Source organism: Vigna unguiculata, chromosome 4 (genome assembly GCF_037176805.1).
Source record: "Vigna unguiculata cultivar grain cowpea cultivar isolate G323 ecotype 2 chromosome 4, ASM3717680v1, whole genome shotgun sequence".
In the NCBI taxonomy this organism is placed as follows: domain Eukaryota; kingdom Viridiplantae; phylum Streptophyta; class Magnoliopsida; order Fabales; family Fabaceae; genus Vigna; species Vigna unguiculata.
The window spans coordinates 18,136,391-18,198,375 of record NC_140795.1 but is presented as its reverse complement, the minus strand read 5'-3'; the positions used below and the strand labels follow the sequence as shown (position 1 = coordinate 18,198,375).

At 36.6% G+C, this 61,985-nt stretch overlaps 2 protein-coding genes, 1 long non-coding RNA gene and 1 pseudogene across 3 annotated transcripts; all 4 read left to right on the top strand.

Moving 5' to 3' along the window:
* The first annotated feature begins 13,361 nt into the window (after positions 1-13,361).
* LOC146886880 (uncharacterized) lies at positions 13,362-18,539 on the top strand (annotated as a pseudogene).
* Positions 18,540-19,258: 719 nt separating this feature from the next.
* LOC146886879 (uncharacterized) lies at positions 19,259-19,955 on the top strand. The gene is made up of 4 exons (XR_014994371.1): positions 19,259-19,370; positions 19,471-19,552; positions 19,634-19,732; positions 19,815-19,955. It is a non-coding gene; the product is annotated as an uncharacterized LOC146886879 (long non-coding RNA).
* A 20,713-nt stretch (positions 19,956-40,668) lies between these two features.
* On the top strand, positions 40,669-41,463 carry LOC146886878 (uncharacterized). Its single transcript, XM_085671913.1, has 3 exons — positions 40,669-40,784; positions 40,902-41,124; positions 41,233-41,463. The coding sequence occupies exons 1-3, from the start codon at positions 40,669-40,671 to the stop codon at positions 41,461-41,463; spliced, it is 570 nt and encodes a 189-aa protein (XP_085528039.1).
* Positions 41,464-43,516: 2,053 nt separating this feature from the next.
* On the top strand, positions 43,517-44,393 carry LOC146886877 (uncharacterized). Its single transcript, XM_085671912.1, has 2 exons — positions 43,517-44,072; positions 44,317-44,393. The coding sequence occupies exons 1-2, from the start codon at positions 43,517-43,519 to the stop codon at positions 44,391-44,393; spliced, it is 633 nt and encodes a 210-aa protein (XP_085528038.1).
* The last annotated feature ends 17,592 nt before the right edge of the window (positions 44,394-61,985 follow it).

The window sequence follows — 61,985 nt, the reverse complement described above, 5'->3', positions numbered from 1 at the left end:
AGCTTTTTGTGTGTGCCTGGTGGTTTTCCAGGTCTGCAACAGGGTTCTTGCTGTGCTGGTGTGATTCTTGTGTGATTCAATAGTCTTTTGTGGTGTTTTTGCATATTTTGGAAGTGTAAGGGTGGATACTTTGTAAATCTTTTGAAATAGTTCAAAGTCAAGCTCAGGTTGCTTTGACAAACTGGATGTAGCTCAGGTTTGAGTGAACCAGTATAAAATTTTGTGGTGTCCTCTCTTCTCTAACCTTTCTCCTTGCATTTTCATTTTAAAGTTTAAAGAACTTGTGCTTTAATAATCTTTTTCATGTTCTTGCATGTTTTCATAGCATTTGCAGCATTGAGCATGTTTACATAATCATTTGGAACCTATCTTGATCATTCTTGTGCATTGTTCTTGGTTTAAAATTCAAATTCGCATTTTTGCATTTTTCCCAGTATTTCAGTCGACTGTTTTCTTGTTTCAATCGATCGATTATACTAGAACAGAATCTGTTTAGTAAAATCAATCAATTAACTCTATTTTTGATCGATTGAAAGTGTACAGTTAAGTATTGTTTGCATCTTAACTTAGTAATCTATTTGATTCAATTAAAGGTGGTTTTTAGCTTGCAAAGATGGCCTAAATTTTTTTAACTAGCCAATTCAACCCCCCCTTCTTGGCTTTTCAACCATTTCAAAACTAACAATTTGTGCTACGATTCAATGTTGAGTTGGTAAACCAAATAATGAAAATTAATAGTGTCATGTGAATAATTATTTAGTGTTAAGCCTAACTTATACCAGTTTTGACCTAAACTAAACATCTAAAGGGACAACCTACACCAGCATAAGCCATCAAGACAAATAGCTGGCCTAGATCGACTACTCAGCATATCCGGTAAGTTTAGAGCCTAGGCCGACCACTCTAATGAACTCAGAATAATGGAAGCGTCCGCGTCCAATAAACCTTAAGGGCCTGGGTTACGGCCCTGGCCCACTCACAAGCCCTAGCTAGAGCCCAAGTCAAAGCCCAGCCCATGGGATGGTCAAACGTCATTAATGCTCTATAAATACACGTGGACCCCATCATTTAAAGTTTTTCTGCAACCATGTTCTAAATACACGTGTGACATACTTGTTTGGGGCAAAATTAATGTTTTTCTGCAACCATGTTCTAAATTTCATGCACATTAGACAAGCCTATAATGGTAAAAACGTATATGGAATTACCTTTAACACTAATTGCCTTCTTGTTTTAGACTTTTCATACAATATAAAATCCAGAGATTCTTCTTTACAAGTGAGATTCTTCTTTGCAACACCAATAATGCTTTTCTGCCAACATAAAATGTCATTGAGTTTTTCAGTTGACTTAGTTTTAATTTGAGTGCACGTTAACTAACCATAAAATTATAAAAATAGTAATTGGACTTCCCTTCAGCATTAACGACCTTCATCTTTCAGACTTTTTGTACAAAGAAAATCCCATTGACATGTTAATTTCGGAAATATGGTAGCCCTTATTTTACCATATTCATAAGGACAAATTAATAATATTTACATATATAAGGCAGTTATACACCTAAAGATGTTATCCTAATCTTAAATGTTTAGCGACTCTCCTATGAATTCTTGGTTGACTACTAATGTTAATAGAATTGCTTCAGGATATGCTAAGACTTGACATGGTTCTCTATCTCTCTTTCTTGACATGTTTCTTTGCCTTTCATCTGACATTGCCATATAGTTGAACCTACGCCAATTATTTTTCATTCACTAAATTACAGAGTTATCAACAGTTGCCTTTATAATAATCAACATTATAAATTTAAATATAAATAATTTTAAACTATAAAAAAGTACTTTTTTTACTAAATACCAAATAAAAAGTAAAAGCTTTGACTTTTTTTATTCATCAAAAGAAAACCTTTTAAATATATTTTTATCTTACCTGCATAAAGAATTTATGAAGCATTAAAGTAAAATACATTGAAAGATTTAATAATTAAATGAAACTAATATAGAATTTTTATTAAAAAAGCATCCAATATCTTAATTATGCAATAATTTTCTTGTACACAAAGTATTATTAATTGAAGATAGGATTCAGAGCACACGAGTTCAATTTTTAAAGTTTAAGCAATGAAGCAAAGCTCATGTGAATCTAACCCAAGTAACAAGGTTCTCTTGTCCACTTGATTGTGACATATCCATTAGTTTCCTTCCTGTCAACAATTCCAGCAAGACTCAACAACCCCATAACTTGAGATATTCCAAAACTCATAAAATTGCAACTTCGAGTTATAGGATCATACAAACTCGTATGTCATGCAAGTGATTGTTTGGTTTCCTATTTTTTATCAAATACATTTTCTAATATCCTCCTTTTGGGCAAGTCCAATATTCTTGAAAAATGTCAAACAAAATAAGAAACATTTGTCGTAAAAGAACCTACATCACGCCATTCCACATTTTATTAGTTAATTCTAATTCCACAAAAAAATAGAATGTCTTACCTTGGACAAACCTAACTCTGATTTGGAAGAGAAGCAAATGAAAAATTGCCTGAATTTTTTCCCCAAAATTTTCTCAACCTATAAGCATAAAAAACTATTTCATGAGTGAAGATAAAAAAACCATAGGTGCATTTAGAAATATTCACAATTCCCAAATAGAACATAACAACAAATTTAGAATTTTAGATCAACAAATTCCAATCCTTGAGCGAAAATAAATGTTACACCTGATGAATTCAAACATTCAAAATATGCTCACAGTACAATCTAAACCGTGTCAAATAATCTCTAAGGAAGCCTTTCCATTTAGTCAACCTAGTGGAATCATTACCAAGTTGGATCAAGAAGTAGACATAAGAAATACAAACAATAACAACAACCAACTAGATCAAGTTGTAGATAAAAGAATCTTATTTTAATAGTGAGGGAAAATGAGTCAACAAATGGTGTCAATTACAATAATGATACAGATTCCTAGCTTTACAATTTGAGTTAACAATGGGCAGGTTTTTGTAGGGTACTAAAGTGTCTCTACTCCTCATAGGTTTTAAATAAAATAAGGGCACATAACAGTAATGATCTTCATGCAAACAGAAACCTCAATTTCCATGCTCACACGCAATGGATTCCTGTACAAATGAACCCAATGTATGCGATTTGTGCGGGTTCTCATTGGATTCAAATCACATGGTCATGTTAATTTAAAATACACATAAAATGGAAAGCTCAAATGGGACCACAACCCAATCATAGTAGATACCTCAGTTTCATATCAATAGTAAAACTGTAGTCCATGACCTCTGAAAAATGATGCGACAAAAAAGTTGAAACTTAACAACCATTCACAACCATAAATGAAGAACTTACTACCAACAAAGGAACAACTTTGATTGCTCTGAGTAGGTGACTAGTGACCTATGACCTTGACAAAAAAGGAAGGCAAAACCGTTCAGTCTTCTTTCAAATGCTCCTCTTCAAAACCAAACCAAATTTGTAAATGCTTGGTGTGGGTTACCATTAAGCCAAGAGGAATGACATAAAAGAATGCAAAAGCGATAACTAGTGGCCACAAACCTATCTTCTTTAAAAGGATAACTAATGATGATAGCCGAACAACTTTCTCAAGCACCGACCACAATTCTCCCTTGCTTTATTAAGTGTTGGGTGACCACAAAGGTGAGAAAACATATTTCACCACTTGGCTTCCTTTCTTTGGAGAAAACACTTCCTTTTTTTCACACATACTCTAGACTTCACCACCACTCATAATTGCCACATCACAAGGGTTAAAAAAATTCATAAAACTTAAAAGGAAAATAATATAGTAACAAGAAAAAAGTGACAACTTCTCTCACTATCTGATGTGGTAAGGTTTTTTTAATTTTAATTTTTTTACACAATTTCCACGTTGGCCATGTTTTTGAAAGAAGTGCGAGAGAAAGGGAGGTTTTTGTTGTTCGTGTGAAGAGTGGAGAGTGGTTACACTGTGTTGCAGAACTAATCAAGTGGAAAAACAGTTACCATGGTTTCGTCTTCTACTTCCTCTGAAGTTCTTAATCTTCCCTTGAAGGTCATTACTTTCCTCTGAGCTTAAACCCCACTATCTTCTTCCATTCACCGTTCGGTGTGTTTGTTGGCGACGCTTTAGTTGGTGGAGAAGGTGTGGGTTTACGGAGTGGTGGAAAATTTTTGTGGGTAGTTGATGAGTCATTATTTTCTTCCATTCCACTAGCCTTTGTGTACCCATTAGACAGTTGTTCAGTGCTTAATTGTTCATCTTTAGAGTGTTTTTCATCTGTTGGGCTTTATTGGGCCACTTTTTGAATTTGAACTAATTTCACATTATTTGGCCTAATTTTTGTTTTTAATTATTTTTAGGTATTTGGATGAAGCAATTTTGGAGCTTGGACGTCAATATTCAGTTGAAGAGAGTCGCCACGTCATTTCCATGTCATTTCCACGTCAGCAAAGTCAATGGGTCAACATTTGAGGCCCAGAGTGGCATTTTTGTAATTCTGCAGCTCATAATGGCAGTTTCGTAAATATGAGTGACAGGGGGTGAAATGACTACGCAAATTAGGTCTGCATGGAGGAGGAGCCGCTACTTCATCTTCTCCATTCTCTCCAACTCCATTTTTTCGTGCTCCAAGCTTCCATGGATGTCCCTTCTTGCGGTTTTTCACGTTTTTAGGTCATTTTTACCGTTTTTATGCACATTTGACAGCACCCATTGAGGGTTTTGCGTTTTGATTTCGTTCTACATTGGGCAGCTCCTTTTGTGATTTCATTGACTTGGAACAATACCCATTCATGGGTTTTTTACATTTATATATGATAGCACCGTTTTGCATTCCATTTAAGCTTTGAAATCTCTATTTTTGCTCTTAAATTGCGTTTTCAGATTTCATAAGTTAGGGTTCTTGGTTCTGTTTTTGTGATACCAGTTTTGAAGTGTTTAATTGCTCATTTCCATGTCTAGCTAAATTCTTGTAATGACTCCTTGATGAAAAATGCAATGAAGCTTTGAGGTTGTGCTTGTTTTGTGAAATCTGCCATATTTTTGTTCTGAATTCGTGGAATGCATGTGGTGAATCTGTTAATGCTTAATTTACAGAGTAATTACATACGTTTTGGTTAAGATATGTTCAAGCTTAATGTATGTAGCTTGGCTGTCACGAATTTAAGGAGTGTGCATTACTTAATTGCATAATGAAGCTAGATTGTAATTTTCGCTTAGTGAATTATTATCTAGTGGATTGAGATAAGGCAGAGTTGGTGTTAATTTGGTGGCCTATGATAAGTGAAATTGCGTTTGAATCAAGGATATCAATACGGTTTTAATCATTGTAGCATTTAATTTAATCTGTTGATTAGCATTCTGAATCTGTCTGCCAAACCCCCCCTTGTGTTATTGTTGTGTTCATCTGGAAATTTCGCTTTGAATGAAAATATTGGTCGTTGGGAGACGACTTGGTTCACTTTCATATACTGCATTTAATATGTTCTAATTTGGTGGGGTACGACCTCTATCAGTAGTTCTTGTTTTGAATCTTCGTCGAAAGGAGGCCTTTTTCCAGTAATGTAGTCAGTGGCGTGGATATTTCAAGAGTTGCATTTCAATTTGGTGTTCGATCAGTTGTTAGAAGGTAAGTAAAACATTCGAAAGTGATTTTAGTTTGTATCTTTGGTTGTCTTCATGGGTTGTGTTGTACTTAGATTTTTGTGGGTGAAAGGATTTTTTTTTCGTTTAGGGTTGATCTTAATTCCATCTTCTAGCTTTCTGTTTAGACGAAGGAAATGAGGTTACATGTTGTGGTTGCTGTTGTTGGTTATAAATGTGATATTGCTTGGTGACTGCATTTTCGTTTTGGGTGGAAGGTGAATATGTTAATGATTTGGTTTTTGGTTAAAGCGAAATGGCTGGGAAACAAAAAAGAAATTCTTCATCAGAAAATTTGGAGAAGGATGTGAGTAAAGGAAAGGCATCATGGAGTAGAAAGAAAGTATATGTGAGTGATGCCAAAGCTTTTGATAAGAAAAGAGGTAAGTTAAATAATGAATGAATTTATGCATTACATTTGGTATATTTGTGATATTGTTTACATTTGTGGTTATTGTAAGTTGAATTGTTTGGTTTTTTTTTTTAGGTTCACATTGAGCATCGATGCCAAATGAAATACATTGTTCAAGCAAATGCACTACTGAGTAATACTCATCGTGCAATACTTGAATTTACACCTTTTTCTTCTTGCCTACGGCTAAAGAAGGAGTTGAACATCAATTGTGCGTTGCTAAGAGAGGTCTTGAGTCAATGGGTTCCCAACGAGGAATCCATCCAAATTAGGCAACAGTTGGTTAAATTAAATTTTCAGATGTGAGTATATGTTTGGGGTTGAGTGCAACAGGCAATGATGTTGTTTTTGACAGTGACTTGTTCGGGGAAGTCGATTGCTTTTTCGTTCTAAGGATATAAAGTTCATTCACATAATTGAAAGGATGCGTGTGGAGAGTGTTTGCCGACTTTATGGGCTTGTATGTCTTGTTGTTTTGTTTTTCCCTAGGACTTCTAGGACTCTGACAAACCTGCCTTTTAGGTTATTAGATAACCTAGATAACATGAGGAAGTATCGGTAGGCCAATTATGTTCACAATTTCATCATTGCTTCTTTGAATCGATCATCCATAGTGTATAGAGAGAAGGAAAATGAGCACACTATATTTGTGTCCGGTTCAGTCATTGTGGTTCAGGTACATGTTTTTTCAATTGTAATAATTATAGTTTTTTGACATGTATTAATAATGTGAAATTTGTTGAAGGTATGGGCTTGTTAGAGGCTTTCTTTGGGAGATATAATTGGTACAGTTATGTTCCCTAGATATTTGTCTTAGTCGTTGCTGAGAATGCAGGGAGAAAGAATCATGAAGTGTTTTGAACGCAATCAGGTGCATTATGTTGTATATATTTTTGTGCATTTAATTGAAATACCGTGTATAATTGCCAACCTATATGTATTGATTTGCTAAGTATTTGTGTATTGCTAAGTATGCATTGTATAACTACGAAGCCATTGTTATTGATTTTCAAATTAGGTAATCTAGAAAACTAGGATGGTGGTAGTTCATAAATTGGAAGTTTGGGTTTATCATTTCATTATTTGGCACTTAGCATAATTTGGCATTGGATTAGTGGAATATATTGAGTGCATTTAGAAAATGAAGTATTTGGTTATATAGTATTACATATTTGCGAACCCATGTAATATTATTTGCACATATGCCTTTAATTGTAATTTGATAAGAGCAGGTTTAATTTGCCTTCAATGTATTTAACTACAAACCCCTGTGTTTGGAAATGCAAATCCATGATATGTGATATGAACAACTGTATTTTTTGTTTTTGTTTCCTAATAACTTTTACTTGGGATTTGGAACCAAACTCTGTGTTGGTGTAGGTTCAAATGGATTAGGAATTAACCCAGGAGGAAATGAACCTTCCTATCTTGGTTGATGAGGCACGTCCAGTGGAAAAAAAAAAGAAAACATAATTGCTGGACAAGTTGAATGCTAATGCAAAATTGCTACTGAAATTGAAACAAGAATTGGAGAAGATGAAAATAAATTTTCACAACAAGGTTGGAGTAGACGGTTGATGAGGACCATAGTGCTGCTTGTGATGTAGTTCAGGTCAATGGTGGAAGAGATAATGATCAAGAAATTAATGTTAAGGAGGGCCACATTGAGTTTGACAACACTGGTGGTCCAAAACCCCTAACAATTGGTGAATGAGCGCCAATTGATAGTGAGTAGATGTTGCCTGCTGCAACCAATGCAATTGCTGAAGTTGTTGAAATTTGTGGAGCATCAACATTGCATAATGACAACATTGGTGCAACAGCTGTGTCTATAAGTGCTGAAGGTGATGGAACTCCTGAAGCACAAAATTTAGGCATTAAGGAGACAACTGGTGGTCTAGGGACAAGTGTTCAAGCTGTCACCATTGGTGGACATGCAACTAGTGTTAGAGCCTCAATCAGTGTTGTAGGTGCAACTAGTGTTGGGCTTGCCAGAACTACTGCAACAGGCATCAATGGCAAAGATGGCAGATCTGCTGAAGCAGCCTTGAGCGCTAAACCTCGAATTACCCCTAAAGCTACCCAAACTACTGAAGAAGAAGAAATTTACAAAGAGCATAAGGTCGGTGATGATGCCACTTTAAGTGACGATTTTGCGATAATTGTTGAGGCACTAGCCTTTGTTTCCCAGTAGTTAGGCACTAGCCTTTATTTCCCAGCAGTTAGGCGATCTTGAAATGATCATTTCAACATTTTGTATTTTAGTAGGAAGGTTGTAACACATGAATTTTGGTGCATATTTGTCATCAAAAAGCCCATGCATCCCTTTCTGAAGTTACAGATGCCATCTTGAAGGAAGAAAAGGTAATGGACAGTGAAGTAGGTGATGACAACCTGATCGCCTAGCCATTGTTCCTTACACTACGCCAAAATTAGGAATAGATAGCGCTATTTAGATAACGCTTATTTAATTAAACGCTATGTATTAAAACACATGCTAAAAGACAGCGTTTTATTAAACAAATGCTATAAAAAGCGTTATACATAGACAACGCTTGATTAGAAAAAACGCTATCTATGTTTGTTTTATACTTTTAAAAATAATAATATTTTAATATAAACTGATAGAAAGCGTTTACAAAGTTAAGCGCTATTTATGTTACGTTGATATATAGCTTTTAAGCAAAAAAGCGCTATTTATTTTAGCATCTAAATGATACGGTTTCATTTATATGTTTAAAACTAAATAAATTATTTTAAATAGATGAAATAGATAGCGTTTTATAATCAATGGAAAGCGTTTATGCAAAAGAGCGTCATCTATGTATCATAAAAAAATTCTCTCGCGCCATCCAATCTTTCCCATTGTGTTTTCTTTTCATCTAACCCTCACGCGAAAACAGAAAATCCTCGTCTCCCACCAGTAGAAGCGGCTATCGTCTGCAGCCACAGTAGAAGCAGGCGCGTCTCCAACTAGAGCAACAACGTTCGCATCCTCCAAGCACAACAACATTGATATTTAGAGTGGGCACTATTGATTAAGGTTTTGGGAAATTCGTTCTTCTTCTCCATCAATTTTTCCAGCAACGAACCTGTTCTCTTAGCAACCATTGCACGGTCCTTCATTGAGTAGCAAATTCTCTTCCTTTCTCCTCGATTTTTTGTATCTTTGTTCATTCTTTGTATTGTTTTTATCTATCTTTGCCATCAATGTGAATATATATGCACTAATCATCGATTCTGTAAACCCTCCATGTAAATGATCTACTGTTCTTCTTATACCTTGACCGGAGATGTAAATACTAAACTCCAAATACTATTTTTAAATGTACGGGGGTTGTGGTTGTGCGTGAGTGAGCGACAGAGAAGAAATTAAATGGAAGTCACGAGGGAATTGATTTCTGATAAAAATTAATATTGAATTCACCTACCCCTACAAACTCTGCATTTCAATTTTAACCATTTGCTGGAAACCGTTTGCAATTCTACCAACTTGATTCATTTACATTCAAAAGATTGACAACCATGGCAGGAGCATTACTATATCACAGTCTGCAAAAAATTGTTTGTAATTTAGGGCTTATTGGAAATGGTTGAGGTAACATTGTTTCTATTGTTTCTTTTTTTTCTCTGATGAATGGTAAATATTAATTAGGAAACAAAATTTGTATTATTTTATTTTGTTGATGATTATTAATGATACTACTTATTTTGAATTTTGTACACTGAAAATCTGATTGCATTATGAATTCAAAGATATTAAGCATTATACCAAAATGCTGGTAGGAATGTGGTAAGGTCCATTACGCTGATTCTTTATTCCGCGAGGTTGGTGAAACGTTGTCATCGTCACAAGCATGGCGGTGATCGTTCGAATTGTTTACCATTTATACAATATTCTAATCCTAGGCATTTCAACATGGATAATGACCACATGCACCAAAAGGGGTAGAGAAAGAAAAATTGAAGCAACTAATGTGGGTAGAGTGAAGTTGAAGTCAACAAATGTTACTTCTTAGTTCACCTGAAATCAGTGGTATTGATCCACTGCCATGTCTGCGTTACTGAAATCCACGATTCTCCCTATCATCATAATGCAGAGCAAGAGAAATCAGAAACTTCCCTTTTACTGATTTTGATTTTGGTGTGTTCTTATTTTCTGCAGTTTGAAATTTCATCACTACCTGGTATCCTTGAGAAAGTATCCCATATGCTATCTCCTTTGTTTCCTTCATCTGTAGCTCCCTCAAACTGTGACAGAAAATGTTTACCTTCTTTCTTAAACTGTCATTTCAATTAGAATTTGAAGTAAAAGTTTGTATTAAGGTTTAACATGAATTATGCAGATGAATGAAAATTAAAATGAAAAAGGTTTGTATAACTCAGTCTAAGTTTTGTGAGCTGAATAATAGAAGGAAACCTGAAATGCATACCTGGTGAGCTGAAGAAGCAATTCCAAATATAAACCCTTTTGGGAAATCTGCTCTGCTTATTGATTCTGCTTTCTCAATTGTTATGAGGACAAGAGTTAGAGAGAAAACAATAAGCCTCATGATGGTTGTTGATGTAAAATGAATCTTTGGTGGTTAGAGTCTAAAATGCGTTGGTTATATTTATATACATAAAAAATGTAGCTATCTTTGTTGTAAAGGTGAAGGTTGTGGCAGAAGAAGAAATAGACTAATTAAATAGAGTGGGTTTCTTGAGAAATCTTTTGTTCTTGGTATTCAACTTCTCTGAGGGACCATGCTCATGAATCAAACACAGATGAATTTTGATGGCATCATTGGCATGTAATATTTGATTAGCAAGAGATCTTTCTATGTTCTTCTTATCTGAAAATTGTGTTTTGTGTGTGTAGGGAGATGCAAAAGGGTGTCTTCGGATAATGTTGATGATGAGGAAACTTGAACCTAAGGGAATGGTGCAGTGTGCTTGAATAATAAGGTTACAGTTGCGGGGAAGAGATTATAACTTGTGTTGTTAGCTTAATGCCACACTCAATGTGCCTTTCCGCTTTTATACTTCTCCATTTCTTCAGTATGTTTATGTTATTCGGGTGAGTGGGTAAGTATTTCAACCAGAACATTGAATTAGGCCATAATTATCTTAATACATTTGCTTGTCGTCAAGTTCATCTTCTTTGTCTTTCTAATCCATTTTTCTCTTCACGCAATGATATAAATAATTCAATAGATGCAACATTTGATTTTTGATGTGAATACTTCTGTTTAGAATCCATTAAATATAAACATGTAGGAAATGTTCCTTCATGCATTAATGTTGTCCTTTGAAAGTATTGACTAGTTTTCTCTGTAGTGATAACAAAGATTGGTGGAATGGTACTGATGCCCTTATGCAATTGTTGCAGGAAGAGCATTCATCTTTACTCCCTCGTGGTTGGGAATTAACCAAGCTCAGTAAGAGTACCAAAGTAGGTGAAACATTACCTTGCTAAAGAGTACCAATATTGGATCCAGCCAGAATGCTTTTTAAACAAGTAATTATATAATATGTGTTGATGATATTTAGAAATAGTGGATTCTATGCTATTTATGAAGTATGCTTTTTAAACAAGTAATTATATAATATGCGTTGATGATATTTAGAAATAGTGGATTCTATGCTATTTATGAAGTATGCTTTTTAAACAAATAATTATATAATATGCGTTGATGATATATATTTTTTCATAAATAATGTGAGTATAATATATCATATCTATTTTTTTATTTTTGTATTAGATAAATACGAGTTTTTTCATCACTTTAATGTACATTATGATTGACATATTATATTGATCATTGTATGCGTTGATGATATATATTTTTTCATAAATAATGTGAGTATAATATATCATATCTATTTTTTTATTTTTGTATTAGATAAATACGAGTTTTTTCATCACTTTAATGTACATTATGATTGATATATTATATTGATCATTGAAGTTGATATAACCTTCTCATATATTTAAAAGTTTACGTTAAATTCAAAGTTCAATAAGTTTCTGAATAAAAAAATTGTGAGCCAATTACTGAACCTCCAATCTCACTTTCCAACATTGTTTATTTACATAAAAAAGTTTGGTTTTGTAGAAATAACACTATACGCCAAGTTTGGATGGGCCACTTGCCAGAACTTTCTTGTAATAATAAATAAATGTTTTTTTTGTATTATATAGACAAATTATCTTTCATATCTTCTCCCCCGTTGACCCATAACTCATCACAATCCGGGGGCAGAGAAATATAAAATGAATTGAAAAATAAGAGAGTGAAAATATATAAAATGAATTGAAAAATAAGAGAGTAAAAATATATAAAATGAATTGAAAAATAAGAGAGTGAAAATTTCTCCCCCGTTGACCCATAACTTACCTTGTTAAGCTCTGTATCAAACAATATGGCTTCACATATGACCATCCCCTTCCTGATTTATAATTATTGGACCTGCATCACCTTGCCTTCGGATATAGGTAGAAACCAGTCAATGAAATAAATCTTCCCATCTAAATTGTATTTTCATTCTCATTAACAGGATCTTAGAAAGTAGAACTCTTTATTGTCATTTCTTCGCACTGTAGCACTAGATGTACTTATGCAGAAAAAACTTTGTTGCATATACATATATATCTATCCTTGTTTAAGTCTACTACTTCAAAATTTATTATTAGTCCTACCCAATTTCCTTAACATTAATTTACCTCTTTCTATTTTCCTTAATTCTCACAGTCACAACAATGTGCATGAAATATATATAAAAGAAGCATTTAAAATATGGGGATACAAATACTAATGATGGACTTGTTTGTGTGTACACAAACAAATACTGTTATTGTTTATTTCTTGTCTATTTGACTTCAATCAACTTATTTCTATTGTTTCTTTTTTTTTCTCTGAATGAAACACAACAGAGTTAGGTTATTCTTAATGAATGACGTGGAGTTGCTATCTGGGAATCATAAGATCAACTAACTAACTGGGTACAGAAACAAGCACCTCAAATGGCTTATCTAGAACTTCTGGCATGCTAAAATTGGATGGTGGATTATCATTAATAAGCCCATGTAATTGGTTGAGGTAACATGAATATTATTTTATAGTTTCTTATTGGAAATGGTGTTAGTTTGAAGAATATATGTATGCATGTGAATTTTCCTTAGCTTTATGTTTTAGAAATTAAAATTATTAGATTAGGAATAAGAATCTTATTATTATTATATTGTATCTTGACTTCTATATAGCTAATATTATAGTAACTACATGATAGCTCAAAGAAAATATGGATCGGAAATGGATGTTTGCTAGTCGATTATCAAAAGAATATGAAGATGGGGTGAAAGAGTTTCGTAGATTTGCAGTTGAGCATGCAAAAAACCCTAGTAGAATTATTTGTCCTTGCTTGAAGTGTTGTCATTCAAGGGTAGTGAACGCAGATGAGTTAGAAGCACATTTAGTATGCAACGGAATTGATAAAAGTTATTCATGTTGGACCAAACATGGTGAAAATCAAAAAAATGATATAGCACATAATGGGCATGATAGCACAAGTTATGCACCACAAGAGACTGACACAACATATGACTTTGACCAAGTTGAGGAGATTGCAAACATTATTGAAGAGGATATGCGAGATTGTCCTCAAATGTTTGACAGGTTGACAATGGATGCAAAAACACCATTGTATAATGGTTGTACTAGTTTCACAAGACTATCAGCGGTGTTAAAATTATTCAATTTGAAAGCAGGATATGGATGGTCTGGTAAGAGCTTTACTGAATTACTATCACTTTTGAAAGATATGCTACCACAAGATAATGTACTTCCTTGTCGAATGTATGAGGCTAAAAAAATGTTAAGCTCTATTGTTATGAGCTACGAGAAGATTCATGCTTGTCCAAATGATTGCATTCTTTTTCGAAATGAATATGCACCATTGGATAAATGTCCTAAATGTAGAGCATTACGTTACAAGAAAAATTCAGCACCGATGAAAGTGGTATGGTATTTTCCTATAATACCAAGATTTAGGCGCATGTATCATAATGCACAAGATGCAAAGAGCTTAAGATGGCATGCAGATGAAAGGATATGTGATGGAAAGCTTCGACACCCTGCTGATTCTCCTCAATGGGCAAAAGTTGACCATGATTACCCCAATTTTGGAAAAGAACCAAGAAACCTACGTCTTGCTTTGTCTACTGATGGAATAAATCCGCATGGTATGCAAAGCAACTCGCACAACACGTGGCCTGTGGTTATGATTATATATAACCTACCTCCATGGCTATGCATGAAAAGGAAGTTCATGATGTTGTCCATGTTAATTCCAGGTCCAAAACAACCCGGGAATGACATAGACATATACTTGGCACCTTTGATTGAAGACTTGAAGGATATGTGGAACGAAGGTGTAGTGGTGTATGATGGCTATATGGAAGAAAGTTTCCAGCTAAGAGCAATGTTGTTTGGCACAATTAATGATTTTCCAGCATACGGTAATCTATCTGGATATAGTATCAAAGGGAAGTGTGCATGCCCTATATGTGAAGATAATACAGATTGGGTGCGATTGGAACATGGTAAGAAAAATGTTTTTCTTGGTCATCGCAGATTCTTACCTTCAAAACATCGTTATCGAGGGTGGAGAAAAGCGTTTAATGGAAGAATAGAAGAACGTAGACCTCCAGAATTGTTGTTTGGTGATAAAGTTTTTCATAAAGTAAAGAATATAAACAACAAATTTGGTAAAACTTTTGCAGCAGATCTAGTCACATTTGGGTGGAAGAAAAAGTCAATCTTTTTTGAGTTGCCATATTGGAAATCCTTGTATGTTAGACATTTCCTTGATGTTATGCATATTGAGAAAAATGTATTTGATAGTGTGATAGGTACATTGTTGAATGCTCCTGGAAAGTCTAAGGATGGCATCAATGCAAGGTTGGACCTACTTGATATGGGAATTAGAACAGAATTAGCACCAATAAAGAAAGGTAAACGTCAATATCTACCACCAGCAGCTTATACTCTATCTAGAAAGGAGAAATTTGTGTTTTGTAAGTTTTTGCAAGGAGTTAAAGTTCCAGAGGGTTACTCATCAAACATCAGAAACCTAGTATCTATGAAAGATCTAAAACTAAAAGGGTTGAAGTCTCATGACTGTCATATTCTCATGGAGCATTTGCTACCGATAGGCATACGTTCCATTTTACCTAAAAAGGTAAGATGGACCATAACTAAACTATGTTATTTCTTTAGAGCCATTTGTAGCAAAGTGATTGACACTGGAAAATTGCAAGCACTAGAAAGAGAAATTATTGTAACTTTGTGTGAGCTTGAAATGTTTTTCCCACCTTCTTTCTTTGACATAATGGTTCATCTTACCATTCATTTAGTTAAAGAGACACAATATTGTGGGCCAGCATATATGAGATGGATGTACCCAATGGAGCGTTATATGAAGATATTGAAGGGTTATGTGAAAAATCGAAGTCGACCAGAAGGATGTATAGTGGAACGATATATACTTGAAGAAGCTATTGAGTTCTGTACTGATTACCTCTCTAATGTTGACTCAATAGGACTTCCAAAGTCTCGACACTTAGCAAGAACCTCAAGAGAGGGGATTACTGGAAAGACTATAATGACCATATCGAGGAAAGATTGGGAACAAGCTCAACTGTATATTCTACACAATGACGAAGAAGTTGAACCATATATTGAGAGACACAAAGCCATGCTAAAAAGATTAAATCCAACTAGGACTACAGTTGGATAAGTAGAGAACACAATGCAACTTTTATACAATGGCTAAAAAGCCACATTTATGCAAAGTTAAATGTGAACTCCTCTAATATTTCTGACAGATTGAGATGGTTAGCAACTGGTCCAACTTTTCAAGTCTTCTCTTACAGTGCTTATATGATTAATGGGTATACATTTTGTACTATAGAACGAGATAATCAAAGCACTATGCAAAATAGTGGTGTCACTTTGGTGGCTGAATCTATGCATATCTCAAGTGCTAAGGATAGAAGTCCTATATATGCAAATATGTCGTATTTTGGGGTAATTGAACACATATGGGAGTTGGATTACAAAACATTTCAAATTCCCATATTTGGTTGCAAGTGGGTTGATAACAATAACGGAGTTCGACAAGATGAGGCAGGGTTTATGCTTGTGAATTTTAATAAAGTGGGGTACAAGGATGAGCCATTTATTTTAGCATCACAAGCGCAACAAATATTTTATGTCACTGATCCTGTAGATGTCAATTGGTCAATTGTTTTATTATCCAATAAAATAAATGAGCATCACAATGAAGATATAGAGGACGAAAATACAAATATTGAGGATGATCCTTTATATGACATATCATATGATGATGATCCAATAACAGATGATATCTTGTATAGGAGAGATGACCATGAGGAAGGGATTTGGATAAATCCATCATTTTGTATCAATAAGAAACCTAATCATTTAAAGTTGACTACAAAAAAGAAAAGGTTGGTTTACACATGTTTTTTTCTTTCGTATGTTACATTTATAACTTTATATTTTTATGTCTTTCCCTTTTTACCGATGCTAACCTTTTTTTTAATCTCTTTTGTTATAGGTAAATGACATCTCATAGTGAAGATAATAATCTTCCTCTTGAGGAAGCAAAATGGAAGAAAGGTGTTGTGATTATGAAGAAAATTATTCGAGCTAGAAGTGAAGGAAGAAAATTAGATGTAATGTATCTATTTGATCCTTTAATATCTTTTACATTCCAGAAAAATAATATGTGCTTATTCATGATATTAGGTTTCATGGAATGCAAGAGGTCAACCAATTGAACCTGGTGGTACAAACTTCATTAGTTATCTTGGATCCATTGTCCGTTCTAATGTTCCTATAACATGTGATAATTGGAAAGACTTGGCTTTGAGTTCCTATAAGGACATTATTTGGAATGATATACAAGTAAAATATATTATCCTTACTTATTTTAAAGTATGTGTTATGGTTGCCCAAACTTCTTTATGCTAATTTTTTTTCTTTTACAGTTAACTTTTAATGTTGATACATGTCGTAAGAATTATGTATTAAAGGAGGCAGGTAAGTTGCTTAGGACTTTTAGAACTAACTTGGCCAACACTTATCTAAAGGATGAGAATGGAAATTACATAGAGAATCCTCCTACTGAGCCTCTTGAGAAGTATGCATCAATGATTAGTGAGGATGTTTGGAAAGACTTTGTTGCAAAACGTATGGATACAAGTTTCCAGGTAATCTATAATATCCAAATGCAATGTATTTATCCTTTGATTCATGTAGATAAGATTACATTTACAATCTTTCTATATAGGAAAAGAGCTTAAAAAATAAGGAAAGAGCATCACACTCTAAGTACCCTTATAGAGGTTCACGTAAGGGGTATGCACGCATAGAACAAGAAATGGTAAGTCAATATATCAATAAATAAACAATACACAACTTGCTTATATGATTTGTAACTAGGTTGATTATATTTCCCAAAACTTAGATAAAGGAATTGGGATCAAATGTTAGTAATATTCCCCGTCAAGAATTATGGAAGCATGCTCGTGTGAATAAGGCTGGGGAAATTGAAAATGAAGATGTTCAGCAAGTTTGGGACAAATGTGTAAGTAATATCTTTTCATATAATATTTGTCTGTGTTTGATATGAGAATAAGTGTGATATGTTTGATTATTGTTTATTGTAGGTAATATTGTCACAAACTATACAGTCAGAAGAGATGAGTAATGCTCGCTCAGACATTCTTGCTCAAGCATTATGTGTCCCAGAGTATCCAGGTCGTGTTAGAGCAACAGGATTTGGAGTCAGTCACAAAGATTATTTTCCGCCCAAAAAGCGTTATACACAACAAGACCATGATGCATTGACTACTCAAATGAAAGACATGGCTGAAAGAATGGCACGGATGGAGAATGAGATTAATTCACTTCGAAAGAAGGACACATCTAATAACATAGAAGAACCTGATATTGGTGTCAATAGTGGCCAAGGGAGTTGCACAATTTCATCAAATAGTTTTCCCGAGGTAACTAACTTTTCTACATTAGCGTAACTTGCTTACGTTAAATTTGTAATAGCTCTCTACATTTGGTCACTTTAAACATTATATCTTATAGTTATATTTTATAATGTAGGGGGTCTCAAGTTGTAAATTGTTTGTATCATCACCATTACTTTGCTTGGTTACCCATGGGAAATTGCATAATGTTAAAGGTGATACACTACATGGTAGATCTCTACCTAATGGTCATGTTAAAGTTAGTGTAGATATTGCTGTGGAGCCAAATGTATCCTTGCCTATACCTAATGCTGATGACGAGATAATGACAATAGGACAAGCAATAGGTACATTTGTGGCATGGCCAATCAATCTTTTACAGGTTGTTGATGCGGTATGCTTGTCAAACCTTATTAATTCATAATTATTTATGAAAATATTTATCTATCACCTAATTTTGTTTAATTGATGATGTTTTAGGATTCCACTCTATCTAAAAAGAAAAAGATTAATAATACGAATGAATCTGTCGCACCTAAAAGAAAATGTCAAGGAAAAATGACTGTTCAACATATTCCTCGTAAAGTGATTCATCCCAATCTTCCTCAATGGTGCAACTACCTCTTTTCATATATGAAATTAAAGCCTACAGAGTCACTTTCCCCAATAGAAATAGAGAAAGACATATTTGGTTTTGATGAACATAAAGAAATCATTAATGCAGAAATTATTGGAGAAATTATTGACTATGCATGGCTTGGTGCAACTACAATTTCTATATATATCGGGTACAATATACTACTTTTTTATAATTGACTTTAATCTTTGGTGAGTAGCTTTTATGATTTTACTAACTTTTAATTCTTATATCTTTCTTTTATAAGGTACCTATATCAAAATTTCATTAAGCCAAATCATAAGGGGTTCTTCTTTTTATCACCCCAAATAACAACACATGAACTACCAATGAAAGAGAGAATGCAAAAAATAGTGAGTATATTTCTTGACAATGGGGTGATTAATAAGTTTGTTCTTGCTCCTATCAATACAGGGTAATACTTTTTTTCCTAACTTTATCAATAATGTATTATTTTCAAAGTTAGATGCACAAAATCTAATTTTGTTGATGCATTTTCAATTTTAGCCAACATTGGGTCTTGCTCGGAATCAATCTTAAAATGGAGATAATTTATTATCTTGACCCATTGGCGAAAGACATTAATATGAGGCAAGATTTGAAGAAGTTGTTTGACATGTAAGAATCTTCTTAATGTGATTCACATATATATATATATGTATACTTTTTGTATATATATTTTTTTACTTATGTATGCTTCATTTTTATTATTAACAAGGGTTATACAAACCTACCGAGCTCAAAGAGGGTCTATGGTTTCAAAGTCTAAGTTAAGCAATATCAAATGGACACCAATTAAGGTAGATTACAATTGTGCATTTGAAGATCAAATGATGTTGTTTTATTTGAAGGTTAATACCAATTGTATTGATGTTTTCTAGTGTCCAAAACAATCCAACGGCCATGATTGTGGGTATTACATTTGTCGATATATGAAGGAAATTGTCACATATTGTGAAGGAGGGACAATTCCAATAGATGTAAGTTATCTTAATTATATGTATTATTCATTTGTAGTAGGATTTTGATTGACTAATTTTGTTTTATTTTTCTTTGTTGTAGTATTTTCCTAGTTGCAGATGTCAACAATATTCTGACAATCAAATCATTGAAGTCAGGGAAGATTGGTGTTTTTATCTCATTAGTAAATGTTTATAGGTTAGTTGTATAATTCCTTATATAACAAAATAGGGAAGGTTAGGAATAATGTTTTGTCTAAAGTGTTTTGGCCCCACAGTCTAGCAAATATGGAACATGATGGATGAGTACTACAAATATTAGTTTTTTTTGCTAATTTCTTTCATGTAATATTATACTTTTTTAAAAATATATAAACATCATTAAGTTTTTTTGTGTAACTATGTAAGAATTTCAATGCCCTTTCATTTCAGTTTTGCTTGATTTCATTCGAAGTCTTTATACATGCATGTGAGTCGAAGAATAGAATGAATAAAAAATTAAATAAATTATAATAAACAATAATCAAACCAATACACATCGCTTGTTTTAAAAAATGTTATCTATTGATGAATTGAAAAAGTGTTATCCATTAATGAAAAATAGACAATGTTTATTTGAACAAGCGCTATCTACTAATGAATTGAAAAAGCGCTACCTATTGATGAAAAACTACTCTCATAGACAGCGCTTATTCAGTCAAGTGTTGTCTATGAGAGCTTTTATAGACAGCGCTTATTCAGTCAAGTGTTGTGTATGAGAGCTTTGATAGACAGCGCTTATTCAGTCAAGTGTTGTCTATGAGAGCTTTGATAGACAACATTTTCTAAAGAAAGTGCTATCTATTAAAAAATATATAGATACCGCTTGTTTAGATAAGCGCTATCTATCAAGTGTCATTAGACAGCGCTTGTAAAAAAGCGCTGTCTATTAATAGATACCGCTCCAATAGATAGCGCCTAAAAAGTGCTATCTATTAAGAAAAAAAACGCTGTCTATTGCCAAATTTGGCGTAGTGTTACGTCAAACTAAATAATCCTCCTACTGAAGTAGTTGGTCCTTACATGGAGAAGTTATTTTTGTACCAAGTTATAACTTCAAAAGTGAAAAGGTAATGGGAATTGTCTTTTTTCATTATTGTCGGTGTTATTTTGATGACTTTAATATCATCTTTTTCACATGAAAGATGTGTATTTGTTGAGATAAATGAGCAGATACTGACCAGTAGTGAAACATGTACTGCTTTATTTATAAACAATTTTAATTTGTTTGCCAAAGTTAATTGTATACATATTTTATGCATGATAAGGTCATTCGTGATTGTTCAAAGCGGAAGGTTAACAAATGCGTTTGGTCTTTAACAAACTACAATGAGTTATTTGTGCATAGACTTCTTTCTATAAATGATGTCTTCACGACAAAATTTGTTAGTATTGTCAATGTTGTCTGTTGTGGCTATAGTCAGTTTATGTGTTTCAATTATTTTACTTAACTTGTTTCAGTTAATGGCATATGTGCTTCATGATAACCATTAGTGGTGTTATGCCCTTAATTGGGAAACAAGAAAATTGTATGTTCTTGACTCCCTAGGACACAATGTCCTAGGAGAAAACAAATTGATAATCATATTAGAAGTAGTGTGATGTTCTTTAATATGCAGAAATGATTTTTTATTTCTTTTGGCTATAAAGTAATATGACATGTTACTTGGTTTGTTTAAAGGCCCATAATTTGGAGCATTTGTTTTCTATGCTATGTCTCCTCTATCCAAAGAGAAACCAAGTTTCGAATTAATCATTGAAGACTTGCCACAACAACCTAACTTGTAAGCTTTTGTCGGTGTCAATTGAAAGTAGTAAGGCATGTAAGACATGATGACTATTGTCATATTTCATTTCATTAAATTTGGTTTTGATGTACAATTTGACTATGGTATTAGGGTACTTAAATATTTGGAGCATTAGGAAACTGACAAAAAGTACAATGGCAAAAGTATGCTTGTTTATAGTGGCATAAGTACATTTTGCAAAGAGGAAACTAATGATTTGATTTAATCATGTCATAAGTAATTTTGTCATCAATGCTAATGTAGGTCAATTGCTCATCATCACTGATATCCTCTATTGTCTCTAGAAGGATTTCATCTAGGTGCTCCCCATTTGCATCCACATTCTTTTCCAGATTTGTTTGAACATTCATGTGTACATCACTGTCTACAAGTACTTGTTCATTGGGGTTCAAATTGGCTTGAACACAGTCTTGGGTTTGTTCCTTTTGTCCCTCCATAGTATGTCAAGGTTGTACCTCTTCAATTTTTGGACTACTGATGTCATGGTTGACGACCTATGCATTTCATGATAACTTATCACATTAAATATGTTTTTGGACAGCACACAAAATAATGAATAAATTATAAAATATCAGATCTTAAATATATTCCTTTGTGTGATTTTTGTGTACAACTTATCTGGCTTGGGCTTGAATATGACCACTTCTTTCAGTTATATGACAACCCCAACACCAATTAGTGGACCACATTAAGGATGTGAAACTGCTTTTTTGTGGACGTTGGCCTGGGCAGTATGTTTTTGGTCCTGATATAAAATTTTACGAGCATTATAATCTGTATTTAGCATGTTATTTGGGGACAAATTGAGGACATTAACAACATAATATAAGATCAACAATCTTAACAATCATAAGCAGATTACCCAACCCATTTGGCTTACACTCCTTCACAACACAGGCCACAAAGGGCAATCTGTCAAAAAGAGTAACCTTTTTCATGTGACCCTCTTCCACCAAATTTGCATTTGGTATTAGTTACGCCATTCAGTTCTTTGCACTGATGAAAAAAAAGAGGTTCATTATGTATATATCTACAACAAGTTCATCCACTAATATTTTATCATGGTGTTTTATGTACATGGTGGCCCATTTCGAAGCATTTGTTCCCAAATCATGAGCAAATGTTGTTACAGCGATGTCCTCCATAAATTGTTGTGTTGACTACCCTCACTCTGCCTCACGGTTCATCATCACAGCATGAAAATTTCCTACTGGACCAAGGATAAAAGACATAGTTTCATTGCACCGTCGCATGAATGTGTGCAAGTTGAATACATCTACTTCCAGAGCCTGCCATGGTTCCATTTTCTCTACTGTAGATACCCACAAGAATAAAATTATGAGGAAGGAGACCCATTCAATGGGTCTTATTTGAAGTGTTGACAAAACTACCCTTTAAAAGTGATAATTTAATTGACGTGACTTTTCCGTCTTTATAGTCCATCTTGTTACATTGCTTTTCTACGTTTTCTACAAGCCACTCTCTCACAGTTGTCCTGTCAACCATCAACATTAAATTGCATTCATTGCATGGAAGGTCACTGTCTTACTTTTCAGGTTGCACAAAATAAGTAAAAATAATTAAACCCTGATAACGCTGTCGTTGACGCGATCAAATTAATACTACTAAACTATAACAACTTCAGTATTGCTAAGATAGTAGTCAAGAAAATAGAAAGGGGAAAGTAACCCTAAGTCGTCTCCCAACGAACATGGAATTAAATTTTAACAAATTAGTTCTTATAAAACTATACAAATGAGTTAGTCAAATAAAATAAAAAATATAGGGGATTAAGATAAACAAAGATAGAAATAAAATTTAAAAGATAAAAAGAAATAAAAAAATAGTAAAGAAAATAGATTGATTCCATTGCTTTTTCAAAATAGATTCATCATCGGTTATCTAAAGATTATTGCTCAATTAATTATTGTTATAGATTTACAAATTAATCAATGTAAAGTCTCAATTAATTTGTTGGCGTTCTCACTTTTAACCAAAGTACAGTCTCAATTAAAAGTGAGAAATTTTAGATTATCCACAGTAAATTCAACCAAAGTACAATCTTAATCAAATTTACTATGCCTAATCATGTCTATTCTTTTATCTCCTCACCAAATAAAAAGCTTAATTAATCAAAGTAAAGTCTCAATTAATTGTAGTTAGAGTAAATACCTTTAACCAAAGTAAAGTCTCAATTATTGGTAAAAACTCATTTAATCATATGAAAGTTTCTAAATAAAATCAAAGTAAAGTCTCAATTCAATTTAAAAACCCTTGGACTCATATGACCAACATGCATATAGATTTAAAATCATTACTTCTTACGTGATTTAAAGATAAAAGACATAGATGAATGAAAACCTCAACAATAATAAAAAGAACAAAGAAATTAATTGATCTAACATCAGAATCCAATTAAGAAATTACAATGGAATCAACCCAAGAAGTTTAGAACTCCATGAATGCAAAATAAAGAGAGAAGAATAGAGAAGAAAAGAGAGAGAAAGAAATTAGGCCTCCCTAAGGGTTCCTCAATTTCGACGTGCTGAGCTTCTTGGAATGCTTGGCTTGGATTTTTGTGATTTTTATAATTTCCTATTCTTGGATTTATTTTTAAGGTGTCATGAAGCTTTAAGCAATTTATTTCCACACCTCCATAAGCTCAACTTAGCTACAACTGCACTAACACACCTCAAAATATCCAAAGAACATTTATGCAACTAAAAAGCTATTTTTAACATGTTTTTGTATCTGATGCTCAATAAACCCAATTATAGGAAATCCCAATTAAATCAATCTTTGAGCACACAAATTCAATTAAAATACCCAGAATTAAACATTAAATGAGGGCAAAAGCACACACTCATCAAACCCCTTTAAAACAAGTTAAAGCAAATGAAATCTGCCATTAATATTCAACGCATAACAACTGTTGAGTTTTTGGATGCATTGAAGAGGTTCAAGAAGTAGTAAATAACATCATTTTCTTTGACCAACAACCACCTTCCACCCAATGTAATGGTGCGTTTTTCTATGTTTAATGTCTTCCAGCTACGTTACACTTTATGAAAGTAATTGGTATAAAGTCATATTTTTTTTTTTCAAATCCACTCCTTACTCTCAAATGAATTAGAAACATTGTTCTAAATTAAAAAAAATGATTTAACTCATTGAATGACCATAGTGATGTTGAATGTGTGGATAAAATTAACTCATTCTGATTTTAATCTCATCCGTAGATGCAAAATGGGGAACGAGATGACCTTATATGCTTGGATGACATTACTTTACTTGATGAAGATTGTGGTCTAGGTACATCATATGGGGAGGATACCTTTGGTTTTGCTGAATTGATTAACCACACTGAGGATGGTGCTTTGCCCATAGTTGTAATGCAATTTGAGACTACAAAAGACATTAAGAGTTTCTACAAGAAACATGTTGTCAAATGTGGTTTTGGGGTGCGAATTCACACCTCAAAAAAGGATGATGATGACCACTTGTGTTACCTGAAATTAGTTTGCTCAAGGGAAGGTAAGTATGTGTCCCAAATCCCACCCAAATTGAAGACCCACCCTACCCAAAGAAGACAATGTCCAGTATCCTTAACAATGGTGAGAAAACCACAAGCATGGATAGTAAGCGCTATGGTTCATAAACACAATCATGACATTAGTCCTACAAAATCAAGGTTAATACGTAGAAATAGAAGGTTGAATTTACAAGCCAAGCAAACCCTATATATTAATGACCAGGCCGGTGTACATTTGAACAAGACTTTTAAGTCCTTGGTAGGCCATGTAGGAGGTTTTGAGAACTTAGATTTCGTCAAGCGAGACACAAGGAACTACATCGGGCAACAAAGACGTGCCTTTGGGAAGGAAGGAGATGGCCAGGCTTTGATGCAACATTTATCAATAATGAGAAAGTTGAATAATTACTTCTATTATGAAATTGACATTAACGCAAAAAATATAATCATTAATGTTTTTTGAGCAGATGCAAGGAGTAGAGCTACCTAAGTGGATTTTGGTGATGTTGTCTCATTTGATACTACATACCTAACCAACAAATACGACATGCGTTTCGCACCATTTGTTGGTGTTAACCATCATGGGCAATCAATTCTACTAGGTTGTGGACTGTTGTCTTTAGAAGATACTTCAACTTTTACATGACTCTTTCAATGTTTGTTGTGGTGCATGGGGAACAGGGCACCGGATGGGATCATAACTGACCAATGCAAAGCAATGAAAAATGCTATTGCTTCTTGTATTTCACAACACCAAACATCAGTTGTGTTTGTGGCACATCATGAAGAAAGTCCAAAAAAAATTAGGTGGATTGACAACCTACAAGACCATAAAGCATGGTTTGAAACAATTGGTTTACGAGTCCACCTCCACTATTGATTTTGAGGTAGGTTGGGAATAATTCATATCCAAGTTTTCCTTACAAAATAACGAATGGCTTTCAATGCTTTACAAGGAAAGAAGTAGATGAGTTCCTTATTATTTGAAGTCACAATTTTGGGCTGGTATGTCCACCACTCAGAGAAGTGAGGGTATAAATGTCTTCTTTGATGATTTCATTAATTCTACCACAACACTCAAACAATTTGTCGTCCAATATGACAATGCTCTATGATCCAAGGTCGAGAAGGAAATTGAACCCGACTTTGGTTCGTTAAATACCACCCTACCTTGTGCCACTCAATCATTTATTGAAAGGCAGTTCCAAGAAGAATACACTTATGCAAAGCTTGCTGAAGTTCAACAAGAGCTAAGGAGTAAGATTAAATGAAATATGAAGACTTGCAAATGTGATGACATCTATTCAAAGTACATGGTTAAAGAGGAGTGCATTCGTAATGGGGAAAGTGCTGACAAAAGGTAAGTCCATCTTGGTAAGAGAAAAAAAATTCTTATTTCACCATTGCGACGTCAAACAATTTAAAATAAAAGGCCAAAGGTTAGTTTTTGTCCTTTATTATTTTAACTTGAATATGGATATGAATGAAAAACAAGTCACACAAATTCGCACTTATGCAACCACAAGTTAGCGAATAAAGTGTACACTGCAATTTAAGAGTATATATGACAAAATTAGTATTTCCAGCAGAAATTATGACTACTTCCAGTAAGGTCACAAACTTACAAAATTATAAATATTCTTCATGGCATCAAGCGGACTCTTGAAAGTATTATTTATAAAGAAAATTAATAATGGAAAATGTTTTGTTAAAAACAATTAACTTGGGTTAGCAGTAGATATGTCATTGCTTTGCACTTACAAATTGAATGAAGAACAAACATACGCATGGGTATATTTGACTTGAGTATATTCCATGATGGACAACCTTGAATATTTAAGGCCTCCTCCCAAGATAAACGTAAGTGAAAACCAAGTACTACTGCTTAGCACTTATGAAGCCATGAGTTAGCACATCAACTATGCACTGGAATTTAATAGTATATAACACAAATTATGACTACTTTCAATTACTTCACTTATTTGCTATATTATAAATATTTCCTATATTCTAAAGAAAGTGAAATATGCCAGAGGTTCTGTACAAAACATTTGACATGGCTTAGCACAACTTAACTCATTGCTTAACACTTATAACCCATGGCTTACCAAATACATGACAGCGGAATTTAACATTACTCATTGTGAATCTTTTTAAGCCCTTCAATCTAGGCACCATTTATAAGATGCGCACTTCAACATAAAATGAGAATAAAACTAAATCATTCCAATCCATTCAACTTACTTCAATAAAATACAAAAATAACAAGCAAATAGTAAGGTTGGTTAACCAATTAACAATAATAACAAAATTGGTGTTCCAAACATCACTTTTATAACTTCATAATTAATCAACAACTTATATAAAAAAGGGAAGCAGAAATGTATCGCACTGTATACATAAAATGAAACTAAATTCTAACATCACTACAAACATGCAACAACTTCTAAGTAACCCACTTCCTCCTCCTGTAAGTCATAAACAGAGTTTGTATCGCTTCCTAGGTTCTTCCTTCAATCAGTAGTACAAATTAGTGCTTTCAGCTTCCTCCTTATCAAGGTGCCCACCAACCTCTTGGCCCTATTGCTGCTGAGGAGTACTTTCAACAAATTCAAACCTATCATGCTGCCCATATTCATGAAAGTCTTCCTATCCCCCATTTTCATATGGTTATGCTAGAACCTCCTGTTTGAAATTGTTATTCCACGTATCATTCATTATTGCTTTAAACTCTGCCATTGCCTTCCGTAGTTCCAAAATATCTGCTTCTTGTTTATCTATTTCTATACTTAAATGTTCCTTGTCTTCTTTGTCGTCCTCAAATCCTATACCATATTTATCAAAAGCTTCCTTCACAAAACGATGAGAAAGCTCAAAGTTTGATACACCAACATCCATGACAACTTGAAACATTACACCAAAAAATTACTTGAAAAATTCAAATCAATAACTACAACTAACTAATCATACAAAGTCAACTTTCATACCTTGTTCTTATTCAAAGCAGTAGTTATTTTGTCCTCAGCCACTTTCATATCCATCCATTGCAATACTCAGGGGAACATTGTCCTTGATTTTCCAATATTACATTTTGGAATCAAGCAGTGCTCAACAGACCATAACTAAAATAACTCAACAAAAAAAAAAGTAACTTAATACATTTCTTCCTATTTCAAACAAAACAAATTTGAATTCAAACCAATTCATTACGAATTACTTGTAACAAGTACACACAACCAACAATGTGGAAGTGTCTCTTCTTTCCTTTCTCCATTAAGAACATGAATGCATTGCATATGCTCCCACCTAAGTATTCATAAACAGGTCCACCCCAATTGTATTCCCAAGACTACTAAGGTAATCCACAATGGTAAATACAATAGGGAAAATGGTTCCCTTGCGACTTGGACAAAGGAACTCTGATATTCGCTATAAAATATATAGCCTACAATAATCCTCCAAGGTAACTTCGTCCCTACATCTTGCTAGAAAATCATATAACATGTGAACATTAACACTTACGTTATTTAAGTTAATACTCTCACCATGAACTCTTAAACTCAGTCCCAAACAAACATCCAATAAAGATAAACAAACAACTATATTACTTATTAAAAACCCACCCCTCCTTTCAACCCACAAACTAATTAACAACTAAGAAGTTTCCTACTAAAACTCCCTTTCAACATGCTGCACCATCCAAATGGTGTCCCTTGAATCACGGACCTTTGTTCTGCACATAAATTGTTATTTAAGGAAGCAATGTACTTTGTCCGACAATAATGCCTTAAAGTCTGCACATATTCATGAACAAAACTTATGAAATGTCATTATATAAATTAATCAATAATAAAATAAATTTAATATCACACCTTAACCTCATGTTTTTTCTCACCACCACATTGACTACTGTCACTATTATCAACCATTACAGTATCGCTTATGTAAACAACTGATGTTTGTTGGTATCGTGCAGCGGAATGTTTGGCGTTTGGACAAAAACCAAGAAGGGGGTGTTTAAGTAATAAAATTAATACTTTAAATTTTTTTCGAAATTTTACCGATTAATTTAAATATCAATTCCTTTAAAAGCAATAGTAGATAAAATAAAAATATAGAGAAGCAAAAATGACACGGATATTTATACTAGTTCAGATCAAAAGATCCTACGTCCAATTGTTAATCTCTTCAAATAAAGAGATTAACTCAATCACTAACAAAAATCATATTATAATCAGATAACAAAAGAATAGGGAAAGAAAACACCTCTCTTGAAGACACAAGAGATGAACACCTTTCTCTGAATCACACAGAGAATCTTGACCTTAGCTTTCCTAGCAACAGTAGTAGCACTAAATCTCCTAGAAAACCGTCCTAGGAAAAGTTATCGGTCTACCAACACTAGGTTTTTCAAAGCTCTTTTGAGAACACTCAGAGAACTCTCTTTGCAGTCACAACACTAGCACTCTAGTTTCTCAAAAAGGTAAGTTGGAAGTAACTCTGATGTTCCTTAAATAGGGGTTTCAAAAATTAGGTCAAAAATTGAACAGTTACGTTCAAACTGATAGGGATAATCGATTATCACTATTGATAATCGATTATTTTAGTGTATTTTCTGAAAACAAAACTTTGAGCAGATAATCAATTATTAGAGGTGATAATTGATTATTCCAGTAATTTTTACAAAAAATGGAAGAGTTATGATCTGGCTGTTGATTCTAGGCTATTGTAAGTACTTTAAACATTTTACAAGATAACTTTAAACATAAAACACTTGTCTTCATAATGTCTTCCAAATGGCTTTTAGGTTTCTTTATCATCATCAAAATCTTGCTTCAGCATTTTAACTTGTCTTCTGCTTTTGCCAACAATGTCACATCTTGTCATATGTGGAAAAATAATACCTAGGCTTAGCACTTGAAAATTAAGAGGTCAGTGATAAGTCATTATTTTCCTTCATTCCACTAGCCCTTGTGTACCCATTTGACAGTTGTTCAGTACTTAATTGTTATCTTTAGTGTGTTTTCATCTGTTGGGCTTTATTGGGCCACTCTTCCAAATTTGGGTTAATTTCGCATTATTTGGCCTAATTTTCGTTTTTAATTATTTATAGATATTTGGGTGAAGCAAATTTTGGAGCTTGGACATTAATATTCAGTTCAAGAGAGTCGCCAAATCATTGCCACATCATTTCCACATCATTTCCACGTCATCAAAGTGAATGTGCCAACATTTGAGGCCTAGAGTGGCATTTTTGTAATTTTGTAGCTCATAATGGCAGTTTTGTAAATAATGAGTGGCAGAGTGATGGGACCACAAGAATTAGGTTTCTCCTTGATGCAAGAGCCACACACTTCATCTTCTACCTTTATCCAAACTCCATTTTCGCTCTCCAAGCTTCCATACAAGAGCCCCTTGCGGTTTTTCACGTGTTTGGCTTATTTTTACCGTTTTTATGCACATTTGATAGCACCCATTGAGGGTTTTACGTTTTAAATTCGTTTTCTTGCTTGGGCAGTTCGTTTTGTGGGTTTTATAGACATGGAACAACACCCATTAATGCGGTTTCGCATTTATATATGATAGCACCGTTTTGCATTTCATTGAAGCTTTGCAATCTCTCTTTTTGCTCTTAAATTGCGTTTTCAAAATTCATAAGTTAGGGTTTTTGATTTTTGATGTTCTGGTTCAGATTTGAAGTGCTTGATTCTTCCATTTTGATGTCTAGCTAACCCTATTGCATTGATTCCTTGACGAAATTGAAATGAAACCATGAGATTGTTGGTCGTTTTTGGGGTTTGATTCGAAATTGCCTCTATTTCAGGTTGTGTTTAGATGATAAACACATATTTGATGCATGCTTAATCTCAAATTCGTGTGTGCACATTAATGGCTCGTATTCATGCTTAATGTTTATGAGATTTGTCACAGCTTGCTTAAATCTGTGGGTATTAACTGTCTAAAATTTGTTACGCTTAATGATAATGAATCCATGGTAATTTTTGCTTAGTTGACTACTTAGGATTCATGAGAGCAAATTCGAATAGAACAATTAATTTGGTAATCTGTGATTGGTGGACTTTCAATTGAATCAAGGAATCATTACGTGTTCATATAATTGTTAAAATTATCTGCGAATTAAAGTTTGTTGTGAATCAGAATCTGCCAAACCCCCCTCCCTGTGTTATTATTGTGTTCATCTGGAAATTGAAGCTTTGAACAAGAACATTGGTCGTTGGGAGACGACTTGGTTCAACTGTCACATACTGCATTTTAAGTGTTTTAATTTGGTGGGGTACGACCTCTATCAAATTTGGCGTCGTTGCTGTAACATCCCTAAGGAATATTACTTATTTTAATTAAATAAAATTCGAATCACAATAAATATTGCATTGAACATAAACTATTTCCCAAAAACGCGGGAAAATTTTAAAAGAACATAACTGGTACCATACATAATTCGAATGTACCATATCGTTATATACAAATGATATTAAAATTCAACATAAAAATATTTACATCAAAAACAAAACAGTAGAGTTTCTTTCAAAATCCCAAGTAGCCCATGCTTTCCGTCTCTAAGCAGCTCCTAGCTCACCTATCACATCATCTGCTCCCGGATAACAAATTATCCGATCATTGCCACACACACACACAGATAGGGTGAGCTATGCACAATAAAAATGTAAACAGATATATGAAATAAATATGTTTTCCCCAATCCCAAAAATACATAATTAAAATCCTCATACTTTTCAAATCACCCAACCATGACCTCATAGTCCTTCATGAGTCATATGCATGAACTAGGTTTTGGGACTTCCCTATGCTCCCACGAAAATAACTCATTCGTGGTCCAACCCTATGAGCCTATCCCGCTCATAGTCCTGCCCTACAGACTCCTCGCATGTAGTATAAACATCCAAGTCTCATAACTTGAACCCTGGCACGCACGCAATCACCATACTATGGACTCCTCGCCCAATAGTAGCCGACGGGAACATCACAGTTCCTTGCCCATCGTGCGCCCGACACATGCAATCACCATACTAAGGACTCCTCACCCATTAGTAGCCGACGGGAACTCAACCAGTTCCATGCCCATCATGTGTCCAACCACCGAGCACATCCCAGACCCCTATTGGACTTAGTCCTTCAAGCCCAAACATCACACCACATGCATATACAATCTATCCTTATGAGATACAACTAAAACACACTCACAAGCACATAGAAACATAAAAGTTCGCATAAACTCGCTTAGGCTAGGGACCTCTCGCCCAAGCTAAGCCCTCAGCCTTGCCTAGGCTAGCTCACCTTGCCTGAGCGAGCTTAAAACAACAACAACATCAAGTTATCTAGCTTAGGCGAGATCCTCTCGCCTGTGCGAGTCACACCTTCCCCCTAAACAACATACAGACCTCGCCTAGACGAGGAACCACTTAAACAACGTCATTTCTCATCGCGACCTCGCTCAGGCGAATGTCTCTCGCCTGAGCGAGACTGAGTCACTCAAAACACCAATACTTCTCGCCTGGGCGAGATATCGCGCTCAAAAGCGCCCAAATTTCCTCGCAATCTCGCTTAGGCGAACTGTCCCTCGCCTGAGAGAGACTAAGTCGCTCAACACCAAACCAAGGTCGCCTGGGCGAGCAGCGCGACCCAAACCAGACGTGAGGTTCTACAACTCTCGCCTAGACGAGATAAACTCGCTTGGGCAAGACTTGCAGAGTTCCCTCACTGTCACACACGCATTTTACCCAAAACAATGTTAATTCATGCCCAAAATTGTACCACAAACCAGTCAATCGATACCAATATAATTATAATGGCAAATGCCATTCAGAATCATCCATTCCAACCCACTATACCACCAATTGCGAATATAAGACTAAAAGTATCCAAAACTCTCATCCCACAACCTATTCCACATACATAATCAAACATCCAAATTCCACATATCTCCATTTCACAATCACAACACATAGAATGCGAAATTGACACCATTCAGAATTCAATTAAGAAGCAATAATCCATAATCATAAGACAAACATCAATTAATACACAACACACAGAGACAACTCCCTTAACTTGAAAATTTGATTGAAATTAGGAAGAAGATTGGTTTTCCTTGGTTTGCCAATGAAGTGCCACCGACTCCCTCTCAGTTCATCCCCTTTTTCGCACCCAAACCTCACCTCTCAACCTCAATTTCGTGCTCTCTCTACAATAGGTCACCACAGATGCTAAACCCCTTCCCTTAAGTTTTGGGTTTTATAGGTGCCTTTAAGAGGGTTTTTAAAAATAAAACGAGTTTTAGGTTTTGTGGGTTTTAATTCCTCTTCAATGTTACTTATTTGGTAATTTCCCAACCCCCTTGGGTGCCCCATTCTGCTAGACTCTTCTTTACCCCTTCACATTCATACCACAATGATTAGTTAGCAAAAATAAAGCTTATTCTTTGCCCACCAAGGTTTGAACCCATGACCTTCCACTCATAAGGCCAAAGCACAACCATTATGCCAATTCACATTTGATGATATACACAATCAACATAAGTTTACATTTCAAATTCCACACTTTTACATATTATTAAAAATAAATCATAAAACAACAACACATAATTGGCAAACATAGGACTCGAACCCAAGTCCTCTCATACAATCAAGTACTCTCAACCACTTAAGCTAGTACTTTTCCACACCATAACTATCAGAATTTAATGCCATAAAGGCTCTCACTACCCGTATTTATAATTATTTATTTATTTAATTAATTAATTTTCACAGTTCTTACAGGAAATATTTTTTCCCACCTAACATAAATTCAAACCAATCAAAGTAATAAACTCAATAACAATTGTGATGTATGAACACTATACATATACAATGCAAGCTCACTAGACATCATATGTGCAAAAACAATACATTGGCTTACCACTTAACAACTGATAGGTTACAAAATTTTTTGTTTTCCAACCTACCTAACCTCAATCAAATGAAAGTGATTACCAACTTTGATGTGCGAAAACTATACATATTCAATCTCAACTCATTAGTGCAAACAAAACAACATGTGTGCAAAAGTAATACCCTGCCTTAGCACTTAAATACTAACAGGTTAGCATATATTTTCATTCCCACATTACATACATTCAAACCAATGCGTTGCAAACCAATCTGACTTCCTATAACAAATTAACCTTGCAAACCAATATCCCAATTAATCACTTCCAATAACAAAAATAAATTTATATTACATCAAGTCTATTTACCTTATGTAAGACCCGGGAAAAATTAGACTAAAAGAAAACACATGGAAAAAAAATTATAGTTTGATTAATATTGTTGAATTATTTAATTTAATTAGGTTATAAATTTATTAAATATGGAATAATTATTATTTAAGTGATGGTTGTATTTTATTTAATTAAATGAGTTATTAAAGTTGCTATTTATCTAATTTATGGAATTATGGTTTATGGAGTATAAGTGTTTTAATACTTATAATGCATGTTATGTGTTGTTTGAAGCTTTACCTTATTTCTTCTCTTTATTTTGTTGATTGGTGCATGAGGATTTAATGAATATACTTGATATATCCTTCTTCTTTTTGATGGCCTGCATGTGTGATTGTTTTCTCTTCATTCACACTGTTGCAGCAAGTTTTTTTCATGAGATTAACTCTTCTACCTCTCCTTTTTTATTTACGTGAATGTGGTGACGAGTTATTAGCTTTCCTCTTTCTTTTTTTTGATATCATGTGTATTGATGTGGGTGCAGTACAAGATTTTATATTTCAATGAGGCCAAGGATTGATTGAACACTTGCTTGTACATGAGCTATTTATTTTGGTGCAGCCACCTTTCCTTTTCTTTATCTCGTTTTGAGGCACTACCCATTTTTCTACACTGCACACTTTTCATAAATGGCGATTTCTACTTCGTTAACCGTTGGATCGAGCTGAAAGTTTAGCAGTTTATCCTTAACACATAGTTCTTGACTTTGACCGGTCGGATCTTGAATCAAAGCTCTATAGTGAGAGCAGTTTTTATCACAAGGTCCTTGTAGTTTGGTTGTTGACAACATTGACCTTTGTTGTTTGTTTGATGCATAACTTTCTCTATAGTTATTCAATTAAGCTGGTTTTTGTTGCATTTGATTCTTGATTCAATCATCTTTAATTTGAATATAAATACATAATTTTTGGAGTTTTACACAAGCTGCAGTTTTACTTATAAAATCCCAAATCATTTGCCTAATGTGTTGTTAAGTTGGATTGGATAAAAAATATAAGAATTAGTTATGTTGCAAGAGAGAGAGATGTAAGTGAGGATTTTGAGGCATGAAGGTGTGCAAGGTTGTGATTCACAGTGGGAGAGTGACGTGAATAAAGAGGTTATGTGATTGGTGATTTTTTCTTGGTTTGTATGGCTTGCATGGTTATGTAGTTTAAACATTGGTTTGAGGATACTTATTTGATTGTGATGTTATATTGTGTTTGAATGAATGTCACTCGTTGGGTTCATTGTATGAATGTATTATTTGATAAGTTGATGGGTTTATGTTATGGTTTATTTTCCATGCATGTGATGGTGTATATTTTGTTGGCAATATGTAATTCTCATGGGTTGCATTATGGGAGTGTTTTGCCTTGTTGAGACTCTTGGTGGAATTAAATGTTGTGTGAGGTTTTCCGTACCTAGGAACCCAGTGAAGACTCTTTTGCCTGTGTGAAGAAGTGGAAAAGGTTATCTTGTCTTGTGTGAAGCAGTGGTAGAGGATTGGTTTGAGTGTTGTACCCTCTCGCCTGAGTGAAGCAGTGGGGAGGGGGTAGATGTTTCACCTTATTTCGGCTCGTTGCGAGTATAGTGCCGGTGTGCGATGCATTGACATTTTTACTCATAATTCCTTGAGGAATAAGGAAGACAGTCTGACTGCGTTAAGTGGGACGCATCGAACCATAAAGCTTGATTATGATCACTATATTTGAAGATTTAACATGAATGTGATGCTATGTTTGGCTTAGTATGATTGTTTGGATTTCGGGTTTGTGTGTTCAAACGAAGGATGGATTGTGATCATAATGTTTTCGTGTTACTTGAATGCGACATTGAGTATTATTGGACATGTTTTATTTGCTAAATTTCTTTTATGAATATCATTGTTTATGGTTAGCTTACCCCTATTTGTTTGTTTGTGTGATTGTTGTATGTGCGATGATCGTTTAACGTGTGTGTTATACATGAGCAGATGATATTGTAGATAATCTTGGCATGGAGTAGATGGACGAGAGGCTGGGGTAGACTCGGGAGTTTTTATAATATATTTAGTTATTTGAAATCAGATACTAAAAATTATGTAATTTTCTTTTGATCGCAAATGTTATTTGATGTTTTTGATAAAGTGACGGTTTGAACTATGTAATTTAAATTAAGTTAAAAGTTTTTATTAGTACATTTTCAATGTTAATTCTTTTTTCCACTAAATGTAAAAATTTTCTAATGTTCCGTGACATCCCAAATTTGGGGTGTTACACCTTACCCCACTTCCCATAATGGGTTGGGTTCAACAATGGCTTTGCTTACCTCTTCACCAATGTAGAGCCACAACACAACGAAAAAGACCAATCCTTTAGATTCTGATTCAGAGTGATTCTTTTCAACAATAGACCTTCCTCTTCCGCTGTTCAACAACACTATAACAAAAAAAATCCAAACTTTATCAAATATTCTCCAAAAAGCGAAACAAAAAGGCCTCATTTCCACAAACAACACGAAATACCAGGACTTTGTTGCAGTGGGTAAACCAAATATTTTTTGTGCACCACCAACAGAGAAATCACCAACCCCGTCGAAAAGAAACTTGGGGGAGGGAGGAAAAACAAACTTGGAGGATGGAGGAAGAAAAAACTTGGAGGGTGGAGGAAGAACAAACCTGAGGGATGGAGAAAGAAGAAATTGCTCTCCACTTCTCTCACGAGCTCCACTATTCTCTCTCCTTACTCTTTACCCACTTCTGTCACGAATCAACCTCCCTTTCTCGCGCGCTGTCTTTGACAAACATGGTCAATGTGGAAATTGTGTAAAAAAAAATTAAAAAAACCTTGCAAGGTCAAGTTGTGAGAGAAGTTGTCACTTTTTGGTTGTTACTATATCATTTTTCAACTTAAAATCATAAAGCCACGTCATGGGAACACGTCATGGGGTAAGAAAAGGGTTAAATGATGAGGATCATTGTATCACTATTTTTTTTCTCTCACTCTCATTGCTGCCACATGATAATAGGAAAAACAAATGGGTTTAAATTTTTTGAATCTTAACCAAATGTCAAATAACACAAAATGGAAGAAATATTTATTGGTTAAGGTTAGGGTTTTTGGGAGAGGAGAGAAAATGGGAGATTTAAAAGCAGAGATAACCCGGGGGAGGGAAGGAAGAGGCTGCAAGAGAAACACAAGTTGGAAGAACCAATCAAGGTAGAGAAGCTTGACCTTGTCTTTATGTTGATTCTTTTATCTTTTGTATTTAATGAATGAGACTTTGAAGGGTGTGCATAAGTGTATGAGTATTGTTCATGTTGTTGTTTTGTTGCTGAATTGTGACCATATCCTTGAGGTTGAGTACCACCATTTTCTTAGTATGCTTCGAGCGATGCACGAATCAGTGGATTGTCCGAAGTTGGTGTAGGTGGGGCTTCCAAATGTCGTTCTGTGGCCGCATATGGGTGTCCAGGTTTTATGGGATGCTCTCCATTTGGGGTGGGTTGGGTAGTGCAACTTCTATTCTCCTTAATAACCTACACCATGTAAGGCCCGCTAAATTCCTTTTTCCTTTTCTACCCTAAATTAAAAGGGTTGCCCTAATGTAATGGGCCTAAGGGCTGGCCTAATAGGGATTCAAACCCTAATCTACCCTAATTCCATTCTTTCATTCACTTTTCAGAAAACACGTTCCACCTTGCCTCCTTTGAGTAGTCGTAACTCTTTGCTAGTGTTAGCTGTCAACCTTCTTCCAGCTAGCTCAAGTCAGGTTTCTGCTCCACGTATGTCATTCCTCAGCTTATGATTCCCCTTTTTTGGGCTTATTTCCATTTTTACCGTTAGGGTTTGGTAGTAACTCGTTCCATTTTTATGTTTTATCGTTTATTCCAACTCTTTGGCCATCCTTAGGACAATCGTGCTCACTGTGTGCATGTCGGAGTGTTCCGCTAACTTGTTTTCCAGGTACGGGAGGTTAGGGTTCGCCCTTTCTTTTGTGTTATGCTGATTGTGCTACTGTTTCATCATTTTAATATGCTTGGTGTGTTGATGCGAACTTGTGTATGGTAGTATTCAGCCATTTGTCACCTGTTGAGTGTTTATGCACGAGAGAACAGTGGTGAGCACTGGTTTCCTCGCCCAAGCGAGCATGTGTCGCCTAGGCGAGATCAATAGAGGCTCGCCCAAGCTGCTTCACGCGAGTGGTCGCTCAGGTGACTCACGTTGCTGTTGAGAGCTAGAGCCTCTTGCCTGAGCCAGAGCCTCGCGCCTGAGCGAGACCCTTTAGCCTGAGCGAGGAGCCGAGCGAGGTAGTGTGATGTGTGATTGTTTCCTTGAATCTTGAATTGTTAATGCTTGCTTGGATTTGACTATTTTGTTAAATGCATGAGACAAATAAATATGCATGAGTGATGTGATTCATGAATTGTGAATAATGGGTTTGACATGAACTTAGCATGTGATCTTAATGAAGAGGTTGGTATTAAAGTGGAATGGTAACGAGATGAGTTGGAATGGTATATTCATGGATGGAGTACGATGAATTGGTATGGATTGATCTGGAACCTGAAAGGGATTGGTTATAAAGGGACTGACTCTTGTGGTGAGAGTAACAGGAGGCCTAAAACTCATTAAGGGCTAACCTTCTGCGTGAGGTATTGATTCATCGTAACACTTGTAACACAGCTCGGGGGTGAGCAGAGGTATCAACCACAAGTGCAAGCATCCGCTGAATTCGACCAGATTATATATATCCAGATGAGTCGAGTCAGGGTCTAGTGTATTGCTTGATAAAGTCATAACATGTGGGGTGATTTATAAATACTGCTTGAATTGGGTGATAGTATGTGATTGCATGATAATTGATTTCTACTCTAGCTTACCCTACTATTGGTGTTGTATGTTCTGTGGTGTGGTATTTTCTTTTACAATGATCATCAACTTGTTGATGTGAGTAGAGGTGAGAACTCCCCGAAATAATCAGGGTGATGAAGGTTCTGTTGCATAGTCCGCTTGGACTAGATCTGTATCTTGATGGGGTTGTCGGTTGGATGTTGTAACTAGTTTGCTTTGGCATCGTGGTGTTCCTAGTATCTTGTAGGGGTTGTGTTTAATAGCCCAGGACTGCGCTGCTATACTATTTGTGCGTGAGTTTCTTTAAATTACGCTTATTAATTAAATGGGACGTTACATTTATGGTATCAGAGCGGTCATTCCTTAGGTCTGTGGACTTGGATGTCTGCTTAGCTTTCTCTATGTCTTTCTGAGTGTTCTAGTTAAATTTCTTGTCTTATCAAGCCTAACGAAGTGATTTTCTGTGTGCCAATGAACAATGGCACCTTCTCGTAAGACTCCACAATCCTCTAATGGTGACATACCCGATATCGTAGGGCAATAGAGGCGATGGTAGCTACTATGACACAGCAACAGATAGCGTCGCTCGAGCAACAACAACTAGTGATGCAGCAGATGGGGGCTGCTAGGGTCGCTACTGAGGATGCTCATTGGTAACAAATGGAAGCCCTCCGGCAGCTGGAAGAGAACAGGACAGTTGCACCTGTTTTTGGTCCCGAGCCACAACCGATAGTTAAGGAGTGGAGCCTAGAAGATTTTCTGAAGCATCATCCGGTGAAATTACACGGTAGAGTCAGCCCAGATGCAGTAGACCAGTGGCTGAAGGATATAGAGAGGATCTTCGATGCGAAGATGTGCCCGGTAGAGAACCGATTATCATTTGTTGTATACATGCTAACCGGTGAGGCGAAGCATTGGTGGATTTGCATGAAGTCCATCATGGAGGAGAGGGAGGAGTCGTCACGTGGGAGGCTTTTAGGGGGAAGTTCCTCTCAGAGTATTTTCCCAACAACAGCGTGAGGTATGCCAAAGAGGTGGAATTCCTCTAGTTAACTCAGGAAGGGAAATCGGTGACTAAGTATGCTGAGAAGTTCAAACACCTCAAACGCTTCTACACTCTACAGCTCGACAAGGAATGGAGATGCCGCAAGTTTGAGAATGGTTTCCGCGGTGATATTCGCTTGATGGTGGCTCCCTTATCCATCAAGGACTTTGCCGCTTTGGTAGAGAAGACCAGAGCGATGGAGAAGATGAAACATGAAGTAGAAGGCCAGCGCCCTCAGCAGCCACAAGAACCACAGAGGATTGGTGGACCATCTGGGTCCAAACCCAGACATGAGGAGCGGAGGAGGCAATATGATAGACCCCACCTTCAGTCTTAGGGCTCTAGGAGTTTCCCTCCCTAGTAGGGCTGAGTACAGTGTTATATATGTGGATGCCCTCACCTGAGGAACGCTTGCCCGTGTATGGAGTGTTACTGCCGGTGCAACAACTGTGGCAAGGAAGGCCACTTTGGGAAGGACTGTCCCACCATTGCTAGGGCAGTGACACAGCCTCCAGTTCAGACACCCCACCAGCATCAGTAGAAGGACAGAGGCAACAAGCCTCAGGCGACGGGCAGGGTGTTCACCATGACAGGGACGGAGGCGGCAAGCTCAGGTAACTTGGTTATTGGTTATTGTGTGATCGCTGGTGCTAGTTGTTGTGTGTTATATGATAATGGAGCGACACACTCCTTTGTGTCAAATGCTTGTATGGAACGTTTGGGTCTGCTGGTGTGCGAGCTGCAGTGTGAGCTTGCGATGTCTACTTCGGCGTCGGGTTTTGTCAAGACGTCGTCCTTATGTGCTAGGTGTTCGGTGGAGGTAGAGGGACGCAGGTACAAGGTGAATCTAATCTGCTTACCTCTACAGGAGTTGGAGGTAATCTTAGGGATGGATTGGCTCTCTGCCAATCGAATTCTTATAGATTGTCGAGAGAAAAGATTGTTGTTTCCTAACTCAGAGGAGCCTGAGTTTGTATCTCCTTAGGGAGTGGTGAAGGAGATTCAGAGTGGCGCACAATGCTTCATAATCTTCGCTCATATGGAGGTAGAGAAGGAAGAAATGTTAGTTATACCGGTGGTGCACGAGTTTGTGGATGTGTTCCCGGACGAGGTATCGGGGTGGCCTCCCAATAGAGAGGTGGAGTTCTCTATCGATCTAGTACCAGGAACCGACCTAGTATCGATGGCTCCATACCGTATGGCTCTAGCGGAGTAGGTGGAACTCAAAAAACTGATTGAGGAGCTGATGAAGAAGTAGTTCATCCGACCCAGTACTTTGCCTTGGGGAGCACCAATGTTGTTGGTGAAGAAGAAGGACGGGAGTTCACGTCTGTGTGTGGACTACAGGCAGTTGAACAAGATGATAATCAAGAATAAGTACCCTCTCTCGAGAATTGATGACTTGATGGATCAGCTGCATGGGTCATTAGTGTTCTCGAAGATAGATCTACAGTCAGGATATTATCAGATATTGGTGAAGGCCGATGATGTGCAGAAGACGGCCTTTAGATCCAGATATGGCCACTATGAGTACGTGGTTATGCCTTTTGGTGTGACCAATGCTCCGGCTGCGTTCATGGACTACATGAACTGGATTTTCAGACCGTTCTTAAATAAGTTCATCGTGGTCTTCATAAACGACATTCTCATATATTCTAATACTCAGGAGGAGCATGCTGAACATCTGAGGTTGGTGCTTAGTGTCCTAAGGGAGAAGCAATTGTATGTCAAGTTGTCCAAATGCGAGTTCTGGATGGATGAACTTCAGTTTTTGGGCCATGTAATATTTGCGCACGACATTGTAGTGGATCCGGCAAAGGTCAAGGCAGTGGTTAAGTGGGAAAGTCCCAAGTCAGCAATAGAGATCAGGAGCTTCGTGGGTTTAGCAAGCTACTATAGGAGATTCATTGAGGGATTCTCCAAGATAGTGGCGCCCCTGACGCAACTCACACGGAAGGACCAACCTTTCACCTGGACAGATAAGTGTGAGGAAAGTTTCCAAGAGCTGAAGAGAAGATTGACCAGCGCTCCGATACTAGTGATCCTGGATGTTAGAAAGCCTTTCGAGGTCTATTGTGACGCCTCTCATCTCGGACTTGGTTGTGTGTTGATGCACGAGAAGAAGGCTGTGGCATATGCCTCGAGACAACTCAAGGTGCGTGAGAGAAACTACCCCACTCATGACTTGGAGTTGGCGGCCATAGTATTTGCCTTGAAGATCTGGAGGCACTACCTTTATGGTGCACAGTTTCGGGTGTTCAGCGACCACAAAAGCCTTAAGTATTTGTTTGATCAGAAGGAGCTGAACATGAGGCAGAGGAGGTGGATGGAATTCCTGAAGGACTATGATTTTGAACTGCTATATCATTCGGGAAAGGTGAATGTAGTGGCTGATGCATTGAGTAGGAAGACTGTACATGCTGCACACCTTATGATTAAGGAGGTGGAACTACTAGAGCAGTTTAGAGATATGAAGTTGCAGGTGAAGTTGGGTCCGAGTCCATTAGGTGTAGTACCTTAACTATATCTAATGATTTCTTGGATTCAATTAGGGAGAGGCAACTATTGGATGTCAGCTTGAACCGAGTACGAGAATAACTTGGGATAGATGAGGCAAAGGATTTTGCTTTGGGTAATGATGGCATACTGCGGTTACAGAGCAGAGTGTGTATACCTGATGATGCTGAGGTAAAAAGGTTAATCCTTGAGGAAGGGCATAAGAGTCGTCTTAGCTTGCATCCTGACATGACTAAGATGTACCAGGATCTCAAGGAATCCTTCTGGTGGCAGGGAATGAAGAAGGATGTTGCACAATTTGTATCCGCTTGTTTGACATGTCAGAAGACGAAGGTGGAGCATCAAAGACCCGGTGCGAATCTACAACCCTTGGAGATACCAGTGTGGAAATGGGACAGTATCTCCATGGGTTTTGTGACCCATTTGCCACGGACTTTTAGGGGGCATGATACAATATGGGTTATAGTGGACCGATTGACTAAGAGTGCTCACTTCTTGGTGATGAACTTGAGGATGTCCATGGCAAAGTTGGCCCAACTGTACATCAAGGAAATTGTAAGACTGCATGGAGTACATTCGAGCATTGTATCAGACAGGGATCCTCGGTTTACATCACGATTTTGGCAAACCTTACAAGATGCTTTTGGAACCAAGTTGACCATGAGGACGATCCAGTCACTTGAGGACTTATTACAGACATGTTACCGTTGATTGAGTTTACCTACAACAACAATTTTCATGTGAGCATTGGCATGACGCCATATGAGGCTCTTTATGGCAGAAAGTGTAGGACCCCTCTCTGTTGGTATCAAGATGGGGAGGCAGTGCTTGTTGGACCAGAGTTATTAGAACAAACCATCGAGAAGGTGAGAATGGTGAGGAGCAAAATACAGGCTTCTCAGAGTAGACAGAAGGCTTACGTTGACCGTAGAAGGAGACCTTTAGAGTTTGCAGCTGGGGATCATGTGTTCTTGAGAGTGACCCGAACCACTAGCGTGGGAAGGGCCCTCTGCTCAAGAAAGCTTTCGCCCAAGTTTCTTGGTCCTTATCAGATCTCTAGGAGGATTGGACCAGTGACATATGAGATAGCTTTGCCTCCTCAATTGGCAAACCTTCATCTGATGTTCCATGTGTCACAACTGAGGAGGTATGTGTTTGATCTGGCTCATGTGTTGGAATCTGAGGATATACAGATCAGAGAGGATCTTACTGTGGAAGTGCCACCCATTGCCTTGGAGGAGAGTCGAGTTAAGGAACGTAGAGGAAAACCGGTCAATCTTGTCAAAGTTATCTGGGATCGGAGGACTGGTGACTCTACTTGGGAGTTAGAGGAGGATATGAGGAAATCACACCCACATCTTTTTACCTGGTAAGTTTTCATTTTCGAGGTTGAAAATTTTCTTGTTGGGGAGAATGTAAGGCCCACTAAATTCCGTTTTCCTTTTCTGCCCTAAATTAAAAGGGTTGCCCTAATATAATGGGCCTAAGGGTTGGCCCAATGGGGATTCAGACCCTAATCTGCCCTAATTCCATTCTTTCATTCAATTTTCAGAAAACATGTTCCTCCTTGCCTCCTTTGAGCAGCTGCAGCTCTCTGTTAGGGTTAGCCATCAACCTTCTTCAAGCTAGCTCAAGTCAGGTTTCCGCTCCACCTAAGTCATTCCTCAGCTCATGATTCCCCTTTTCTGGGCCTATTTCCATTTTTACCATTAGGGTTTGGTAGTAACTCGTTCCTTTTTTCTGTTTTACCGTTTATTCTAGCTCTTTGGCCATCCTTAGGACAGTCGTGCTCACTATGTGTGTGTCGGAATGTTCCGCTAGCTTGTTTTCCAGGTACTGGAGGCTAGGGTTCGCCCTTTCTTTTGTGTTGTGCTGATTGTGCTACTATTTCATCATTTTAATATGCTTGGTGTGTTGATGCGAACCTGTGTATGGTAGTATTGAGCCATTTGTAACCTGTTGAGTGTTTGTGCACGAGAGGATAGTGGTGAGCACATGTTTTCTCGCCTAAATGAGCAAGTCTCGCCTAGGCGAGATCAATAAAGGCTCACCCAAGCTACTTCACGCGAGTGGTCGCTCAGGCGACCAACGTTGCTCTTGAGCGAGTGAGCATCTCGCCCAACCGAGAGGGGTCTCGCCTAAGCGAGATCCCGCGTGAGGCTACTGTTCCCCTTTTCGAGCCCTCACCTAGGCGAAGGGGGCTCGCCTGACCGAAAGCCTCTCGCTTGAGCGAGACCCTTCAGCCTAAGTGAGGAGCTGGGTGAGGCAGTGTGATGTGTGATTGTTTCCTTGAATCTTGAATGGTTAATCCTTGCTTTAATTTGAGAATTGTGTTAAATGCATGAGACAAATAAATATGAATGAGTGATGTGATTCATGAATTGTGAATAATGTGTTTGACATGAACTTAGCATGTGATCTTAATGAGGAGGTTGGTATTAAAGTGGCATGGTAACGAGATGAGTTGGAATGGTATATTCATGGATGGAGTATGATGAATTGGTATGAATTGATCTGGAACGTAAAAAGGATTGGTTATATAGATTGATGTCGTGTGTGTGTGTGTATATATATATATATATATATGCATGATAGGTCTTTCTTGATTGAACGAACATAATTGGTTGATGGTCAGTGCATAAATCCTTGAGATCTCTAGGTGGGATCTAAGGGTCGTGCTTTAGTGGTCGGGATGTAATTCCATGGCCCCTGTTAGTGGGTGTCCATGGTGGTGCCCCATCTATATCGTCTGGTAAGTATTCAAGGTAAGGTTGCATCCTGACACTCTAAGGAGTCAGTTAGTGTCACTTAGAGCGGACGGACTCTTGTGGTGAGAGTAGCCGGAGGCCTAAAACTCTTTAAGGGCTAACCTTGTGCGTGAGGGATTGATTCATCGTAACACTTGAAACACATAGCTCGGGGGTGAGCAGAGGTATCAACCACAAGTGCAAGCATCCGCTGAATCCGACCAGACTATATGTATCCAGATGAGTCGAGTCAGGGTCTAGTGTATTGCTTGAGAAAGTCATAACATGTGGGGTGATTTATAAATACTGCTTGAATTGGATGATAGTATGTGACTGCATGATAATTGATTTCTACTCTAGCTTACCCTACTATTTGGTGTTGTATGTTCTGTGGTGTGGTCTTTTCTTTTGCAATGATCATCAACTTATTGATGTGAGCAGAGGTGAGAACTCCCCGAAATAATCAGGGTGATGGAGGTTCTGCTGCATAGTTCGTTTGGACTAGATCTGTATCTTGATGGGTTTTCTTTTTGGGCTATGGCCCATGTATTAGTTTACTGTTTTAATTCCCTTTGGGGTTTTCAGTTGGATGTTGTAACTAGTTTGCTTTGGCATCGTGGTGTGCCTAGGATCTTGTAGGGGTTGTGTTTAATACCCCAGGACTGCGCTGCTATACTATTTGTGCGTGACATTTCTTTAAATTACGCTTATTAATTAAATGGGACGTTACACACCACATGCTTCTTTAATCTGAGGAACCCATGGCCTGCATTAGAAGTGGATAGTTTCTGGGTTCTTTCTTTTTTACGGTGCAGCCATGCGTTTCTTTTTGGGGTTAGTCTCCCTTTAACACATAGAAGGTCTTCTCTTCTTTTCCTGGTGCTATAGTTGGGTTTTTTGAAGTTTTCAGCGCAAGCAAATAGGCGCAACCCTTGTATCATTTCTCTAAACTTGGAGCCTGGTTCGTGGTAGTTTCACAATGAGTGCGAGGAAATCGTGGTTGTTCCATGTTGGTGCAGGTGGTTGCGAGACTTTTTATGTTGTGGGTTTTGGGTTGGATATGTGGTATGGGTGCTACCATTTGGGTTCCAATTCGTGTGAGTTATAGCGTGTGTAGTGGATGGATAGTGTAGTACTTTTCACGATTGGTTCTAGGATTGTTTTCTTTTGGAAGTGGTTAGTTCGGAGTTTTCTTACGTTCATGGATCAGGTGAGGGGCTTTGAGTAAAGACAAGTGGGTGCTATCAAAGGATAGAAGGGTTCTTCATTTTATGGTTTTGACTTTTCTTTACGTTCCTAAAACTCATTTGTTTGAGGGTGTAGTGCATGCGTTTCTGTGGTGGTTTATTATTGGAGGTTGCGTTTCTTTTTCTTGATGCATGGGGTGGTCCATGAATAGTTTTCCTCGACTTAATATATTACGTGTGTTGGTACAACTTCCTTGGTTCTCATTAGTTTTTTATACAGAATTGATTAATTGACAAACAAAGTTTGATAAAGCTGAGGTGGCTTTATGTATCACATGTTTTCATTTTTTTAATTTTGATAAAATTTACCACGCTGGCTTCGAAGGAAAGAAACTCTAGTTTTGAAGAATTTTTCTTTCATACTTTTCTCCTTTCTCACACTCTCCTTTCTGTATCTTTGTCATGCGTTCCCCTTCCTTTTTTCGTGCACCACTACATGTTAGTTCCATTACTCTTGCTTTGTTTTCAAATTTTTGGGTTTACTATTTTTCTTTTTGCACCCTCCAAATTCACAACACACGTCTCTATTGTTTACTACAAGCACTAGGCAACCCTACTCTTTGCACCCTATAGAAAATGTGCAGCAGAATGGTTAGTGTTTGGACAAAAACCAAGAGAGGCTGAATTGGACACAAGTATTTATACTGGTTCAGCTCAAAAGATCCTACGTCCAGTTGTTAATCACTTTATACAGAGAGATTAACTCAATCACTAATAATAACAGATTACAATCAGATAATCAAGATAATAGGGAAAAGAAAACACCTATCTTGAAGACACAAGAGATGAAAGTAACTTTCTTTGAATCACACAGAGACCTTGACCTAGCTTTCCTAGCAACAACAACAACACTCAATCTCTTTGAAACCCTTTTAGGAAAAGTTATCGCTCTACTCACACTAGGCTTTTGAAAGCACTATTAAGAACACCTAGAGAACTTCTTTGCAAACACAACACTAAGACTTTGGCTCTCAAAAAGGTAATTTCGAAGTAGAATTGCAGTTCTTTAAATAGTGATTTCAAAAAATTAGGTTAAAAACTGAACAAACATGTTCTAACTACAAAGGATAATCGATTATCACTTATGATATTTGATTATTCCAGTAGGTTTTATGAAAACAAAATTTGAACATAATCGATTATCACTACGGATTTTCCAAAAATGAGGGAACCCAAAGAGATGAAGTTTATGTTGCTGATTCTAAGTTAATTAAAAATACTTTACAAAAGCAATTAACTTATTTTACAATCTCCCCCTTTTTATGATGATTCCTATAGTTGAGAGTCTTACAAAGAGAATGGTTAAAATAAGTTAATGTTTTCTTTAAACTTTTCTCCCCTTTTTTTATCATTAGAGAAAAGGCTAAAACTCCCATTATATCAGATAATCATCATACCACAAGAAGAAAAAGATGTGCTTAATCATTCATAATTATATTTAAAAGGGAAAGTACAAATAGTGGTAAATCATAAAATAAGAAATAGAAATCCTCCCCCTAAAATTTTGCACTCATGTCATCATCTTCTTTTGCATGAGTGAATTCCTCATCAAACCTATTTTCTAGATTTGAAATTCTAGTATCTATCCCCCTAATTAGTCCAAAAACTTCTTCGTGACGCGAGTTAGAAAGAAGAAATAATTCTTCTAGCCTTTTATTCATGCTCAATATGTTGTCTTCTAAGAAAAAATGATCCAGCACCACTAGAAGATCCAACATTTTGTGAAGTAGAGGCTATAAGATCAGAAGGAGGAGTTCTTCATTTTCAGCTTCATAATTTGGCTTATCATCTCTATGGACATATACATCACCAAGAGGAATAAGTTTTAACTACTTGAGAGAGTTGTCAGCAATTTCATGTGCACGAATTGTACTTTTACAAAGCTCCCCAATTGTGTCGACTCCTTTGTATTCATAAATCCTTAAGATTAGGAGAGAATATGGTAGAGGATATTGTGGATACCTTTTGGCTTTTAGCATAGTATCAAGGATTAAGCTTGACCATTTGATGGGCACACGATTTAAAATCCCATACATTATAAGAAGATCAATGATGAGTCATTATTTTCCCTTATCCCATTCCCCTTTTTGTACCCATCTTGATGCTTGTTTAGTGCTTAATTGTCTCTTGCTAGAGCATTTTCCTCAATTGGGCTTCAATGGGCCATTATTTCGAATTTTGAGTAATTTGACATTAATTGGTCTATTTTTTGTTACCAATTATTTTTAGGTATTTTGTGGAGCAAATTTTTGAGCTTGGACAATAATCTTAAGATGAAGAGAGAGTTTCCATATCATTGCCATGTGAGCACCATGCCAATCAGCTTGTCCACGTCACTTGTCCACCATTTTGAACCTATAGTGGCATTGTTGTAATTCTGAGTGGTAGATTGGCGATTTGTAATTATAAGTTCCTATGGTAATGTGACCACATTTTTGGAGGGTTTCCTTAGAGTGACAATCCCTCTCTTTTTCTCCCTCATTCTCAATTTTTACTTTTTTGAGAGAACACCCATTTGAGGGTTTTCGTTTTCACGCATTTTCCACACGTTTTGGAGTGTTTTTGAGCATTTTGCACACTATTTCAGTCTGTTTTCTTCATATTGGTGATGTATTTTTCTTTACCTTTGCTTTGTAATTCAAATTCCACCGCTTTCTGACTTAGTGTATTGACTACTTGAAGGACATACAATTAAGCTTTGAGGTTCTATTTTGTATTTGTGTTTTGCCTCTTAATTACAGATTGGGTAATGTGTTCTTGGTTGATTTCGTTCATGCTTAATGAATTAGGTTGGCTGCCATAGATGAATAGACGTTTGTATTTCTTAATTGCGTATTGAAACACACTTTGAATCCTCGCTTAGTAGGTTTGAACGAGTGGATTGGGTATGACTAGAACCCTAATTACGTGACCCATTATGAGTGAAATTGCATTCAAATTCAAGGAAGTCAATACTGTTTTTAATCTGCTTTATTAACATTTACAAAACTATTTAATTTATTATCATAATTCTGGAATCTGCCACCCCCCCTTTGTGTTGAATTGCATCTGAAAATATCTTTCAATGAAAGGTTTGGTCACCGAGAGACGACCTTGGTTGAACTATTGAGTACTACATTTACATGTTTTATTTGGTTGGGTACGACCTTGATCAATCAGCCTCTAAGCATATGGCATGATTTGTTCCTCTAGGACACATAATCCAGACAATTAAATAGGGGATGAGTCTTTCATCCATTTTGAGACCCATTGCTGATAATTGTCTTCCAACATCCTGTGCAAGGTTGCATAAGAAGGATTAGTAAGTCAAAATTTGATTAAAGCCATTAATACCATTTAGGATAGACTCAACATCATCATTTATGGGAAATTTTGCCACATTTTCCCAAATATAATTATCAATGATGATGCTAACACCTTTAACCTTTGTGTAAACAACTTCATCTCTGATTTTGAGATTGTAGTAGAATACTCTCATAAGATCAAGATAGTATGATCCCTGTATTTCTACAAAATGCTTGATGCCTTGGAAATTGAAAAGAGAGGGAAATTCAAAACCTGCAGTTGTGAACCTGCGAGTACTAATGTAGTTGGGAGAGATGATGGCCTTAGGTTTCCAGATTTGGATAAATTCATCTCTCCTTTCTTCATCGAAAATCCAACCTTCAATGGAAGAAGTTCGTGGAGAAGGCTGAGTTGAACGTGGAGTAGTACGTCGACGAGTGGGAATTTTTCTGCGGGATGATTTTGCCATTGTGAATAACACAGAAATTTGAGAGTGAGAGAGAGAGCTGTGCGAAACTTTAGGGTTCAAAAGGGGGCAAATTGAGAGATGTCGATTTTTCTGGGTGAATAGTTGAAATTGGCGGCGAGAATTTATAGGAAGATGTTTGCCAACGAATATATTGAAGAAATCGAGGCAAATCTAGCCGTTACAACGACTAGTTTTTGAAATTTTTTTGCCCAACGTTGCGCGATAATTGATTATCCTTGGCGATAATCGATTATTATTTCAAGGTTTGAATCCTAAAAAGAATTGGATGAGTAGATAATTGATTATTGTAAGTTATAATCAGTCATTACAGAACAGATTTTAGTAATTTGGATAGGGGTCTTGATAATTGATTATTCTCTCTGATAATCGATTATCCTTAAGAATTTGAACTTTATTCAGAGAATGGATAATCGATTATCCTTAATGATAATCGATTATTGAGCGATGCTTTACCAAAATTTGGAAAACTTTAAGTTGTTGCACTTTCAAGATATTTCTAGTATTTCCAAATCTCTCCTAAGTTCATAAAATCCATCTTCAGCTAAAGGTTTTGTAAAAATTTCAACTAATTGATGCTTGGTGTTTACATATTCTATAACATAATTTCCTTTACTTATGTGATCCCTTAAAAAATGATGTCTAATTTCTATGTGCTTTGTTCTATAGTCCATTATGGGATTTTTGGTTAAGTTTATGGCACTTGTATTATCACACTTTAGAGGTATGTGATTTTGATAAATATTATAATCCTCTAATTGTTGTTTCATCCATAGGATCTGAGCACAACAATTGCCAACAACAATGTATTCAGCCTTAGTAGTTGAGAAAGCCACATATGTTGAGTCTAGAAGCTTTGGAGTTAGATATTCGATCGTCAGACCCTTCTGTAACTCATGAGGAAGACTGTTTTCTTTCTTCGTTTCTGAACAAAAAAACCTACAGTCATCAAACTTCCTTTTAAGCAAACTAAAGGAAATGTCTCCACCAAATCCAAACGTCCTGACCATTTAGATTAAAATGCTCCAGAATATCAGAGTATACACATAGATAAGACATACAATAATTCCTTTTGCCACCATCTCTTCATATTCCCATTAATATTTTATTTGGAATTTAATGATATTAATTTAAACCAAAAAATTACATTTGTGATACAATTTAAATTATCTAGTAATAAGTTCAATCAACAATTAAAATCTTAATGACATTATATATCAAATTTAATAATAATGACATTAAATTAAAATTTAGCAGTAACTAATAAACTTGTAAACCAATAACATTACAAATATAACCAAAATTAAATATAATATATCAAACTAATTAATTTTACGTTATTATATCAAAATTATATTTACTTAATAAATGTAATAATTACATATACTCAAATTACCAAATCAATCCTTTAAAATCATTTAAATCGAAATAATTGATTTATATACATAACATTAAATAACAATATATATTACAAAAAAATAAAAATACATATTACAAATATAATTAAATCCTACCTTATCACCAATTCATCATGAAATATACTAAAAAAACATAACATAAAATAATAATTAATTCAACCTAATTATATCAATAATATATCTCTTAAATCAATCTAATCGGTACATATAATTAAATTAACTATTGAAGTCTTGAAAATATTTTTTTTCTAATAATTTATTTATACATAAAAATATAAAAATCTTTTTTTTTTCAAAATAACCTAATTTTAAAAACAAAAAAACACGAGCCGTGCATATGCACGGGTCTCCTACTAGTTAGATCTTAAAACTAAACAAAAAAAAGAAAAAACTAAAAAAAAGTGAAAATTCAATTTGTGAACTACGTTACCTCGAAATATGTTGTGCAATGTGTTACTTGAGTAATGTTATTAATTTATAGAGGTATTAAATTAATATTAAATATTTAATTTTAAAAACTTAAATAAATGAGTTGAAATTTCAATAGATTATTTTTTTTCCGATTTCATATTAATTGATTACAATATTCTTTTTTAGGAAATATGTTTAGGTTTAACTCAATCATACTAAATTAAAATCTCAGCAGTTGTTTTTTTATGTTAAAAATGAACTATTTCGAATATATAAGTAACTAAAATATTTTTATATTTAATGAATGATATTAAGAATCTCTTATCGTTAATCTTTCCGATGAGTCTCATCCAATTCTTAGTTTCCTATCACTTAGCATGAACCTCATGATGTGTTTATTTCTCCCACAATTTCTAATTCATTCAATATGTCAATTCTTCCACTATTTATAATCCATCCACTCAATTAATTCCTCTGGTCCCTGGTGTTTCTTCATCTTATAAACCTACTCATCTATTGCAAACACATTCAAAGTCAAGTATTGTCAAACCACGTCGTTTTCCTACCTTCTCATTATTGCAGAACCAAACATTATCTAACAAGCTTTAATTTCTCCTCATTGATGCCAAGCAATGCAACATGGATATGATGCTTTAATGGCTAATCATGCATGGCCCCTCATTATTCTTCCTCTTGCGTGGACTACAATAGGTTATAAGTGGGTCTTTCGTATTAAAGAAAATATGAATGACACAACTAATAAGTACAAAGCTCATTTAGTGGCAAATGGGTTTCATCAGAAATTTGGGTGTGATTATCTTGAGACCTTTTCTCCAATTGTCAAGTCGGTTAATATTTGGTTTTTCTCACCTTAGTTCTTACTAACAACTTGTCCATTCAACAGATTGATGTAAACAATGTTTTCATAAATGGAATTCTCCATGAAGATGTATACATGGCTTAACCTCCTGGCTTTGAATATGTAGATTGTACTATGGTTTATAAACTTCACAGGTTTATATATGGATTAAAACATGCCTCATGAGCATGGTATGAAAGACTCACTTCTACTTTGATTGGTTTTGGGTTTGTTCACAACAAATGTGATCCATCCGATATTGATGACAAAAGATCCAGTTTTGGTGCTTGTATATTCTTTGGCAATAATCTTGTTTCTTGGTGGTCTAAAAAACAAACTTTGGTTGCATGGTCAAGACAAAAAGTCAAAATATTGTAGTCTTATTGTCACTGGTCAAAAATCTTGTGGTTGTAGTCTCTTCTTAAAGAGCTAAACATGAATTATGCTACACTTATCCTCTATTGTGGTAATCAAAGCACTACTATTTTAAGTCAAACCTTGTTTTACACTCCCAGACCAAACATCTTCTATGTGCGGGAAAAATTCCTTGACCGATCATTAAATATCACTCACATTCCTACAAGTGATCAAGTAACAGATATTTTCACTAAACCCTTTTCTCAAATCTGGTTGTGTCACTTGTGTTACAAACTCAATGTTCTTGATTATTTTCATGAACCTTGAGTTGAGGGGGACTTTGAACGTGTCTAGTGACAATATATATTTCTGTTTTGATATTTTATTATGTTTTGCATTCTATTATTTTGTTACGTAAACTCTGCTATTTCTCTTATGTATTTTCTCTCTCTTCCTTCTTTATATATATATATATATATATATATATATATAATATTATGTACTCGTATATATGTAATAATGAAAAATAATAATATTTTCACCTCTTCAATTCTATGTTTTCTTTCTTTGTACAATTTATTTCCCCTTTACATTGAAGATCATATTTCATGAATTGTAAACCAAAATTTCTTTTCCATTTTGCCTCTTTATCTATGCTATTTTGATTCTTATTAAGAGAGAATTAACTTAGAAGTATCCTACATTCATTTTTGATACATAAATATTTTTCTACTTGAATTGAAGTTGCTCTCATGACATCAATGTTGAATTAAGCTCATTATGTTATCGGTTAATTTACGGATTCCTTAAACATATAATATATTCAATAAGAAGAATAAAAATGAATAAACATAAACAAGACTAAGATTGAAATAATATATTATATAATTAATCTTAAATAAAAATAATGCTAAATAATAGACTAAAACTATTTCCATCAAGTTAAAATTAGACTAAAATTAAGTTAAGATTGAGTGCCAACGTGACTCAAATTTTCGAGTTTAATTACACATGAGAATTTTGTGTGAGTTTAGTTTTGTTGGCAAAAATACATCAATTAAGAACATTATCATCCTTACCTTACTAACACAGAAATAAGATAAAAATAAGGATACACACAAATATAACAAGGAAACCCCAAAATCGAAGAAAAACCACAACCGTTCTCTAATGACAACTAAAGAATAACACTATATGAAAATTTATACAACACATAGACTACCTTCCCATCCCTTTGTCCCCAAGTACACTCACACTCTTCAAAGCAAGAATTTAACCAAACCTCACAACACTCTACTACAAGAGTATAAGAAAAGTAAAATACAAGCTTAAAGTGTCTTTGACTGGAACAAGGAACATCATAGACTTAGAACCCATTATATAGTCACTAACGCCCACTCCCCAACTTATACTAGTCAATATAGAACTTTTTAAGACGTATTTGCCCAACATTCTCCATCCTGATTAAAATAAATACATCTTCGTTGCCGATACCAACAATCATACTCCACCATAAAGAGCATACTTACTTGGAATTAAACTATCCAAAGAATTTTCACTTGTAATTATACCATCCAAAGAATTTTCACTTGGAATTAAACCATCCCTGACCAACCAGGAGCTGCCATGTCATGTCCTTCTTCCTCAAGGAGATATGTAACATGTAACATCCCATCCGGATATTAGGATTTTAAATTAAATAAAATAGAAATAATACGTCAGCGTCATTTATTAAATCTCATTTCCCAAAATGCGGGAAAATTTAAAAACTTCATTACATAGTCAAATAAACTAAATCCAAATCATAAACTTGATTAAATCATAAGTATCGCAAAGTGTTTACAAAATTATTCCAAATCATAAAACAATAAAACTCTTAGAAAACTCTTTATCCCAGTCTAGCCCCGCTCCGGTTCTATGCCTCACCAGATCCACCTGCAACATAATCTGCTCCCGTGTACCGCGTATATGATCATTGCCAAACAGAAGCAGATAGGGTGAGCTAACGAAATAAACATATATATATCTATGGCACAAATATACAATCATACAATCACACCAAAGGAAATCCATCCTTTGATATTCCATCACATGGCCACCACCATGTTAATCGTGTTCTACGTCTTCTAATGAGTACCCCAAGGTGTCTTGGTGCCATACCTATCAGCCACAACCGATAGAACACGTGCGGGAAACCATTGCTACGGATCATACACCGTAACGCCAGGTGGAGTTCCCAAATACGAACATAGTTCGTAATGTCCCAAGACTACCAACTCGTCAGCTAACTACTGTGGAGGGCAATCTATCTAGACCCATCCGTATTGGCCACAACCAGCACACCCACACCAGCAACACTCGCCAACCCAAGCTCAACTCAAGGGTACTTCGTGTTCATCCGCCATTCCGAGCTCAACTCGAGGGATGTCATTCCGAGCTCAACTCGAGGAATGTCACGTGCTTAACCCCTACCCGAGAAGGGATACGTTCTGAGCTCAACTCAAGGAACACCAGCAAGCCGACCTTTAAAATATCCTAGAAGCCTTATAGATCACGCACATCATAACAAGTATAACACCAATCTGCTACAGCAAAATCGCCTGGTGGGGGACACGTACCGCTAAGCGTTGCCACTTCGAGATCGCCTGGCAGGGGACACGTACCACCAAGCGCCTTAATCTTCACTACCACTGCAACTATCGCCTGGCAGGACTTCCTATGCCGCCAGGCGCCGCGTGCCTTAGTATTTACTAAACTACAGACTCCGCCTGGCGCACCTCTCCTTACCGCCAGGCGCCACCGTGATCTTGAACCCCCTGTTTCTATGTTGTCGCTTGGCGGGTCGATCACCACCGTTAGGCGCTACACCAGTACTTGCACAATACTGGTTTTAGTTTAGGTTCAAGCACACTTCACACAGGTTGCTCTCATTTGCTCTCATTCTAGAGTACCCCTAATGAAAGGCATTGCCATCTATAATGTTCCAGGCCTTATAGCACCTCACATGTGCATTCATCCCGTAGTCATATAGACAATCCCAAGCGTGCTCAAACAAAATATAAGCAGGAGCATTCTAGCAATTTTAAGCACATGATCTTATGCACCAATGCAATTTAATATTGACACCCATGCCTTCACCAAACCAATTCTCTACATGTGACTAACCCAAAGGAACATTCAAATTGATAGAGACATACCACATAACCCAATCGTGCTTCATTAGAAGTTACTAGAACTTATCAAGAGGTTATTCATGCATTTTAACGACTCCAAAATCAGCAATATTGAGTAACGTATATCTCTAGCAATTGACCTCGAAATCCAATCTCCACCGTTCAAAGTGAAGAACCACATGTTATGGACCACCTGTCAAAATTTCACCTAAATCGGACGGTTAACGAACTAGGTTATGCAGTTTTACGAAAACTGCACGAACTAGAAGAACATAGTGGCGCCTAGCGCCCAGAAGTGAGGATGTGGCAGCTAGCGGGACTTAAATACCGCCCGACAGTTTCTGTGCGCGAAAAGTACGAAAAACAGCGTTTTTCGTGAACAAAACACCACGTGCATCGCCTGGTATGGCGCCTGGCGGCTAAAGGGGTGCCGCCAGGCAGTTCCTACACCTGCGAACCTTACCCCCTTCACAACAACTCTAATTTCCCTCAATTTCTAAGTCCATAGGATATGAACCCAGTTATTGGGACTCCAGTTCATTCCTAACACTTCCCATTCACGTATTCATTCACATTTCCCCTTAGATTGCTACCACTATAGAAACTCCCAATTATGAAACCCTAAAATGTGAGTATGTCTCATTCCCCCAATTTTTATTCTTATCACGCCCCAAATTTCACAAGTTTTCAATTCGATTTGGTTAATTAATAATCTTATTACACTTCCTACTAGTCCAAATCTGCCCAAAATCCAGAAAAAAACATCAAAACCAAGCCTCATGGCTCGCGTCGCCTGGTGGTTCAATCAATACCGCTAGGCCCTTCATAAAAAAAAAAACCCAGAATTGGGTTAAATTCTGGCGGTCTCATTCGTGCCGCTAGGCTGTTTCCCTTCGCAACCCAGAAATGCAGTTGAAATGGTATGAGTCGCCTGGCGAAAATTCATCACCCACCAGGCGGTTTCTGGAAAAATTCTAGAAACACGATTCTCAAGCAATGCAAGGGATAAATCATACATAATGAGTTATAAATCATGCAATTATTCATAGAACTACAATTAAACGCAGTATAACTCCCCTAACCTGATTCCCTTGGCTTAAATTTTGGAATTGTTGTGAATTCTCTCTTGATCCTCAATGATCTCCCTTTGGCTTTCTCTCCCAATTCAGCTTCAAAGCTTCACTCCAACCTTACTACTATCAAAATTCGTGTTTTGTTTTCTGAGTACACTCACAACTTGCCAAAACCCTTCTTCTTACCTCACATTGGCCTTTTAAAGGTGCCTTAAAGCTAGATAACAACCAAAAACGAATTTAAGGTTTAATGGCAATGTTTATTATCATTCATTGATTCTTTATGGTCCGTTTTTCAGCCTCCCTTGGCTGCCCATGCATCTAGGGTTTCCCTTAACCCTTCAAATTCAAGCCAAAACCCAAAATAGCAAAAATAAAAATAAAGTTTAATTTGGGTTCTGCAAGGGTTCAACCCATAACCATACAAATACCAAATCAATGTTCAACCATTTAACCAATTCATGTTTTGTGATGACTAATATAATTAAATGATTATATCATTTCATATTCATGCTCAACATATATTTAAAAATGAAAACAAATAAGTAACACACAATTGGCATACATAGGACTTGAACTCAAGTCCTTTCACACAATTAAAGTACTCTAAACCACTTGAGCTAATACTTTTCCATATCATAGCAATCCGCATTAAATGCCTTAAAGGCTCATACTACCCGCATTTATTAAATAATTATTTAATTAATTATTTAAATTTCTCGGGTCTTACATAGCAAAACCAACATTCTTCACAACACCACCACCATGGGAATAACACCGGACCCTGCCCTAGCAGCCTTTGCTAGAGAACCAGCCTTCACTGCACTGTCATAACACCAAGATGCAACAATCGCCAACCACGTACCACTGTCGCACAAGCCACGAAATGTCGTCACTATATGGACTTCTATCGCACCATGCATGAGCCACTACACCACTCGTTAGACCAGATCGTGCTTCACGACAATAGTAACCACTAGACCTCCAAGTGCACTCCATGTAAGCTCGGATATGTAAGCTACACCACACGAACAATACCTATAACCGGTAGAGCACTTCCTCTACGCACATGCCATAAACCGCGACTCACACATATCAGCTCTCCATCGTGCATCACTCATTAAGCCACACAAGCACCACCAACGAAAAATACCCAGAATGACACAGAGAAAACTAAGCGGACACCCAAGTCCACACACCTAAGGGTCGACCGCTCTGATACCATAAATGTAACATCCCAAAAACTGAATAACCTCAATTGATAAAACATCACATACATGAATATTCAAAGGGTACGAGGTTTAGGGTATAAAGTATACAATACGTCAAATATACCCGGATTACAAGAAAAGGGCCCCATGGCCCAACTAGAAATGTACTGAAAAGAACACAATTAAAGATAGTAGGTCTTGTTCAGACAAGAAAACATAAATAATAAAATCCTCCATTAAAGGGCCCTACAGTGGGCCCAACACCTGTCCAATCCATCAAGCTGCAGCATTTCTATTACCATCACCACTGCTAGGGGTTCTCACATCTGCTCACATCAACAAGGTTGATGATCATTGCAAAGGAAGAGACCACACATAACAGACAAGCAAGTGAAAGGGTAAGCTAGCGAAGAAGTCATTATATCAGACACTCAACATACCATTCAACATTCAAACACACATAGCAGACACCCACATATGCAATACCCATTCATATAAAACCCTAAGATTTAGCTATCCGGATACGTAACTGAGGCACCACCACATGGTAATGAAATTATGTCCTAGCAATGAGGCGTCACCGCGAGGCCTTCACGAAATTATACCCTTACAGGAGGCACCACCATGTGACCTTCGTGGAATTACGCCCTGGCCCCGAGGCACCACCAGGGACTCCCCTTAAGAGGGTCCATGGAATTACGTCCAATCAATGAGGCGCCACCAAGATCTCTCACTACAAGAGTCATGGAATTATGCCCTACCCATACTTTAAACATGTTCCACCCACCAATCAAGAATTTCCCATAACACAAATATCATGTATAATTAACAATTCATATAATTCATGCTTTCCAATTCATACCCAATCCAATAAAATGTCATTTCCATTTCAAATGTACATATTAATCATGCTATCATCACACAACCCTTCCAGTAAGGCATTTGAGTCAAATAAAGAAGCCACATATCGGTGAACCACTCAATAAGAACATCAAAACTCGCCCGCTGTCTCGCTCAAGCCAACAGGGCTCGCTCAGGCGAGAGGGACCCTCTCGCTCAGGCGAGGGCGCGATGAGGGAACAGGGAACCATGCGAGGTCTCGCTCAGGCGAGTCCCTTCTCGCCTAGGTGAGAGGACTCCTCGCTCAAAAAGAACGCGCGTCGCCTAGGCGACCAATCACGCAACAAAAACCTGGGCGAGCCTCTGATATTCTCGCCTAGGCGAGAGTAGCTCGCTTGGGCGAGAAAACCAGTACTCACCACTGTTTTCTCATACAGCAGCCAAGACCACGAATCAAATCATGCTTTAACTCGATCCAAAACGGACACAACACCAACCAATCCATACAGACACGAAAAGATGTCCAAAACAGCGGAAAAACACAAATAACAGAAGGTCCTAGCTTCCCTTACCTGGAAAACAAGCTAGCGGGACACTCCGACACGAACATAGTGAACACGACGGCCCTAATGATGGCAAATGAGGTGGAGCAGGAGCTGGGTTTGAGTTGGCTCGAAGAAGGTTCAGAGTAAACCCTAGCGGAGCGTTCCGTACGAGAGGCGCAAAGGTGATGGCTGATTCTTCTACAAGAGTGAAAAGTGCAAATTAGGGAAACTAGGAATGGTTTTTAACCTTTGGGCCAACCCTCAGGCCCAACAGACGCAAGGCAACCCTTAAAATACTAGGGCAGGAAATATTGGGCCTTATATTCTCCCCAACAAGAAAATTTTCGTCCTCGAAAATAAAGACTCACCAAGTGAACAGATGTGGATGTGATTTTCTCATGTCCTCCTCTAACTCCCAAGTCGAGTCACCCGCCCTCTGATCCCAGATGCTTTAACTAGGCAGACCTCCTTTCCTCGGCGTTCCTCAACTTTGCTATCCTCTAGAGCGATGGGTGGTACTTCCACTGTGAGGTCTTCCCTGATATGTATATCTTCGGCTTCCAACACATGAGTCAGGTCAAATACGTACTTCCTTAACTGTGAGACGTGAAATACTAGGTAAAGGTTTACCAACTGAGGGGGTAAAGTTATCTCATAAGCCACTGACCCAATCCTCCTCGTGATCTGATATGGGCCAAGGAACTTAGGAGAAAGTTTCCTTGAGCGGAGAGTCCTTTCCACACCAGTGGTTCGGGTCACCCTCAAGAACACATGATTGCCAGCTGCGAACTCCAAAGGCCTCCTCCTACGGTCTGCATAGGCCTTCTGCCTACTCTGAGATGCCTGCATTCTGTTCCTCACCATTCTCACTTTTTTGGTGGTCTTCTCCAAGAATTCTGGTCCAACCAACACCGCTTCTCCATCCTGATACATAGAGAGCCTCATATGGTGCCATGTCAATGCTCGCATGAAAATTGTTGTTGTAGGTGAACTCTATCAAGGGTAACACCTCATCCCAAGCCCCCAAATGATCCAATATACACATCTGCAGTAAGTCTTCAAGTGACTGAATGATCCTCTCCGATTGGCCATCAGTCTGGGGATGGTAGGCTGAGCTCATAGTCAACTTGGTCCCCAAAGCCTCTTGTAAGGTCTGTCAAAACCGGGATGTAAATCGTGGGTCTCTGTCGGAAACTATGCTCGAAGGTACACCATGCAACCTCACGATCTCCTTGACGTACAGTTGGGCCAACTTGGCCATGGACATCCTCAAGTTCATCGCCAAGAAGTGGGCACTCTTGGTCAATCTATCCACTATCACCCAGATGGTGTCATGTCCTCTAAAAGTCCGTGGAAGATGAGTCACGAAGTCCATGGAGATGCTGTCCCATTTCCATACTGGTATCTCTAAAGGCTGTAGAATCCCACCGAGCCTCTGATGCTCCACCTTCGCCTTCTGGCACGTTAAACATGCTGACACGAACTGAGCCACATCTTTCTTCATCCCTTGCTACCAAAAGGTTTCCTTGAGATCCTGGTACATCTTAGTTATGCCAGGATGCAGACTA

Bases quoted from the DNA above. Each gene is read 5' to 3' on its own strand.
- LOC146886878 (XM_085671913.1), top strand. From the start codon at position 40,669: ATGGAGTGTTACTGCCGGTGCAACAACTGTGGCAAGGAAGGCCACTTT. The intron at 40,785-40,901 runs GTAGAAGGACAG...CGCTGGTGCTAG, and splicing joins CAGACACCCCACCAGCATCA to TTGTTGTGTGTTATATGATA. The intron at 41,125-41,232 runs GTAATCTTAGGG...GTATCTCCTTAG, and splicing joins TACCTCTACAGGAGTTGGAG to GGAGTGGTGAAGGAGATTCA.
- LOC146886877 (XM_085671912.1), top strand. From the start codon at position 43,517: ATGACGCCATATGAGGCTCTTTATGGCAGAAAGTGTAGGACCCCTCTC. The intron at 44,073-44,316 runs GTGACTCTACTT...TTCAATTTTCAG, and splicing joins TATCTGGGATCGGAGGACTG to AAAACATGTTCCTCCTTGCC.